Raw genomic sequence first — 72089 nt, forward strand, 5'->3', positions numbered from 1 at the left:
GTTCATCTATCAGTAGGTTATCATTTGCTTTCAATCTTCAAAAAAATTATTCAAAATCTGTGGGCTGATTCTGCCCACCTCACTTCTCATCTGCTGTGGACTTACTCTCTTCTGTGAATCGTGTCTCTTCAGTGGGATCTGAGGAAGGAGAGAGGGTAAACGTGTGTCTGTCTGTCACCCTGACCTAGAGTGTGACCTTCTCCCTCACGGTGCTCTTTGTCTGATTGCTTGGACCTCAGAAGGCCCAGGTCTTTGTTTTCTAAGCCAACCTGTGGTTGTTTGTATGAACCTTCACTAGAATATTCTTAGAGGGCAGGAACCAGTTTTATTAACATCATTTTTGTGCATATCTAGAAAAGATAGCTAACTGAAATTTTTATGACAGATGATAACCAAACACTTTAAATTATTGCTGTTGCGGTTTATGCTTAATTGTAACATTCTCGAATAAAAATCAAAGCAAAACTCTAAAAAGAATACTGTGATTATAGTTCACCTTATTCCTTTTTCTATTCTTTTTTTCCTTCACTTGTTTTTCACTTTTCTCTTCAAAAATGGCCATTATCCCTTGCTTCTTTTCCCTTCTTTCCTGGTGGCTGTATTTATTTTTGTTCAAATTCTTTTCCACAAGCACTTTTGAAAATCAGTCTATTAAGGGATTCTAGAGTTCGTAAATCTTTTTAGAGTGCCTGGGGATAGGGCCCTAAGACTAACGTACTTATTAAAAAAGAGTGCCAAGAGGTCTTATATACTTTGATTTTTAACTTTGAAAATAAAAACTTTCGGTTTTTCATTCATCACTTGGACTACATGTTTCAGTTCTGAACTATTTCCCTTGGGCTTTGCTAAAATTAATAACAAGCTTTTCAAAACTTATTCAACAGTTAACTCCTCTAGCCCATAAAATTTTCTCAAGAATAGAAATAACAAAAATTTAACTTCAATAAGAAAGCAATTACTGGTCATCCACCAAAAATTAAATGCATAAGGTGAAAAATTTATTTTATACAACTCAATTATGTTAAATGTTATAACACATATCAGAACTATAAATTCACCATTGCTTTATTTCTATTAGTAGTCGTTGTACCTATACCTATCAATTCTGAAGGATTTTTTGTTTTATTTCTGGTGAAATTTTATCATTCTCTGACTAGTCCAGAAAATTTGGGTTATTTTCTAGTCAAACAAATATAGAGCTTTTATGAATGTGATCAAAAAGTTTATTTACTAGTATAAAAATTTTAAGTAACAGGCCAGGCGCAGTGGCTCACGCTTGTAATCCCAGCACTTTGGGAGGCCGAGGCGGGTGGATCACGAGGTCAGGAGATCGAGACCACCCTGGCTAACATGGTGAAACTCCATCTCTACTAAAAAAAAATACAGAAAATTAGCCGGGCATGATGGCGGGTGCCTGTAGTCCCAGCTACTTGGGAGGCTGAGGCAGAAGAATGGCGTGAACCCGGGAGGCAGAGCTTGCAGTGAGCCGAGATCGGGCCACTGCACTGGGCGAGAGAGCGAGACTCTGTCTCAAAAAAAAAAAAAAAAAACTTTTAAGTAACATTGGAAATTACCCAGACGTAGCTTCAAAAATCTAGCTTTATAAATGTTAGAAACAGTATGAAAATGTTAATACTGACTTAAAGTTGCTAGCCTTGATGAGACTCACATGTTTTATTATTAATTTCTGAAGAATTTAATTTTCCACAAAAACAACTTTGACAATTAAATGAAAATACAGTCAGAAATATTGTTACTCTCGGTGTTATTAATTATTGGGTAAATTTCCATCCCTATTGCTGTTATGAATCTGTCATTACATTTTAAGGACCAAGAAATATGTATTTTAGTAAATCATTTGTTAGTGAATATTATTCAATTGAAACCAAAGAAATCTCATGTAGTTTACATCTCAAGACTCAATTCTCTAAACTAAATATCTTGAATTTAAAATTTACTTCAAAAATGAAAGGGGCTTAGCTTTTCCAGCACAGTGTTTGGCAAAGTCAGGCTTTTCATGGAGTCCCGGATGAGGAGTCCAAATTTGGCTCTGTGGCTGACTGCAGAATGACTTGTCATCCCAGGTCCTTAAACATGCCATTTTGCCTCTAGGTCATTGATTTTCCAATCATAAAATAAGGAGACTAACATTTCCTTGTGTATGTGTGAGATCATAGCACCTACAATGACGTCTATGCCTTCCATAACCGACACACCATCCACCCCAAACATTAGAAAATGCATGCGGCAGGAAAAAAATAGTGAGCTTACATCAACTAAACTTGAAGTTGGACTCTGAAAGATTATTTTAGTCAGCTTCAGGCTTTAAGCCTTGGAAATAATCTTAGATGCAAATGGTGGTAGAATTTTTGGAATGAAAGCAATTGTTTCATTCACTGGTGCCAACATTTCTCTTCATGAAAATTATAACATTTAAAAGAACTCCCATTGACCTAGAATGAGCATTTGATCCTTTCACTTAAGCGAAAAAAAATTTCTTCTTCAAAAAATGTTTTTAGTATAGCTGTTGGTTTTTCGTTACAGAATGCTTACTAAAATTTTAAATAATTTGCCTTGTGGAAAAATTATTTGTGATAATTTGCTTGAAATTATTTCAGAATTTATGGAATATTAAATATATGGAAATATATGTGTAGAATGTGCATACCTGTATACATTTTTTAAAGTGAGAAACTTTTAAAAGATTATAAAATAGAAAGACTGCAAGATTCAAAACATAGATCCCCTTAAATGACACTTCCATCAGCAATAATTGGACTGAGTTACAGTAATTTTACTTTAGCAAACAGACATGTATTCTGTGTCTCACGGGCCACCTGCTGAATGAGAGGACTCCAGTTGAAAGGTCAAGAACATAAAACCACAGGAGCTTTTTGAGTGGGTCTTCAGCTTAGTTAAAATAAAAATAAAGGACCTGTACTGGCCCCTAAATTTTCTTTCTCTACTTCAGAGTGTGGCAATGATGTGTTTGGGGACTTTGGCCAAAATTGAAGGTTTAGGAAACATTGAACGTGACTTGAGAATATTTAGCATGTTTACAAATGCATTTGGAAATATTTATATCATCATCTATATAAAAATAAAACTGTGAACAGCTGGACAAGAACACTGGTCTACTCGCCGAACTTTTTTCCAAGTTCCTTGACATCGAGGATTACCAATTGCTTGCCAATGGAGAGTCTGATTTCTGAAACGATATTTCGAAAATGTTAGTTACACTAAAAGCATACCAAAGAAAAGTCTAATTTACAGAATTAAAACTCGGAGTTAAATATGATCACAGCCTTAGCAATATAGTGAGACCCCGTCTCTACTATATATATATATATTTTTTTTTTTTTTTTTTTTTTTTTTTTTTTTTTCTTTTTCTAGTTAGCCAGACATGGTGGCACACGCCTATGGTCTTGGGAGGCTGGGGTAGGAGGATTGCTTGAGCCCAGGAGTTGGAGGCTGCAGTGAGCCATGATCTCACCGCTGCACTTCAGCCTAGGTGACAGAGTGAAACCCTGTCTCAAAAAAAAAAAAAAATTATTTGTAATGTACTTGAAAACTCTGTTATCTCCTTCCTTCCTTCCTCTTTTTTTTTTTTTTTTTTTTTTTTTGAGACCGGGTCTCCCTCTGCCGCTTAGGCTGCAGTGCAGTGGTGCAATCATGGCACACTGCAGCCTCGAACTCTTGGGCTCAAGCGGTCCTCCCACCCCAGCATCCAAGGTGGTTGGGTCCACAGGTGCATGCCACCACGTCTAATTTTTATAAAGAAAAATTATTTGTAGAGATGGAGTTTAACTGTGTTGCCAAGCTGGTCTCAAACTCCTGGGTGCAAGGGATCCCCCTGTCTCAGCCTCCTGGCTCATGCTGGGATTAGAAACATGACCCACTGCACCCAGTTCCCCAATTTTTTTTTTTAATGATCACAGACAGTTTCCCTTGTTTAGTTTCTGTCAAAGCAAGTTTTAATTCATTGCTACTTTAGGATACCCTCATGTTGACAGAGTAACTTGGGGTTACTATATTTGCTTTTCCCGTTCTATCTGAGCACAAGTGCTGCATAAAGGAAAATGGCTGACTGTTCTACGTGTATTTAAACTGGGAGGTCTGAACTAAATGATCTCTTTTAATGCTTTCCAACTCTTTGATTTCATAATGAAAAAACAATGAGAGAGCTGAAAAGAGCAAAGCCAGATTATTAAAATTATTATTTTTAAAGTCACTGCTACCTCAGCCAGGGTTTAAATACTATATGGGTACAAATTAAATTATAAATTCATTTAAAATCAAAACGTGGATGAGGTATTCAATAAAATACTATGTAAATATTTTCTATTTGATATAAATTCCTTACCCACTTTATTGTTCATATGGTGTGCTCAATGGAGGCCATGAGGCACTAGTGACTAATAAACATAAATTGAAGTTATTAAATATGAAAACATTCTACAGGAATAATTGACTGGAAAGGCCCATATTTTACCTTTTAATCTGTATTTCTACCAGTTCCATCTGACATACTGAAAACCACAATCTATGTGTGACCTAAATTAGTCTTTGCCCAATAGTTGCCCAGCATGAAGTTGACTCTTCTTTTAGTTTTGTATAGTGTTATCAAATTTAAACACTAAAATAAGTGCAGAACTGGGATACAGGTGCATGACTGTAAAATGTTTTTGGAGTCAATTATTTCAGGGAAATCTACAGATTTATATAAGATTATTATACTGCAAAGATGACCCCGCCACTGTCTCAGTCAGGGTTTTATGAAGAAGCCCCACTGAGCAACAGTTCTGAAACTTCACCGTGAGTATGAATTACCTGGGCAGGGGTCCCCAAACTATGACCCCGTAGAGACCAAAGCCAACCTACCCCTTCTTTGTGTCTGGACTGTGAGTTAAGAATAATTTTTATGTTTTAAAGTGTTAAAATCAAAACAATAATGATATTTTGTGACACATGAAAATTATATGAAATTCAAATTTTAGGGTCCATAAATAAAGTTTTGTTAGAACAAATCCAAGGTTTGCATAGTGTCTGTGACTGTTTTCCTGCTACAAAGTCAGAGTTGAGGAGTTGTCACAGAGACCGCACAGCCTACAAAGCCAAAAATATCTACTCTCTGGTCCTTTACAGAAAAAGTTTTCCGGATCCTGACCTAAGACATTTTAAAAAATCCACCTCCAAAGTGCAATTCAGTTAGTCGGAAATGAGGTTCAGGAATCTGTACATTTTACATCTCCATCTCACGAGATTCTGATTCTAGTGATCTTCAGAACACCACTTTGGAGTGATGAGGTTTTTGATGATCATTTGGGAATGTGATCTAAACTCCAATATCCTTTTTTTTTTTTTTTTTTCTGGAGACAGAGTCTGGCTCTATCACCCATGCCAGAGTGCAGTGGTGCAATCTCGGATCACTGCAACCTCCGCCTCCTGGGCTCAAGTGATCCTCCCCAGTAGCTGAGACTACAGGCATGTGCCACCATGCCAGGCTAATTTTTTTATTTTTTGTAGACATGGGGTTTTACCATGTTGCCCAGGCTGGTCCCAATTCCTGAGCTCAAGCAATCTACCGGCCTCGGCCTCCCAAAGTGCTGGGATTGCAGGCACGAGCCACCACTCCCAGCCCCCAATATCCAAATGGACCCCATATTCACTGCTGGTGTATAGGGCCTTTGGGTTCCATAGTGGGAACTGGAGCCCTGGACCCTGGCAGTGCCAGAAGGATGGTCCTCCTCACCTAATGTTTTGACTTCCCAGTCATCCCTTGATATGTTACATACTGGTCAGCTGTCCGGGCATGGAGAGGACAGATTTCTCAGAATGAGTGACAAGAAAAGTACTTCAGTTAATTTCCCTCCTTACCCATCGGAGTCCAGGCCATCTCCAGAACAACGAAGGCTCACAGAGTTCATAGCTGGAGGCTGACAATCCACACACACCGTGTATCCCTCTCGGAGATACTGCATCCATCTAGTCAAGGGCCGGTTTTCCAGAGCACAGTGAGGAGTCAAGGACTCTGTCTTAAACTCCATACAGTATCTACAGCAAAAGAAGTAACAATGACACTTGCTGCAATGAGCAGTGGCCTAACGCTGTAGAAAGTCTTAGGAAGCCTGTCACCTCCAAGGGCATTTGGCCGACTGGAGCAGGTAGTGAGTACATCTTCACAAGTTACGTGTCAATCGCCTTTAAGGTTTCTCATTCCCTGAAGCACGGTGAAATACTACTGATAATCACAAAGAACCTTTGTGCCCTTTTTTCAGTCCATCATTGAGCTCTCTGGGCAATATAAATGTGCAGAAGTTTGGATATCCTGTATCCTGTCTAATCAGATCACTAAATTGTGCACAGAAGTCCAGGTTTTTGTAGAAACCCAGCCCTTGATAATTTTGCTGATCTAAAGGAATTCTGTAACTTGAACAAGCACTTGCTTGAGCCTGAGAACCCTAAAATGTGAGCCCATGAGGGCTAGCCCTTAACACCTAGGCCAGCACCTCTGCTGTTCTGCTCCACAAAAGTACCCGGGATCTTCCCCACTCTCTCCACCCACCTCACTTTCATGGTCTGGAGTAATGATGATGAGTTTTGACTTGAAGTCAATCATCACAGTTACACTGAGCATCGCAGGTGAAAGCAGAAGTGGGAGGCTGAGTCATACTTTTCTGACAGAAGTTAGTGTCACCTTAAACTGAGCTGCGGAAAACTCTAACATTATATGTGACTAGACACTGAAAGCCCAGGGGAACATCCAGACATGAGGAATATTTTAGAAATTTGTACTTCAGCGCAGTTTTCCAATTCTTCAGGGAAACAAGACATAGTAAAAACTGAGTATTGTAACAGAAACTTGTTGCATTTTCAGTTCCATGGGCTAATTTCTTACCCATACAATTATGAGTTGCAATAGGTTAAATGGGAAGTGTTTGGAGAATCTGCTTTAAAGATCTTTAAGAATGACAGGTACAGCTAATTAGTAACTAAAGGTAACAAGTATCTTTAGTTATTGAGGTAAGAAATCCTACAATGTGGCTTCAATCAATTTCAGATAGCTAAGCCCAGACATCTCTTTTTAAAAAAGTATTTATTTTTCATAGAGATGGGTTTCTCACTATGTTGCCCTGGCTGGTCTCAAACTCCTGGGCTCAAGCAATCCTCCTGCTCCAGCCTCCCAAGGCACTGAGATTACAGGTATGAGCCACCAGGCCGAGCCTCAGGCATCTCTTCAATGTTATTTTCTCATTAAATGCTCATACCAACCTCATGTGGTAGGTTATTAACAGTCTCATTTTTTAGGAAGAAAAACCTGAGGTGGAACAAGTTGTTCAAGGTCTTATGCTAGTGAGGGCAGTATGGGGACCTGAGCGTGCTGCTGTCTGGTATCCCTTATCTGACGGCAGAAGAATGGATTTCAGCTGAGCGTGAAGATGACTTCCAGCCTGTCCCAATAGGTTTCTGTAAGAAACCTCTGAGTTGAAGTGTATGTCACTTTCAAATTCACCAAACAGAGGTGGTGCTGAAGTCTAACGTCCCATAAAGACTGTAAGAGAAGCATCCTTAAGTATGATTGATAAAATAAGCTCATAAAATAATCTCATTTGTATATAGTTTGTTTCTTGTTGGAGATTGGACCTGAGAGGTAGATACATCTTTATAGCCCCACAAAAACCAGGAGGGGACAAGTATTTTCCCAACTCTGATGAAGAGTCCATATTTTAGCCAAAGTCAAAGAGCAAGTAACAGGAAAAACATAAACCAAGTTGACCCTCTTGCATTGACTTGACTATATAATTGGAAAAACATGATTAAACAAACAAACAAACACGAAATTACCCAGCATCCTCTGTGTGTGTAGACCAGTGTGGAGACGTAGCTTGTCGTGTTCTCTCCTTGTTGAATGCAGAGGTAGTTATAAAGGCGGGAACTGGAAAAGGGAGATTTCTGTTGAATTCAAGGAGCCAAAGTACTCAGAGCATCGTTTCCCAATTTTGGTTTTGTACCTGTCTAAGGGTCTCCATTCCTAAACTCACAGGGCTACGGCACACCATCAAGGTGTGAAATGAGGCCAAGTTACAAATTCGATAAAGATGTGTGTGCACACAGATGGGTAGGGAGGGGGCCTGCAGGCCTTTGACAAGCACATTTGTCTGCAGTAATAAAACTGTGTGAGAGGAAGGAGAGGGGCCAGGAGGAAAAACCAGAAGGAAAGGAAGATGGGGGTGAGAAGGGGAACAAGGGAAAAAGTGAGATAATAGAGATTATGTAGAGAAGAGGAAGTTTTTAAAAATGAAAGGAAGAGAAATAGAGAAAGAAAGGGAAAAATAAGATAATAAAAGAATAGAAAGGAAACAAAGAAAGAAGAGAGAGAGAAGACAAAAGAGAGTAAAAGGGGATGGAAGGAGAGAAAACAGACAACCAAGGGAGAAAAAAATGAGAAAGGAAAAAAGCAGCCAGTGCGTTGGCTCATGCCTGTAATCCCAGCAGTGTGGGAGGCTATGGTGGGTGGATCACCTGAGGTCAGGAGTTCAAGATCAGCCTGGCCAACACGGCAAAACCCTGTCTCTACTAAAAATACAAAAATTAGCCGGGCGTGGTGGCAAGTGCCTGTAATCCCAGCTACTCAGGAGGCTGAGGCAGGAGAATCACTTGAACCCGGGAGGCGGAGGTTTCAGTGAGCCGACATCGCGCCCCTGCACTCCAGCCTGAGCAAAAGAATGAAACTCCGTCTCAAAAAGAAAAAGGCAGAAGAAGCAGAGGAGGAAAGAAGGTGAGTCTTCCCCAAGCCTCAGGTAACCACAGCAGGAAAAGTTCATGGAAGCTCTGCCCACCACATAGTATCAATGCAGCTGCCCAGTGCCAGCCTGCACAGCGTTGTTCCCACATCAGCTCAGGGAAGGAAGTCTTCAGTGGTCCCCTTCTTTTCCCTCTTCCTCCCCACAGCCCTACCCCAAATCTGATGCTCTGGGTCAGAGAAAAAAAAAATGGCACCAAGAATCCTTCCTCCTGCCTCTGCTCACTTTAATTCTATTGTGTTTGTGTGTCTCCTCTCTAACTCATCACTAATTCTAGGGAGGCATTTGTTGCTATAATAACACCTACAGGTTCCAGTCTCCGGGACTTATCTTGAGGAAGGCAGGGTTTTGCCTTGTCCATCACTATAGCTTCACACATTTACACACTCAATAAATATTTGTGCAAGGAATAAATGGGCCAGTGAGTGAATGAATGAGGTCATGGGCTTGCAGCCAAGACACACAGGCCCTACTTCCCTGTAGTCTTCTGTTCCTATACTGAGCCTTGCAGCCAAGATGGCTCCAGGGACAACTCTAAGTCACTTTTCATGTATTAATTTATTTAATTCTCACAAGCCTCTTGAGATAGATCCTATTATTTCCCCATTTCACAGATGAGAAAATTGTGGCACAGAGAGGTTAAGAAATGTGTTTAAGGCTCACATCTAAATATAGCACAGCCAGGCAGCGTCTCCGAAATCAAACTCCTCAGGGCGGCACTCCACTGCCTCTATAACAACACAGATGACAAAGTTCCAGTACTGTTTGCAGCATCTTTCCCATGAATTATTTAAATTTGGCTTTATTTTCCCTTTCTGTCACGAATCATTATGCTCTATGCGAAGTCAGATTTAAGAAAGGAAAAGAGAAACTTTTAGCCCCTTGTATCTGGAGTGACCTCAGGCCATGAGAGAGGTAGGGGGGCCAGGGAGGGCACACAGTGGGTGCAGGGTCACCCTCTGGGTACCATGGCCGCTGGTATGTGTATAGCCTGCTCATTTACAAAGTAATTTCACATCATGTGTTACCAACCTTCACAAAAACTTTGTGAAAGGGTGTTATACCAATTTCATTCATCAGAAAACTGAGGCTCACCGAGGTTAAATGAAGGGAAAATAAATAGTGAGTGACTAAGCAAGGACCCAGCACAGAAGCTATCTTCTGAGGGCTTGGGGGTTTGCATTTTTGTTTTCCATTTTCTGTTTGTGGTAGAGATGGGAGTCTCACTCTGTTGCCCAGGGGGGTCTTCTGGGGCCCAAGCAATCCTTCTGCCTTAGCCTCCCAAAGTGCTAGGATTACAGGCATCTGCCACCAAGCTTGGCCCATCTGTTTTTTAGGACTTTCTATCAAGCTCAGTTTCATGTTCTTGGGATTAGGGTGCATCCTAAGAGCAAGCCAGGTACCCAGGGCTGTCCCCTCCATGTCCTGGCCCCAGGCCTTGGGCTTGATGGTGGCACATTCTATTGCCAAGGACCCCTCCTCACACGAGCCAGACTGCCTGGAGGTCCCAGAACCAGCACCACTTTTTAATACACCCCCCAAATTCAATTTTCATTACTTAAGTAATGAAATAACTTAGAAATTGTTTTTGCCTCCCTCCCCACTTCTGCTAATGTGCGGAAGCACGTAACCCAGCATCCCTGGGACAAAGGCCCCCAATAAATCTAAGTTCCCCTTCCTGGCAAGAGTATTCAAGTGCAATATATTCTTTGTTCACAGGCGATTTGCCAATGTTTCTGGCGTTCTATCAGCCTACCATTGTTTGGTTTTACAACAACTTCCAGTTCTAAAAGCAGGGCATTGCATATACTTACTTTGAACATGAAAGTAAATTAAATTTGCTTTGAGAATTTCATAACGCCCTCTGACACAATGGGGTGTCACAAAAGCAGGCCTGGGATCACTGGTCTGTAGATATAGTGCAGAAGAGAGTAAAATGAAAAATTGACAAATAATATCTACCTAGAGGCATATGGTTTATAATAATGCACATTGATCTCCTTTTAGGAGGAAAACACATATATATAAACAATTGTCAATGATGTGCAACACATTCAGTAGTGTGGCTTTTTAAATTTGTTTTTATAATAAAAATATAATCATGGTATGCGTTAAATGAAACAGGAAAAAGAAAATAGCTACTCGATCATTAATAAGAGAGCTTCAGGGATCATGTTTCCTTCACTAGCTTCACGGGCATTTATATTTCTACTTAGTTACAAGAATCTGTAATTACAATTCTAGCTGTAATGATGACAGTTAATAGCAAAACACTATTGAGGTGGGAAAATCCCATAAGACTTAGGGCTGGGAGATCCAGGTTTTAGTTCCACATGTGCTGTCACCTCTCGGAACTCCCATGTCCTCAGGTGTAAACCAAGGATAAGGACTCTGTCCTATCTCTCTGTGGAGGCAGAATTGTGGCCCCTGAAGAATGTCCATGTCCTGATCCCCAGAACCTGTGAATATGTTGTATTACATGGGAACAAGGAATTAAGGTTACAGGTGGAATTAAGGTTGCTGCTCAGCTGACCTTAAAATAGGAAGCATAGCCTGGGTTTTCCAGGTGGACCCAATGTAATCACAGGATCCTAAGAGAAAGAGTTGGTCAGAACCTGGCCAGCATGGCGAAACCCCATCTCTACTAAAAATACAAAAATTAGCCGGGCGTGTTGGCGTGCACCTGTAATCCCAGCTACTCGGGAGGCTGTGGCAGGAGAATCGATTGAACTTGGGAGTCAGAGGTTGCAGTGAGCCATGATTGCACCACTGCACTCCAGCCTGGGCAACAGGGCGAGACTCCATCTTATATGAAAAGAGAAGAAAAAAAAGATGTGTCAACGGAAGAAAGGCACAGAGAAATGCACTGTTGCTAGCTATGAGGATGGAGGACGGTGGCGGTGAGGAAAGGATGTGGGCAGCCTCTAGAAGGTGGAAAAGGCAAGGAAGAGGAGTCTCCACTAGAGCCTCCAGAAAGGCCTGTAGCCCGGCTGACACCTTCATTTTTGCCCGGGGAAACCCAGATCAGACTCTGATCTTCAGAAATGTAAGATAATAAATCTGTGGGGTTTTTGTTTTGTTTTTTTGAGACAGAGTTTCACTCTTGTTGCCCAGGCTGGAGTGCAATGGCACAATCTTGGCTCACTGCAACCTCCACCTCCCAGGTTCAAGCAATTCTCCTGCCTCAGCCTCCCAAGTAGGTGAGATTACACGTATATGCCACCACACCCAGCTAATTTTTTATTTTTAGTAAAGATGGGGTTTCACCATGTTGGTCAGGCTGGTCTTGAACTCCTGACCTCAGGTGATCCACTCGCCTTGACCTCCCAAAGTGCTGGGATTACAGGCATAAGCCAGCACACCCGGCCTAATCTGTGTTGTTTTAAGCCACTAAGTTTGGGGTAATCTGTAGCAGCAGCCGTAGAAAATGAATACACTCCTTCACGGAGTTGCTATGAAGGCTGAACCAATGATGTCTATAAGATCTCTCTGCTATGCAAACGTGAGGGATTCGTGTGCCACGCCACAAAGGCGCCTGCTCTGCAAACAAGAAGTCTGGTGGGGGTGGGAGGCAGTAACAGGGACACAGGTGACCATGCAGCAGGATGAGAGCCTCCAGGTTGAGTGTGGGCTTCTTCTCCATGCTCCCACACCAACCTGTGTTTCCTTCTATCCCAGAGCTCACCATTGTGAGTTCTATTTAGCCATGATATGTTTGTTAATCAAGTTTGGATCTCTAAAACCTAGCACAGTGCTGGCACACACAGGAGGTGCTCAGTGAGTGTTAAGTGAAACACATAAGTGAATGCATAGTGCGTGGAGCCAAACATGGGGCCCATGGACAATCCACCAAATTGGATGTTCACGTGATTGCCTCTCATGTCCCTCTTGTTTTCCTCTAGTAAGCCATCATTTTCCAAAGAGCATTCCACAGCACATGAATGATTTTAGTGGGACGCTCCATAGAAAAGGGGGTCATATAATCAAATTAAGTGGGAAAACACTGCAAATCCTTTCTCTGTCTCTCTCTTATAGAATGAAAATGCACATCCACATAATAAAGGCTCTGAAAAGTTCTTTGGTAGAGAAAACTGTCTGATTTACCCCATATTTTCCTACTAATCCCTTTACTTGCGCAACTATTCTAATAAAAGAGGATATGCTTTAGGAACTTCTGCCTTCAGGAAACTGCTGCTTAGGTGACCCAGCTATGACAGAGGAGTGTCTGTCACGCTTGGGCTATAGCAGTGGCTCTCAAACTCCAGTGAGCATCTGAAGCCCCTGGAAGCCTTGCTAGAATGCAGAGTGCTGGGCCCACATGCAGGGATTATGATCCCATGGGTCTGGGTGGGGCTGAGGAAACAGATCCTGATGCTGCTGGTCCAGGATCATGCATTAGGAATCACCAGACAGGGTTGTTGGAGGGGTCCTGTCTTCCCCAACTAGTCTGTGACAGGAGTAATAATCGCCAAGACATCCCCAACAGGAGGGGAATGCTGGGGACCAAAGTCAGGACTGCAAATGCCAGCTGCCCTACCTTAAGTAGAGATTTCTCCTCTCTTCCCAAGCTGACATCTTTTATTTTATGATAATAGGGAAGGAGGCTGTTCAGTACAGATATGTTAAGACACAGTCGCAAACAACTTCCTGCATTGTCCTGGTGTAGAGACCCAGGGCTGGGAAGGGGAGTGCGACAGCCTGGTGCCCCACTGAAGAGCCTGATGTGCTGAAGGAACCCTCTAGCAGTGAGGCACGGCACAGGAGTAGGTGGGCTGCTTTTCCAGATAGGTTCGCACTAGCTTTTAAGAACCACCAAAAACATCCATAATGTCCTACAGTGTCTTCCTCCCCGAGCAGTTTGTGTAGTGTCTCTGCAAAGTGACTGAGCGTAATTTTGTTCTACAGCTGTGTCTGTGAGCAACCACGTCTGAAGCACTGAATGACCTCCCTGTGACCTTAATATGACCGCCATATCAATGGGGTAACAACACTCTGGCCCTTCCATTTGCCACTCCACTACCAGAGTGATCTTCTCCCCTGCAAAGAACACCCCAATGGCTCTTAAGATAAAGCCCAGAATCCCAAATAGGGTGTTCTCTGTGCGCCCCACACGCCGACCTTCCTTTGCCAATCACATGCGGGCCTTGTACTCCCCTATGTTACATAAAAGAGCCAAAGATGCTTATTCCTCACCCTAGGCTGAGACCCTTTAGCTCACAAACATGCTGGCACAAAACTCAAATTTTTAATACATGCAACTGTTTTTAAATAGCCAAACAGGCAGATTTTTAACCACTTAGGGCCTGCCTGCCTGCACACCTGTGAAACTATACCCAGCATCTGTTGGCCACTGATAGGCCTTGTGTTATCAGACCCCAAGATGCTGCTGCCCTTCTGAGGTCTCAGACCAAAAGACTCCCCACCGTGCTGCTGGATGACCTCACCTTGACATTTAAGGCCCCTTTCCAATCTCCCTCTCCCCCAGGAGTTGCTGTGCCCTCCTCCACAGCCGACCATAAGCCTCTGAACAGTCTCATGCTGTGAGGACGTCCCCTCTCATGCAGCCCTGTCCAAGCACTGCCCAGTAAAGTTCGCTGTGCCACTGCCTCTCATGGATATAGCTTTTCCCTTGATCAGCTCCCAAATCCCTCAAACCCTCTACACCTGGCCATCAGGTTTAACCACACTAGTCTGCCTGCCTGGCAGGCATACCTCAGCCCCATCTCCAGGAAAGCCCGTCCTCCTCCTCCCCCACGAGACTGAGGGGAATCACCTGACTACACCCGCTGAGAGCTCCCTGCACCTCTCACTCGTTTGCTACCAGCTGCACCAATTACTGCAGCTGTAAATCCATTAATTCCCTGGATTATCTGATGATTGCACCCCTCTCACTAGGCTGTGATCTACCTGACAGCAGGCTCCACATCAACTTTTCTCACCATCGTGACCCCAGTGCCAGCCCAGCACCTGGCATCAAGTAGACTCTCAATAAATATTTGTGTGTGGAAAAAAAGAAGGAACAAAATGGCTTGACAAGGATTGTGTTGACATGAAATATCCACATTCCTATGAGAAACATAGGGTTTTTGCTATCCTGAGAAGCCAGTGTTTTGCCCTATTGGATTCAATGCAGATCAACACATCAGCTTTTTCATTTATTTCTCTGTGAGCCTTGTATGGTCTCTGGCTCATTAATGAGCCGATTCCTGGCCCCTCTATTGGCCACTCCAAAACCAGAGTGATCTTTTCAAATTACATTAGCCCCAATCCAGTCTTGAGAGGAGAGGCAGGTAAAACGAATCATTAAAAAATAATAATAAAAGGCCAGGTGCAGTGACTCATGCCTGTAATCCCAGCACTTTGGGAGGCTGAGGCGGGCGGATCACGAGGTCAGGAGATTGAGACCATCCTGGCTAACACAGTGAAACTCCGTCTCTACTAAAATATACAAAAAATTAGCCGGGCATGGTGGCAGGCGCCTGTAGTCCCAGCTACTCGGGAGGCTGAGGCAGAAGAATGGTGTGAACCCGGGAGGCGGAGCTTGCAGTGAGCCGAGATCATGCCACTGCCCTCCAGCCTGGGTGACAGAGCGAGACTCTGTCTCAAAAATAATAATAATAAATAATAATAATAAAAGAATCACTTTATCATTGTTTAGAATTCTGTGATTTTTCCACGATTTTCCCACATGTGTGAGTGTGCATAATGAAACAAGAATTGCAGTGGAAGGTGAAATAGCATTATACTTCCTGGACACTTACTGTGCCGTGTGAAATGTCATCCTCCTATCTAAAGTCCTTTATCACCAGTTTGATTGAGTTCACTCAAAACCACAAGCATGCGGTTTATTTCATTACTGAGTCCATGCACAATGAGAATGGGCCATCGGATTATAAAACACACCAAGGGAAGTGAGGGAAAGGGAGGCATTTGCACAGCTGGCCATAATTCCTTTATTAAGCATTTCCTGAGCTTCCTATCTACTTTGGGCAGCCTGGCCCATCCCACTCCCTGCGGTGCATGGAACTTTCCCTGCACAGCATATGGCCTTTTATGGGATGAAGTGGTCAAAAAGTCATCACAGATAACAGAGGCAGCAACCATGAAAACATCAGTACCATAGGTGTGCCCGCAGTCCTGGCCCTGCGGGGTGGAGTACTCCAGGCAGCCAGCTCTCTCTTCTAGGGGTGGGCAGGGCGCCCCGCCGTTCTGAGGCTCCTGCTGCACCGAGCGCCTCCGCACACGGGTTGTAGGCTTGCACTGGTCTGCACAACCACTCCAGGGGCTCCATTCCCCCACAAAGCACGGGCGAGCTGAAAAACAGCACAATAGGATGCTCACCTGAGTAAATCTGGCCAGGCTGCCAGGCTGTTCCCGCCAACACAAACAGCTGAGTTTAGCCCCATGTAAACTTCGCCTGGCTCCAGGCCCTGTATCAGGAGACACACACAAAGCCTCAGCAGGTCCCAGTTGACACTGACTCCATCTGCCCACCCTGATGGTGAATTGATAACCTGGTACCCCTTAGAAGCAGCTGGATACCCTGGGATCCTAAATGTGGGTCTGACCCAGGGAAACACACCTAAGGAGATGAGAAGGATGCTTTCAGGGGAATTTCTCATACTCCCTGGGCTGAGATCAGATATTTGCTTTTGTTTTTCCTTGATATTAACTTTATCTGCCCCTGCCCATAACATTTTTATTATAACAAGACATTCTCATCATAGACAACATAAACAAAAAGTATGAAAAAGAAAATGTACTTCACCCACCAACAATCCCATCACGTACCCAGGTCAATTCTTCTCAGCAAATGTGTCTTCATAAGAAACAGGGCTTAGGGCCATGCACAGGGACCCCTATACTTTAAGCTTCTCCTGTTTATTCTATTTTCTTTCTCCATGGCTTGTAGACTCATGAACTATGAGGGCTGGAGTTTAGAGATGAGCCACCGGAGCCCAGAGAGGTAAAGAGTATTCACGGTCACACATGAAGAGGCAGAGTCAGGCCAAGAATCTGGCCCTGGAGTCTTCTTTGTGCTGTTGGTCTATGCTTTTCCACACGATCTGGTCGGCGTGGGGCTCAGCTGGTTTCTCAGCAGACAGCCGTGCACTGGGCTGCTCCCTGGAGTCCAGCAATACGTACTGGGATTCCCCTGATGGACAACTAAAGCCATTCTCCTTCCTTGATTGTAAAGTCCACTTACCAAATCTGAAGATGTAATTTAAAAATGCAGTTTCCTCACCATGACCATAAAATCAATATGGCATCACATTTAACTTTCTCATTGAAAGTTCTAATGTGTCTCAGACTGTAATCAGCTTTTAAATTGAATTATTTCAGGATTTAAAATTAAATATAAGAAAAGGAAAGAACTAGAAGACAGAAGACATGCCCATGACCTAGATGCCAAACATTTTTTTCCCCTTGAAGTGTGATCCACTTTCCTATCATCCTCACACTTTCCAATTCATAGTGTTTCCCACAAGAATTAGCACTCTGACTTCTTTGAAAGCTTGACTTGAACTTCTGCACTCATGGTTTTTGGAGGACATGTGATTTGGCAGCGCATAGCTACCCCCAACATAAAAAGGGTCTCATGCAACATAAACATGTCAGTAATTTTAAAATTTCCATACTAGTTTAAAACACGCTTTCATTCATCAACTAAATGCCCACAGGTATCACATGTCAACTACCTAAAGAAGCCAGAATAAGCCATGTTACAGTTCATTCCCAATATCTGCCACGCATACATCTTTCGGAAAAACACTAACAGGTCACTTCCTGCTTTTGTTGGCTCTTGTTAGCCCTGTCCTTTTTATTTTCATGATTTCATAATTTCATTGGCCCATCGAACCAAAAAGCATTTAAAGAGATCCCCTAGGCTGCGAGCTGATTGAGAAGGACTCCTTCTATCCTTCATTATTTCAATACCTCTTTTCTTCCACCTTCAGCCTTGAGTCTAGCTAGTCCTGCTGTGATGTGTTGGGCTTGAACAATACTTAATATTGCATACAAAAGAATGCACTTGTTTCAAATATTAACATCTGGACATCACTATAAAATACACTTTTGCCATAGCATTAACTCACAACTTAGTAATATGGCCTTGAATTAGACTTGGTCCTTATGGTAAAAGATGACACTGGAGAGGGTTTTCTGACTGAACTCAGCCTCCCAGGATTCCATCGTCATATGTATCTCTTGTCTAGTATTTGCTTCTTGTATTTGGTTTGGTCTCACAGTTGAAGTCCTCAAAATTACAGAATCAATCATTGCATCAAGTTGTTCCTATTCGTTAAAGTTTGTCCCTAGCAAAACACTATATCCTGTTTTTCCAATCCATGATTTTAAAAGCTCCATAAAGAGAATCAGAAAGTTGTAGGATCCAGAACAATGACATCTCAATAGCTTCATTATGAGACAAAATAAAAAACACTCAATCAGAATTATAGGAATAAAAAGGTGTTTCACAAAATATTTTGCGTCAGAAGATTAAATAAATTAAGAAGTATTTATTTCTATTCTGCACCAAAGATTCTATTCTTGGTTAGCTTGTGAACTTTTGATTATTTGGATTGCAAGCCATCATAGATCACAAGAGATCTTTGGTCATGGAGGTTAGGGGAAGTACGGAAACCTCTGACAGATTTATTACAAGTCATTTATTACTGCTGCCTGACACAGATTTCCTTTTGGATGATTCCAATAGTATTCGTATCCCCTTTTGCACTAGCTTATCTAATTCACATCTATTCACAGCATATCAAAATATTCTTTTTACAATCTGGCCTTCTCGATCTTCACTTGAGTTTCACCAGCTGTTAATGGAGCCGACAGACTGTGGCACCTAGGAGCGGCATGGTGGCCTTTGACTCCAAGTTTGTCACAGCTTCTCAGTTGCTTCAGAGTTAGGATTTGATGACATCATCCACCCCTTTTAGGAGAAGAAAGCCTAGATTTAATGGATGCCAGGAAGCTCGGAAAGCTTGCTCTTTTCTTTTCTTCTTTGTTTAAACTCAAGCTAATATTCAGGTTGGGTCTCCCCAGAAGCAGCCCGTGAGACATGGATTTAAATGCAAGTAATTTATTTGTGAGGTGATCTCAAGCACCATACAGGAGTTGAGAACAGAGTCAGAGAGGGAGACAGAAGCAAGCACAGACAGAAAATAAAAAAAGCTAAAAGCTCTGCTGAAGGCCTGGTGGGCACCCCTGGCTCTCAGCTCATTGGAGAGTGAGATAATGGATGTAGATTTAGAGTGAAAGAAATTATCAAGTCCTTGCCCACTTACCAACTGGTCCCCCTTTCTCAAGACCTTTCCAGTTATCAGAGATTCCTACCACAGCCAAACGAGAATAAGTTATATATCTCAGTAATGAATCACACACAAGAGTGCAGCACATTTTCACAGCCCTAATGGAGATAGCCAGTCACGTCCAAGTACAATTACTTTAAAAGATGTATCACTAATTTTTAAAAAGAATAAATGACTTAGACTCCCTCATTTCCTTGGGATTTCATCTGACATCCGAACTCCCTGCTGTGACCTACAAGATTCTGTTCCTGTGTGACCTGGCCTCTGCCTGACCTTCCACTTCCACCTGCACTTCTCCGCCCACCTCTGCTCCAAGTTCAGCCACATGGGCCTATTTACCCCTTGAACACACCAAGCTCTTTCCCACACTGGGACCCTTGTACGCATTTTTACTCTGCTGGGAATATTCTCCCCACACTGGGCATGGCTGGGTCCCACTCACCCTTTAATTCCCAGACTACCTACTTCCTCTTCAGGGAGTCTTTTTCTGGCCAGCTTTTTCTAGTCTTCGCCCAGCCCCACTACACAGACACACACACACAGACACACACACACACACACACACACACACACTTATTTCCTCTCAGAGCTTGGTGTTCCTTGCCTTGTAGCATTGCCATAATTCATAATTACATATTCATTTGTTGTGTTTATTATTGATGCCCCTGAGGATCATGATAGTTTTTTATTTCATTCCTGGTGCTTGGCACATGGTAGGTGCTTAATAATATTCATTGAATGAATGAATGAAATGGCATTGGGCATGTTTCCCCTCCTCCCTAGATAATGTTCTACATTGAAACAGACTCTGGGCTGGGCGCGGTGGCTCACGCTTGTAATCCCAGCACTTTGGGAGGCCGAGGCGGGCGGATCACGAGGTCAGGAGATCGAGACCACGGTGAAACCCCGTCTCTACTAAAAATACAAAAAATTAGCCGGGCGTGGTGGCGGGCGCCTGTAGTCCCAGCTACTCGGAGAGGCTGAGGCAGGAGAATGGCGTGAACCCGGGGGGCGGAGCTTGCAGTGAGCCGAGATTGCGCCACTGCACTCCAGCCTGGGCGACAGAGCAAGACTCCGTCTCAAAAAAAAAAAAAAAAAAAGAAAGAAAGAAAAGAAACAGACTCTGATCTGCTCATATCATTAGTTAGAAGCCAAAGCACTGATGGAGGCTCCAGCAAAGGAAGGAAGTGGGGTGGAAGAGGAGATGAGCGAATCAGAAGCCCCCACAGCCAACACCATGGGAATTCTTAGCCTGGCCCAGGGTTTGGGCTCTCCTGGCAGCAATGGCCCCAAGGGTGCCCATCGGAAGGAGCATTGTTTTCTGTGCCTTAAGATCAGGTAGGTCCAAGCTTCTCCTGGCAGCTGCAAGTCCTTTAGATCCATTCTGATCTATTTATATCTCCTGCCAGGACCACATTTGAAAGTAACAAGCTTCTTTACTTTTATTATCTGTGGCACAAAATGGCATTTCCTTTCATTTGATTCAAATTTCCCTCACTCAAGAATTTCAGAATATGGTGAAAAAAAAAAATCTATGCTTACCTTTTCTGTGCCACTCATGGTCTGACATGGTCTGTGCCACTCGTGGTTTGGGGAGGTCTCCTTTCCTCCCAGCCAGACTCTTCAAGGTCATGTCTGCCACTTTTGGACCCATCTTTCTAGGCACTTCTCATCTAGGAGTTACCACTGGACTTTCTCCAGGTCTGTTCGCAGCTCAAGGAGTTGTGCCAGCCAGAGAAAGACACCCTATTCTCAGCCTTTAGGTACCAAAGGGTCATTTAAAAATATATATATATTATATATATATTTAAATGCTTTAAATAAATGCTTTTAAATAAATATATATATATTTTTAAATGCTTTTCTAGGTGATGTCAAATACATGCACACAGAGAGCAACAAAATGAGCTGACAGCCAGAGCCATTCATTTTATAAAGAGAGTTTGGACTATTTTTTCTTCGAGGTGAGGCCTTGTTCTTGTTTTCATGTAGCGGTGTCTCCTTGGTTAATCACAGACACTCAAGCACTCTCCTTTGTAATCTAGCCCTGCCTATTGGCTTTTTGCCATCTAAAAGTTTAAGGCCACCCACAAACAAGTGCTTTCTCCCTCACATTGTTAAGTTCAAATAGTCCTAATCATTCCTAAGGAAATGTTCTTACACCGTACCCACAGCAGTACCCATTTATGCATAGCTATTGTTTCTTCACATTCTGTGGAAGAAAAATAAAACAGCCCTATTATCCCCCAACACCCACACATGCACACCTCATAGTGACACAAATTTAAATATATATCATCTCCCTTTTCTTTTTTTTTTTTTTTTTGGAGACGGAGTCTTGCTCTGTCACCCACGCTGGAGTGCAATGGCGCGATCTCGACTCACTGCAACCTCCGCCTCCTGAGTTCAAGCGATTCTCATGCTTCAGCCTCCCGAGTAGCTGGGATTATAGGAGCGCACCTCCATGCCTGGCTAATTTTTTGTATTTCTAGTAGAGACGGGGTTTTGCCATGTTTGCCAGGCTGGTCTCGAACTCCTGACTTCAGGTGATCCTTCCACCTCGGCCTCCCAAAGCACTGGGATTACAGGCATGAGCCACCGTGGCCGGCCATCATCTTCCTTTCTTTCTCCATGTGTGTTCCTCTTTCAGCAGAACCTTGTCAAAGCTTCTCTGAAAGCCAAATGATACTACATTCCCCAAGTGCCTATTACTCCCTCAGAAAGCTCAAATAAAATGATCAAGACTTTTCTCCCCCTCTTGCAGAAACCATGTTATCTGGCCCCCAAAGGGTTTTTTTTTTCTTTTGAGACATTTACTGGACTAGTTCCTGAAGTACTAGCAAGATGACATGGGCTGCGTCATTTGATAAATAGAATTTTATACACTATGTAACCCAGGGGAAAAAATGATATGAATAAAAAAGATAATAGTACTTTTTCTTTCTGGGTAACAGGTTTCCAGGTGAGTTGTTTTCTTGTTTTGCACATTTCTGTATTTTCCAAATTTTCTGCAACAAACATATATTTTATAGTAAAGGAAGGAAAATCTCTTATAAAGGAAACGTGACTACACCCTGGATGGCAGTGTGGTCTGAAGCCATGGATAACATTACCTGGTGGGGATGGGTGGGACAGCTGCTCACATTCTTTTGACAAACACTATTAAGTGGCATCATGGTAGCCACTGGAGCTTATGAAAACAGGCAAGACACACTCTGCCCTCGAGGAGCCCCAAGTAGATGGAGGGAGAAGCCTTGCTCACTCTGCTGGTGTTTATGTGGGGCCTCCCCCGCAAAGCACACTGCTTCTCATAAGACCTCATTTCTCTGAGGCAGAAAAACATCATGTTTTGATGTATGGGCTCTGGATCTGGATGACCTGGGTTCAAATCTCACTACACCAGTTATTAGTGTTGTGACTTTGGACAAGTTACCTAACCTGTCTGTGCCTTGCTTACCTCGTATGTAAAATGAGACCAAAATGAAGAATAACATCAGTGGGTTGTGGGATCCAAGTAAGTTAATAACTGTGAAGTGCTTGGGAGATTGCCTGGTATGGCGTAAATGTTAAGTGTTAACAACTTGACCCTCCTTCACTGCTCACTCAGGGCTGCAGCCAAATTCTGCTAAGTCAAGTCCATTTGAATACTGGCTCCAGTCAGGCCCCACTCATTTTTTTTTCTTCAAAGACAAAGGCAATGTCTCTCAGACTGTTCTGGCTCCTGTAAAGCCTCAACTCTCTAAATCATCGTAGACTCTGGCATCTTTCCTTTGGGTGAGTTTGGAGCCCATATTTTCAAGCATGGTCCCTCTTTCCCTCCAGATATGATGTCATCAGGCTCTGGCTAGTTTGTTTCCTAGACTCTCCATAAATCTAGGAGGAGACACCAGCCCATATAGGCTATTCAATATTTGTCCTGCTTCACTTGGGTTAATTATTACCCTCTCCTTAAGCTGCCAATCAATGATCTAATGCAACTACTGTTCTATGATCTTAGAAAATGCAAATTCTAGGAACTCGGCTGGAGAATTAGAGATTGGGGTGTTATCCACCTCATAAGCAAGTTTTCCAAGAAGTTCTTCCAGGGCAGGGTAACTTGGATCTGTTCCCCTACTCTACTTTTCCCCATCCCTGGTAAGGCACAGCCAGTGGAGAATTTTCCATCCCTTTTTTAGTGGAGGTGGGAAGGGAGCTGTGATGCTCCCTTGGTGTTGAAACTCACGCCATCATCATAAGGAGATTTCCTGAGATCATTCCAGAACAGATGTCTTTGACAGTTTAGTAACTGTATAGATTCAATAACATTTTAGTTTTTACATGAGAAAAAAAGTCTTTTTACTTAGAAAAAGAAATGCCAGTATTTCATCTCTTAGCCACATAATAACAATAATAATGCATTTATCAAGATGAAAAAATCAGAAGGAATAGAAGTAAAGCATGCTTAGTTACACTGACTCAGTTACATTTTCCATTCACATTGAATGTAATATCACTCAAAAAAGGCTTTAGGCAGCAACAATAGGTAAAATAATGGGTAAGAAGGAAAAGAGGGCCAGGCATCCCGGCTCACACCTGTAATCCCAGCATGTTGGGAGGCCAAGGCAGGCAGATTGCTTGAGCCTAGGAATTGGAGACCAGCTTGGGCAACATGGGGAAACTTCATCTCCACAAAAAATAGCCAGGCTTGGCAGCACATGTCTGTAGTCCCAGCTACTCAGGGAGCTAAGGTGGGAAGATGGACTTGAGCCTGTGAAGCAGAAGTGTGGAGGTTGCAATGAGCTGAGATCACGCCACTGCACTCCAGCCTAGGCGACAGAATTAGATCCCATCTCCAAAAGAAAAAGAGAGAGAGAAAAGAAGAGAGTCTAAGAGGCAGAATGGTTCTATGAGTATAGAGTGGGGGTTCTAAGATGCTGAAACCTGATTTTTCTAGGAATAAGTAATAGCCATAAATTGGCAAATATATGTGGCAATTGGCAGTCTGAAATCAGGCACTTCAGATCTCAGCTCTGCTCATTGGTGTTAGCTTGAGTAATGGAAACCCTTGGAAAGCCTTAGCTGTTCTGTCTGTAAAAATGCTAGTATAGGTCACCAGGTTCTTTTCCCAAATGCTTGAGGCAGTTCAGTCTCAGTACTCAGGACTTCCTGGATCTTAGAAAGGGAATACAGTCTATGTACCTTATTTGGGGTGTCCCCCTCTCCTCAGCAGGGTCTGGAGCAGATCCTTGCAAAATATATTAATATTTTTGAGGCAAAATATAAACAAAGATTATCAATATCCTTCTATCAGTGCAAGTCAGGTGAGATTTTTGCCACCAGATGAGTTACGAAAAAGCTTTAAAATGTTAGCACTTTTTAGATTGGGATTGTCATATGGGTTTGTGGACCTGACCTGCCTTTCTTAACAATTGTTAGGATGGCCAGGCATGGCAGCTCACACCTGTAATCCTAACACTTTGGGAGGCCAAGGCAGGTGGATCACTTGAGGTCAGGAGATTGAAACCAGCCTGGCCAACATGGTGAAACCTTGTTTCTACTAAAAGTACAAAAAAATTAGCCAGGCATGGTGGCAGGTGCCTGTAATCCCAGCTACTCAGGAAGCTGAGGCAGGAGAATCGCTTGAACCTGGGAGGCGGGGGTTGCAATGAGCCAAGATCACACCACTGTACTCCAGCCTGGGTGATAGAGTGAATGAGACTCCGTCTCAGGAAAAAAAAAAAAAAAAAAAAAAAAAAAAAAAAAAAAAAAAAAAAAAAATTGTTGGGAGGATTAAATGAGACAAAGTATTAAGTATCTGGCACATGGTGTGAGTTGAATAAAATGTACTTATGATTTAATATTAACGAATACAAATTACAGCAATATGTTGTCAGAAAATTATGATGTAAATATTTAATCAAATAAAACATTCTCCGCTGTCCGCCAGTGCTAAGAGCCAACCAACAGCACATTTGCTACCTAAATGTCTACCACATACCAGGTGCAGTGCTCTGGGCTTGCCAGGCGTCGCCTCCTTCTGTCAACTCCACAGTCCCACACAGTGGTTTCATCTCCCCTGCCCCCATTTTTTTTGAGACAGGGTCTTACTCCGTGGCGCAGGCTGAAGTGCAGTGGCATGATCACAACTCACTCACTGCAGTCTCTACCTCCTGGGCTCAGGTGATCCTCCCACCTCAGCCTTCTGGGTAGCTGGGACTACAGGTGCACCACCACACCCAGCTAATTTTTGTCTTTTTAGTAGAAACAGGGTTTCGCCATGTTGGCCAGGCTGGTCTCAAACTCAGGCAATCCATCTGCCTTGGCTTCCCACTGTGCTGGGATTATAGGCATGAGTCACTGATGCCTGGCAGTATCATTCCCCTTTAATGAGGTACTTTAGGCCCCACGAGGGTGACTTCTCCAAAGTCACAAAGCCAAATGGCACCAGGGTAAAGGCTGAACCCAGGATTCTGACTTCAGAGGCAAAATTGAGGCATTCGGGTTACTTCTGGGATTAAAAAAAATCACAAATAAAAAACAAATATTTGAGACTTAGACTCTGTGAGAGGGAAGGCTGCATTCCAGGAGTTGCCCCGAACCAGTTTCCAGCTGCCAGGTCAGCTCTGAGCCCGGGAGGCAGGCGGTGGCCGCTCTGCCCAGGAGCCACAGTCGGCATGGTTGTGGCACGGGTCCAGGGCTGAGCACGCTGGGCCTCTCGGCTCCGGGCCCTCTGCTCTCACCCTCAGAAGGGCAGGCTTAGTCCCACCAAGTGGCCACCTTCCAACTGTCTTTATTTTCCTCCTCCCTTTGCAAGAAACTTCAGACACAGAATTTCTCAAGACGGAGCTTTTCAGTCCCGCACCTGCTTCCTTATAGGCCTGCAAGGTCCTCTGTTGACTCTGCCACAGGGTATTGAGGGCTTCAGAATATGCTCCTTTTAAAATTCAATCTGACACCATCTCCTTTTCCCCCACTCACAGCTCTTCTCTGGGGCACACACAGTGATTTCTGAGATCTTCACAAGACAGCAGGCCATCTCACCGCTTCCATACTTACCCACTAAATCCCCACTCCAAAACCATAGGCTCTTTGTCTCACTATTCTACCGCCTAGACTGAAAATAAGCAATTTCTTTTTGACCAAATAAAGACTGAGGGTTTTGCAATTCCTTGGAGCACTGTTAGGTCTCACTAGAAAGCAAGTTCTTCTCGAGACATTTGCCTTGTCTCTCCTCATCCCTCTTATGTGCCTGAATCTCTCCAGATCTGGCTGCCTCCAGCATCTGTCCTGTTCACCATTTTGGCCTCAAGGCCTAGCACAGGGCCTGGCACAAGCAGGTGATGCCCACAGTAACTGCTGGATTGTGACATTGGGTTTCCCTCCTACAGCCTGCCTCTCCCTCCTCCAGCAGGCCTCTTCCTCATTCTCCAGGCCCAGGCTCGCCCATTACTTCCTCAGGTGAGTCTTCCTTGAATTCCTTGGGTCTTTTAAGAGCTCCCTTCCAGGTCAGCTCCTGGATCACCTATTTCAGTGCTAAGTGTGTCGAACAGGGGTTTGCACAGGTTGCCCAGCTAGAGTAGAAAGTCCTAGAGAGCAGAGACTGCATCTTCGTCACTTCTCTATCCCTGCGCTTACCACAGATCAGGGGACATTAACTGGGTCACAGGAATTCCATAATTACCTTTAAAACGTACGCAAGCCCCTCATGAGAGAGAGGCTTTGCTTGAGTTATGCAGGAAAATGAGGCCGACAGTTTAGGATGCTGTGAGGAGGAGCTGGAGACACCTGGCTCAAGGGCACTGCATTTCCTAAATAGCTGACTCTTCCATCTTACTTTAGTGGTAAAATACTCTGACCTTAGAGCCAGAAAGGGAAAGAAGCTTATCAAAAAGCTTTATCAAAAAGAATATCAATATTCACAGGTAAATCATTAGCTTTCAACCAGGGTCAAAAAATCTTAATGCTTTCAACTGTGTTCTTTCAGCATCGGGCCTGGCCACGGGCTGAAGCCCTCTTCAAACAGCGCAGAGGCAGGAGGGATGCTCCCCGCCACTGGGTATCCGGTTGCCCAGGGAATGGCATAGCCCCAGAAAATGCTGAGGCTCCCACACGTCGGGATCCTTCAGCTCGAACCCTAATATCTGTGTGGCTTTGGGGATGATGTGATTAACAGGAGCAGGGCGACTTACTTCCATGGCTGGCTTCTCTCAGGTACACCTTGTTCCTCAGGGCTGTACTCATCATTTGTTCCTTTATCTTTTAATCCAATTAAACCAGCTTTTATTGAGCCCTTACAGGGACGAGGAACTGTGAGATACTGTGGGAAATTTAAAGTTGAAAAAGACTGACCCTAAAGGAAAACCAGCAAGATTACAACATAATAGGGACCTCGAGATAAAATCCTTGTCATGCTGTATAGAGAAAATTAAACTCCAAGAACATACTGTACACCTCCTAGGAGAAAGAGGCTGTGCTACATTTTGGGGTCCAGAGATGAGGACACCTTCAGATTTTTAAGACCTTGCTCTCCAGAAGAAGGTAATAATACCTTCCCAGAGCACGCCCTTGGCACAAAGTGGGAAGATTACACAATTCTGCCCTCATCAGCCCTCACCAGCCCCAAAGATCCCCGAGGGTTAACAGAATGAAGGTGGTGGAGCCTGGCCCAGAGGCATGCCCGTTATCTGTCAGTGCCATCTCTGCCGGCCAGAGGTGGCCCTATCCAGCTGGAGTTCCTGAGTCGGAGATTTCGTCGCCCAGCTCCCTTCCAGGAGAACAGCGGGATCCAGCCCTTCCATCCGGGCTCTGGTCTGTCTTGGGGGTGGGGAGACACTTCGATGTCTAGGAGGGGACTGGGAGACCCTAGGATGAACGGAGCCGGGCGTACCTGGATGGCGGTGGTGGGGATGGGTGGGGATAAAGGGGCTGAAACACAAGGAGGGAAGGGGCTGGAGGACACCTGGCGCAGGGGCTGAGGTCCTTGGCACAGCGCCCTGCCCTGTGCCCGTTGGTTGCAGGCGAACGGCCGGCGCCCCACCCTCGGCCTGGCCACCCACCTGGGCACGCCCTGTCGTAGTCGAAGCAGCAGTCCCCGGTGAGGCGACAGGCTTGGTCGCAGAAACACGTCCCGTAGACCCTGTCCAGCCTCCAGCCGCGGGCGAAGCAGGCGGGGTCCCGGCCGGGACAGCAGCGCCCGGCCTCGGCGCAGCCGGCCTGGGCCCCGGGCCACAGCCGCGCCAGCGCGCACAGCGCCATCCACAGGATCCTCATTGCCAGGGCTCCGGCGGCGCTTGCAACGCGACAGACCCCCGGGTCAAGCGCTCTGCTCCTCGGCTGGCCGCCGCCCGGGAGTTGCCCGAGCGGCCGGCGAGGCACAGCCCGCCCCTGCCCCGCGCCCGGCCCCCGCCCTCCGCGCCGCCCCTCCCCGGCCCTGGCGGCGCGCCCGTCGAGGCCCGGGCGGGTGGCGGGGCTGCCCTGCCCAGGTGGGGAGGGCGCTGCAGTTCCCGGGACGCGCCCGCAATCGACGGTCCCGGCGCCACCCACTCCCCGCTGCCAGTTCGCGCCCCAGCTCCAGCCCGGGGACCTCCGGGGCGCGGGAGAGGAAAAGCAGGTGCTGGCGGGGCGGGGGGCTGGGTGGGGTGCCGGGGCGTAGCCAGGAGCCCGGCCGGGGAGGCCACATTTCCTGGCTCTAAACTGTACTTCTAACGCCTGGGGACACATTAGCGAGTAGGCATTTTCACTCTAAAGCCATGAGACCAAGAGCACTCGATGTGCACCAAATGTGTCTCAGCAGCACCCTGGGCGGGCCACCCCACCTTCGCCCAGGAAAGCTCATTCAAATACAGAGTGGACAGCAGCTCGCCCACCCTCTCAGTACCCGCAGGCCGCAGAGAAGCCAGGAGATAAGTCCAAAGAAGCATCCTTTCTTTCTGCTGCATTTTATAATGGGACTCTTTTGCCCCAGGAAAATGCCACTTTGCTTTACGAGGAGGCAATTCATGAATGGTGGGAAGAATAAATAAAATAACGGGGCTCTGTTTTCTGATAAACCAATTTCTCCCCCTAAAAACTCTGTGTACTGATATTTTAGAACTTTCACTTTAATAAAATGCTTGCCTAACTTTTAATATATATATTTTCTTCTCCCTTTCTCTCCAAATGTGTTACGTTTTCTGCACCACTCTTTTTGTTCACCAAAATTTATTCTGGGATTTTCATTTTATGTTCTTAAATCATTTAACCTAATATGGTTTTTGTGTGAAACCAGGAATATAACGTTTTTTGCATCTGCAAAACCTAAGAAATCAAATTAATTTCATAGACTTTCTTCCTTTCTCATATAAGGATTTACAGAGGAATTTTCTTTACTCATCAGAGAGAAAAGTTGACAAAAGTAGAAATGAAAAACTTGACTACAAAAGTAGTAAAACAATACAGTAATCAATCATAAAAAACACATTGTGAAATGAAAAAGATTTAATACATTATAAGAATTTTATCTTATGAACTCTAACCACAAAGTTTGACCAGTGGAGACTGTAATCTTATTTCATCTTCCAAGAAAAACACACTCTAAAGTCAAAAAGAAATTTTTTCTTTGTGAGCTTATACAAATAAATTCTCAACGTTGAGATTTTTTTTCCCTCTTTGGGTAAGTCTCTCTTACTTTTGTAGTCTAAAGAAATAACATATACATATATTTATATATATGTGTGGGGGGGTGTGGGTGTGTATCTTTAGTTTTTGTAGCTGGAACTAAATAACTTTGCCAGCAAATTATACCTTCTGCCTTTTCCCATGTTACAGATTTTATTAGCAGTTTTACATTAACTCATTCATGTAATTTATATCCACGCCTTCTCTAAGGCTGTCTGCTTTATAGAACGCCTTTAGGCAGATACTTTTTTTGTAATGCCATAAGAATCTGGAACAGTTCCAGAAAGATGTAAAGGAAAATGATCCACTGACAAGTTCACTTTCAGGAATAAAACATGAAACGAAGTGATAACAGAAAGGAGAAGAGGAGGTCTAGTTTAAGAGAATTAAAAGTATAATGCCAAATGCCTGCTCAAATACCTTTTTTTTCAGCCCGCTTCCCACCCCCACCAGCCCTTTTCCTTATAGACAAAACCAAAATTGAAAATCGAAAACAAAAAGTTAGGGGGTCTGTGCTCATGAGATTTAGGTTCCAGAATTACAAAATTTGGGTCTAGTTCTGATTCTATGATTTCTGACAAATCTCAGTGCCCTCAACTCAAACATAGAACACTAAATCTTTTCAGATTGTTGTGAGATGCCCATAGAGACGAGGCGATGTTAGTGGGAACTAAATATCTATTAATGTCCTAATGTCCACCCCACTCCCACTCCATAATTTAAGCCTACACTAAGTAAAGACAAGTGCAGTTTTGGTTGTGTGCAAAATAGAGGAAAGCAAAAATGTTTTGTTGCTTAAAAAAAAAAAAAGAAAGAAAGAAAAAACCACAAATGATTACTACTTTAACAGCACAGATAAAAAGGAGTTTGTCTCTGGTAAGTAACATTAAAAGAAACAATCTCAAGTTAAAGCTTGTACTGTCTTGAAAATATGAAGATAAGCCTCCCGTAGCAGGCTCTAGCAAAGGAAGCAGTTCCTGCAGGAATGGGCAAAGTCAGAGGACCCTGACATTTACAGCAATGGAGTTGACATCCTTACTGGAAACTGGATGCAGTCAACTGTAACAATTAGTGGCTTTGTTTTCCTTGCCCTGGAGATGTTTGGAGAGCAGAAATCATCCCAGTGATCAGGTGGATGACTATAGGAAGTAATAAAATGTACCTTAGAAGACACTCTTTCTTCTAAAGTGTTGTCTTTGGAAGCTGTCCAGGATTGGTAAAATTACAGTGGCGGGTGGGGGGGGTGAGGGTGGGGAGAGAATGGAGACCTACGTATTCATCATTCTAGAACATAGTAATTTATTTATTTATTTGAGACAAGGTCTTGCTGTGACACCCAGGCTGGAGCGTGCTGGCACAATCATAGCTCACTGCGGCATCAAACTCCTGGACTCAAGCGATCCTCCCACCTCAGCCTCCCAAGTAGCTAGGACTACAGGCACATGCTGCCACACCCAGCTAATTATTTTTTGGAGACACTAGGTCTTGCTATGTTGCCCAGGCTGGTCTCAAACTCTTGGTCTCAAGTGATTCACTTGTCTTGGCTTCCCAAAGCACTGAAATCACAGGTGTGAGCCATCCCACCTGGCCAGAACATAGTCATTTAAAAAAACATCCACATATATGATCTTATTTGATGCCACATAATTGTGAGGAAAATATTAGCATCCTCATTTTGCAGATGACAGAGAGATTAGACATGTAGCTAATTAGTGACAAAACAGGACTAGAACTGAAATTATTCTTTCCAAAACACTGCAACGTTCTTCCCCTTACATAAAGCTTTTTATGAGGGGTTGGGAAAGATTGGAATAGAGAGTAAAGACAAATAAGATTAAGTACTATACTAAGTTCTGTAACTATAATAGCATATGTGGAAATCAAAATACAAATACTTTCCAGAAACGTTTGGGTACATTAAAATGTAAGTTTTACTTTTTTTTTTTTTTTGAGACAGAGTCTCACTCTGTCACCCAGGCTGGGGTGCAGTGGCTGGATCTCAGCTCACTGCATCCTCCACCTCCTGGGTTCAAGCTATTCTTGTGCCTTAGCCTCCAGAGTAGCTGGGATTACAGGCATGCGCCACCAGGCCCAGCTAATTTTTGTGTTTTTAGTAGAGACAGGATTTCACCATGTTGGCCAGGCTGGCCTCTTACTCCTGACCTCAAGTGATCTGCCTGCCTCAGCCTCTCAGTGTGCTGGGATAACAGGCGTAAGCCACCACGCCTAGCCTGTGTTTTATCTGTGTAAGATGAATAAAAAGTTTTTAAAAGCAACCAGGATGCTATGAGGGCTGTAGAGGGAATCTTTTGAGGTTGACAAATAAGGTAGTTGATTCTTACACAGTTTGGGGACATTTGTCAGAGGCAGAATACTGCATGGAGAGAGAGAGAATATTTCATTGGGTATTAGCTACTTTTGCTTGTAAGATGCACCAGTATTTTATTTGACACTAACACAGAAAAAACAAAAAACAAAAAAAAACCCTGCCTGCCAATTACACTGTGATGCATACTTATAAGTGATTGTAGGACAGATTTCAATTTCAGAGATGTTTAAATTTGGAAGCATGTGCATCCCTGAACCAATGAAAAAATGGAACGAGATATCATTTTCATCATTTTACATTTTATAACACGCTTTTTTGGCAATCCTATGAAGTTGATGTTAACTTACTTGTTTTGCTGAAGGGGAGGTTAAAAGGAGCTAAATGACATGGGCAGTGTCCCATGGGCTCAAGCCCAGCTCTCTCTGGAGAGCTAGCGCTGTTCGTGTGGTTGCATTCATTCTCTTCCTGAGGGTGTGATGTCATTCCACGTTGAGGGTCAAACGTGGGTAAAAATGATTCTTCCCTAAGGAGACCAAAATCCAGTGGAGGAGCTGGACATGTAAGCAGTCACTGCAGCAGGTGGTGATAAGTGTTACCATTAAAGGGAAGGGGGAGGGATGTCTGAGATACTGACACTGGATCGGGGCAGGCAAGGAGGATTTTGAATTTGGATTATAAAGATCAGGATTCGTCCCTTTACGTTCCCCCTGGAAAATGCAGATTCAGCCACCAGGAAAGTTCCAGTAACTTTTGGAAAGGTACTGCCTCTATAGGCTAGTACCTGCATTTATTTAATAACGCCAAAATGTGTAGACAAGTATCCAAAGATGCTTGTTTAAGGTGGTATGCATAACTCACTTTGAGTAATTCTTCTCCTGTCACCTTATAGAAAGCAGTCAAGTACATCACCACTAAGGTTTATGCTGCCATTTCTATGCCCTTGACCCTGTCAATGAATTTACTTTACCACTTCCATATCCGGTTTACATTTTTTTCATTGACAGAGAAAAGAAGAGAAAAATTGATGACCTTGTCAATGAAAAAAATGTAAATTGGATATGGAAGTGGTAAAAATAAATTCAATCAATTTTTCCCATCTTTTTCTAACAGACTTTTTAGATTTTCCTTTCCAGAGGAAGCAACTTTTCCCTCCATTATTAGACAGCACCCCTAGTTCTAGGGATGAGCTTTGAGGGTTAATCTTATTCTCAGTCTATGAACCCATCATTCAGAGGCTGGTCCAATCAGAGCCCCAGGGATCAGGGACATTCGTTCAATAGATGACTTGGTTTCATCTCTTCACATACTAGGGGAGAATGGGGACACGTTTGGCCATGTGAAGCCAGCCTGAGATCGTAGGCGACAAGCTAGGGAAGAGCGAGCCAGGAAATCACAGGGGCTTTGCTTGACATTAGAAGTCGAACTTCCCCCTTCTCAATCCTCTGCCCTATTAAATGCTTTTTATAATTTATGCCCTTTTCAATTGCAGTTTCCGTGGCTTTAAACAAAAGCACTCAACAGAGGGGATATGGAAAGTGAAAAGAGCTCAAGTTTTAAAGAGAAAAGTAGATTTGAACTGTCGCTCTATCATTAGGAACATGAAATAAATTATTGTAAACTCAAGCCTCAGCTTATTGATCTGTAAAAATGAAGATAAATAAGAAAAGCATTTAATTATATAATTTGTACATGTCTAGTATAGTTCCTGCTTCATAAAAATGAGCTGGTAATTAATAATTATTGTATTTTAGCCCTGGACTTTAACACAAAAGACATGCTTTAATGATGACTAATTTTTTTTTTTTTTTTTTCCCATTAACTAGTGTGTCAGGCTACATGGTGCAATCAGACGAGCTCTGTAGTGGGAGTCTAAAGCCCTGGCTTTGATCCTGCCAATGAGTGATCTGGGGCAGTTCATTTAGACTCTCTAGGCCTCAATTTCCCCTATATAATTTGATAATGGGAGCCAAGAAAATCTCCAAGAACCCTGTTAGCTCAAAAATTGTAATATTCAATTTAAGTAATAGTGTAAGCCACAAGAGAGTGGTCTCATGTGTGATCTCTTTGACCTTAATAGTAGGATGCAAGTAACACAACTGCAGAAGTGACTTTGCAAAGTCTCTCCAAGTACAGCTAATTTGGAGACAGACATTTATGTCCACAGGTTAATTACAAGTTCATCACAGATGCTTTCCTGGATGTGCATAAGTTGTGGTGATTATTGAAGCAATTACATGGTAAAAAGAAATTTTGATTTAAGAATCAGGAGATGGATATTGTAGTTTTGTGTCCGTAACTCACTAGCTGTATGACCTTAGGGAAAGTATGGAATTTCTCTGTGCTCAGAATCCCAGCTATAAAAAGAAAGGCTTTGAGAGGCTCTATGAGATCTCCTACAAATCCAACACTGATTCTATGAATATAACCTTCTAATTCAGGGGTAGGCAAATTATGCCTATTTGTATGGCCTGTAAGCTAATTTTTTTTTTACATTTTTTTAAATGATGGGCAAAAATCAAAAAAAGAATACTATTCTGTGTCATGTGAAATTTAAATGAAATTCAAATTTCAATGTCCATAAGTAAAGTTTTATTGGAACATAACCATGCCCATTTGTTTCCATATTGTCTATGGTTGTTTTTATGCTAGAAGGGCAGAGCTGAGTAGTTGCAGCAGACAGAAACTGTAAGACCTGCAAAGCCTAAAATATTTACTACCGGGCCTTTATAGAAAATGTCTGCCAATGCCTACTGAATCTGTCCAGCTCTAAAATTCTGTGAACTAAAACATAGAGCTGGGCTGGGCACACTGGCTCACACCTGTAATCTCAGCACTTCGGGAGGCTGAGGCAGTTGGACCACTTGAAGCCAGGAGTTCGATACCAGCCTGGCCAACATGGTGAAACCCCATCTCTACCAGAAATACACAAATTAGCCGGGTGTGGTGGAGCACACCTGTAATCCCAGCTACTTGGGAGGCTTAGGCAGGAGAATCACTTGAACCCAGGAGGTTGAGGTTGCAGTGAGCTGAGATTGCACCACTGCACTCCAGCCTGGGCAACAGAGTGAGACTCTGTTTCAAAAATAAATAAAAAATAATAAAATTTAGAGCTGGATGCATTCAGTATGCAAAGAGACAGTAAACACTTTGTAAACTACACAGCATTCATCCATATGTAAGGGGTTCAGATAAAATGGAATTCTGAAATTAAAAAGGCACAGCCAGAACACTCACACCCAGCAAACATTATTTATGATGGCAAAACTACGGATAGTGCCGAGGTTAATCCTGTGCTGCTAGAAAATGCTGTGGAATTACAAGAGAGCTTACAAAAATGAAAAGGAGAAAATCATCTGGATGACATTAAAGAAGTCATCTAATTTTGCTCCTTTTATAGTAAATAGCCTTCTCTGATCCACAGCAGAGATCTTTATAGCAAATTGTTCTTTCTTCCTACATGCAAAACTCTCCTTGTGTCAGCGAAGGGCAGAGAGTCCTAAGAAGCCTGCCACACGACAAACCAGAGAGAAATGTGCCCCTTCGAGGGAGAGGAATGTTCTACCCCCCTTAGTTCTAACAAGTAAGTGGGAAGTAAGTGCACTCACTGGCCAGCAGCAGCCCTGTGTGGGTGTGAATGCAGCTCATGGGTGCATATTATGGTTTTGACCTTGATCCTAGACATTTGCTTGAGGGAAAACATGTTCTTTGCACACTAAGCCTCCAAATACTCTCTTATTCACAATACGTTTATTAAGGCCTATCTAGTACCAGGAACTATATTAAATATTTAATGTACCTTATCTTGTTGAAGCTTATAAGGCAGGTGTTACCATTTATCTTCCACAGCTGAAAAAAATTGAAGTTTGATGATGTAAAATAACGTGCCCAAATTAGAGATATTCAAACCAGTTCTGCAATTTGCAGAGTCCGCATTTTTTTTTCTACTTAGAAAACGAATTGCATAGTTAGCAATTGGATTTTTATTAAGATTTCATAGGCTTTTTATGATAAATACCTTGAAGACAAATAGGGCATAGTTAGAACATTAAAAAAACCTAAGACCTTAAACCTTCTGGTATTATTTTCTGTTAACTTTCTTAAATTTTAAAATATTTAATTAATGATAAAGAATATTGAATTGGAGATGGAAAGAACTGGGTTCTAAAGGTTTATCTATTTATTTATTTGAGACAGGGTCTCGCTCTATAGCCCAGGCTGAAGTGCAGTTGCCCTGGCTGGAGTGCAGTGGCACGATCTCAGCTCACTGCAACCTCCACCTCCTGGGCTCAAGGGGTCCTTCCACCTCAGTTTCCCAAGTAGCTGGGACTACAGATGTGCACCACCACACCCAGCTAATTTTTGCAGTTTTTGTAGAGACAGCGTTTTGCCATGTTGCCTAGGGTGGTTTCAAACTCCTGGGCTCAAGTGATCCTCCAGCCTTGGCCTCCCAATGTACTGGGATTACAGACATGAGCCACTGAAACTAGCCAAGGTTCTGGTTTTGTTTTTGCTACTCTCTACCTGTGTGATTAGGGCATTTACTTAAACTCTACAAGTCTGTTTTCTTCATCTGTAAGGGAGGGACAGCAAGATCTACTTTGACAATCCCACAGGGATCTCGTAAGGATCAAGTAAAATAGTATATGTGAAAGTGCTTTGAATACACTCACTATTATTTCTTGGTTACTGTTGGGTTCCATTTTTTATATTGAAGTTTTTTATATTAAAATGTTTATATTCTAAGAAGTAAACAGAAGCATGTCTCAAAGATTTCAGTAGATGGAAATGCAATACTATTGGCTTAAAAATATAACTTTCAAAAGTATGTCTCCTTTCACCAAGCTTATCACAAAGAAAAACTATCTTCTAACTTTGCATAAGATGTTATGCCAGGAGAGTGGTACAGCCACAGTTACAAACCCTCTAGGAGTTTGCATTAAAATGCAATGTCAGATGTGGCAAAAGTTTGAATTCCATGCCCACACACTACACAGCACACATGTGCACCCATCTAGATTGTAGCCACCAATATTATTTCCCACAGATTCCTGCTTTTACAGCCTTCCTAGAGTCACAGAGGATGTAGGGCCACAGATTAGCAGTAGTCTGCCTGTCCAGCAATTTCCACGTTGTGGCTACGTGGCCACTCTGCTTTCAAATATCTGACAAATTGGAAACACCCACCGAGTGCAAACATCTCTCCTCCTCCTACAGAGAGCTGTTCCAATCAGCAGCCCATCTGCAGGCTAGTGCCAGGAACAGAGTCAATATCTTCTCACCTTTTTTCCTCCCCTGAACTGTCTAGCACGAGCTGTCATCCTCAGACCTGCTATTTCACAGCCCACGATTCAATTAATTCTATCTCAGTAAGTCATTCTTTGACATGTACACACACATTGTCATTCCTGCATTAGTTTGCTAGGGCTGCCATAGCGAAGTACCACAAACAGGGTGACTTAAACAGAGATTTACTGCCTCACAGTAGCACAGGGAGTCTGAGATCAAGATGTTGGCGGGTTGGTTCCTTCCGAGGGCTGTGAGGGAAGAATCTGTTCCATGCTTCTCTCCTTGGCTTATAGAAGGTTGTCTTCATGTTCATATGGCAGTCTTCCTGTGTACGTGTTTCCGTGTCCAAATATTCCCTTTTTATGAAGACAACAGTCATATTGGATTGAAGCCCTCCCAAATTTCAACTTAACTGATTACATCTGCAACAAACTTGTTTCCACATAAGATCACGTGCTGAAATACTGACTTAACACCCAGTGTTTCAACATATGAATTTGATGGTGGGGGGAGACATAATTCAAGCCATAACTGTTCCCCGTCTTCTTTTCTCTTCCAATTTGCTCAGACCCCTCAAGGCAATCTTTTATTCTCAATCTCTCTTCTACATGCTCTCTACCTACCCCATCAGCCTACAAATTATCCTATACAGAATGGGAACACATAAGAATGGGCATGTCTAGGAAAAAGAAGGCCATGTGCTTTGAAATTTAACTAGAACTGGGTGGAGTGTGAGCAACCCCTAAAATCACTCAGGAGGTATGGATTATCTTCAGAAGGTTTTTCTTCACTGTCCTTTGTTTAAACCAGTTTGTTTTCTTTCTCTCAAGCATCATCGTTCAAGATAAATATTTCCACATAGCATTTTCCTGTTTCGATCGTTAATATTCAAATTCTATTGCACTGTGATATATTTACATTGTCAATGTGTAGTATTTTAAGTGGCACAAAATAAATTGGAATAAAATTCCTGGCTGAGAACAGTGACTCACGCCTATAATCCCAGCACTTTGGGAGGCTGAGGCGGGAGGTTTGCTTGAGCCCAGGAGTTCAAGACCAGCCTGGGCAACATATCAAGACCCTGTCTTTACCAAAAATAAAATAATAAATTTTAAAAAATTAGCTGGGTCTGGTGGCATGCACCTGTGGTTGCAGCTACTTAGGAGGCTGAGCCCAGGAGTTTGAGGCTGTAGTGAGCCGTGATCATGCCATTGCACTCCAGCCTGGTGACAGAGAAAGATCCTATCCCTAGGAAAAAAACCCTTGGAAAAAAAAGTCCTCATGAGATGGTAACTATCTCTTCTCCCCTTCCCACCCGTGTCACTCTGCCCAAGACATCATTACAGTTTTTTCTCTAAGTATTTATTGCAAACCAGTTATGTGCTGGCCACTGTGGTAGATGTCGGAGATACAGAAGTGACTCATGATATCTGCTATAATGAGAGGGCAGACAGACATAATTAATGCTCCAAGCCTCGTAATCGTGGTATTTGTAAGATGACATGGCAGCACATAAAATGCAGAGATTAATTAAGCATCAGGTATCAGAAGTCATCAGTCCCTATCCATGCAATAAAGGACAGCATTCTTGGTGAACATAAAATCTCTTAGTAGGTTGAGCCTAAGAAACCAAGCCCGGCCTGCAGAAGAGAAAGACATTTTAGTACACTGCGGGAAGCCTGGGAGGCAGCTTGGAAGTGCAAGTGGGTACCAGGTGAAAGGGTCTTTGAGCAGTCTTTCATTCAACCACGGGCCTCAGACTACTGCTGTGGATTAGTTTGAATTTGTTAAGGACTTGGGTACGCTAAAGTGATGGATGCTGTCTTTGACCTCAGGGACACGCACATTGCTCGGTGGAAATAATGAAGTATTTCTGAACTTGCTTTAAAAATTGCAATTCAAGCCTCTTCATCAATTTACAAGTATGATTATAATCATCCAACCAATGAATTGTTGTCACACTATTTCATCTGCCCTACAGATGACTATTATGAGCTGCAATGTGGCCAGTCATCCATAGAAACTTTTCATTTTCTCTTGGTAGTTAGTTTCACATCATTTCCACTTGCACCAATTCTTGCAGTTTGTTTAGGACTGAATTATTTCATCATTTGCCACATACTCATCAAGCTAAAACCTGGATGCACTGGCAAGTCAGCTTTAGAATTATCCTTTTTGAAAGAATAGTCTCAGTATCATGATTTTCACTTAAATCATTTGTGTCATCAAAAGACAGAAAAAATCTGCACGTTTATTGTCTATAAAGCCAAGGTTTGGTCAGGATCTTGTACACAGAGTCCTCTATTACCACTGATTTTTTAGTTTTACATCTCATTAATTAATAAGAAGTGAATGTATTCATGACCCATGTTGCACCAGCCAAATCCTACCTTGCCCTGGAATGGATTTCTTTCCCCAGAATTGTGGTACAAGACCAAGAAATGTCAGAATGTTAAAGCTGAGAGAGTTAGAGATCATCTTATCTACATCTATAAATATTTCATATATATATATATATATATATATATATATATATAATTTTTTTTTTTTTTTGGAAATAGAGTCTTGCTCTGTCACCCTGGCTGGAGTGCAGTGGTGCAATCATAGCTCACTGCAATCTTGAACTCCTGGGCTCGGATGATCCTCTCACTTCACCCTCCTGAGTAGCTGGGACTACAGGCATGCACCACCATGCCTAGCTAATTTTTAAAATATTTTGTAGAGACAGGTTGCCCAAGCTGGTCTAGAACTCCTGGGATTAAGCAATCTTCCTGCCTTGGCCTCCCAAAGTGCTGGAATTACAAGCCTAAACCACTATGCTTGGCCCACCTACATACTTTTATAGTGAAGAAACTGAGGCCAGAGAAGTTGTAAGACTGATAAGATTTTGCAAAATCCAAACCAGAATTCAGATCTCCAGACTCCAGTTTTGCTTTTAATGTTTCCCATTCTGTTTTTTAAATTGTATTTATTTATTTTATTCCTTTTTTTTTTCTTTTTAAGAGATGGAGTCTCTCTATGTTGCCCAGGCTGGTCTCTAATTCCTAGCCTCAAGCAATCCTCCTGCTTCAGCCATATTCCCTCCACCCCCAGCTATATTTTTTAAGTGGACAAATAATAATTGTACATATCTGTGGGGTACATGGTGATGTTTTAGTACATATAATGGATAGTGATCAGACCCGGCTAAGTAGCATGTCCATTATCTCAAACACAATTTCTTTGTGCTGGGAACATTCAATATCCTCCCAGCTGTTTGAAACTATATAGCATATTATTGTTAACTATAGTCATCCTAGAGTGCTACAGAACACTAGAACTTATTTCTTCTATCTAGTTATTTTTTTTCCTCTGTTCCTGCCCTTGTCTTTCTCTCCCTGTGAACTACATTAAGAATTTTGATCCTCATCTAAAAAGATCGCTAATCAACCAAAGGATTCGAAGCTGGCTGAGCATGATGTGATTTCCACATATTTTTTAAGAACTCCCAAGTGACAGTAGAGAGTGAATTGAAGCGAGCACTGAAGGGTTTGCCCTGGCCGCAGCCCTAAAGTGGCCCCCTGTGTCTCTGGAAGCCCCTCCACCCTAACCACAGCTCAGTGTCGTTGGATGGTCACTTGACCTAAGGGCAACCAACCAGCAGCTATGACAGAGTCTGCCAAGATAGAGATGTGCTGGTTACTACTCTCTCTCCACAGAGATTCTGGTTGAGTCCTCAGGGATGAGACCCTAGAAATCTAGATCTTTAAAAATTGCCCCAACTGATGTAAATAACAAGCCAGTCTTGGGAGCCACTACTCTAATAAATTTGAATTAAAAGATACAGAAACAATTCTCAGCAGTGGTGGGTACAGGAAGAAGGTTGTTGTAATATCAGGGCTTGAGACCATTTTAGGCCAAGTGCCAAGTGAGTGATTAGAAGGTGTTGCTTGGGGGATAGAGGAACTGAAGAGAAAGAGGCAGAGAAGGAAGAGAGAAGCTCTTTCTGAATTTCCAACTGCCAAGGACCGGCTCTACTTTATTTCATATCCCTGTAGCTTCTAAGAATATTGGATCCCCTTCAGGAATCCTTCCTCCCTCCCTCTCTCTGTGTGTGTATGAGTGTGCACTAAGTTGAGTGGGTTTCTGGTCCTTGCTATTGAACACTCATCAAACTGGAGGAACTGCATAATGTCAGAGTCTTTCCTCATTTTTCCCTTCCCTTACTCTGCATTCTCCCTAATTCTCCTCCAACCCAACCCACACCTTTGTCAAGGTCTTTTTCTCTTCCCAGGAACTGACGATCTAATCCAAGTCAGAGTGTCCTTCAATGCCGTCACACCAATGACAAGGCTTTGGTGTGATATCCACAAGCAGGCACATTTCCATTTGCAAATCCTCCCAGAATTCTTGTAGCACAAAGAACAATGGGTTCTTGGAATGTGTAGGGGCCAGAGTTAGCTGAGGAGGAGGGCAGTTGATGAGGGACTTGTTGAGGGGCTGCTTTACTTCACACTTTTCAATCACACCTTATTGGTCAAGATCAGAAAAGCCTGCTCAGAGAAAAAGCTCTGATTTCAGCATCTATTCACACCCCTGAAAGTTTAACCCCAAGTCACCATCAGGAACAAAAACTTTAGTACTGACCTTCTCAAGTAACTGTGACCTAACAATCACATTGGATTACATGGTCTAAGAGTTAGCTCTTTGTAGATAAAACCTAAGTATCTCTACTGAAGAAAACAAGAGGAAGCTTCTATTTAGAATTGGGTCAAATTGAGAAAAATGAAAGTCGTTACCCTCAAGACACCTTATTTCTAGTAGAGTTACCTACACATACACACACACACACACACACACACGCACACACAGAGTGAAAGAGAAAGACAGAAAGGAGAGAGAGAGAGAAGTAGATGGAAATCCTGGAAGAATTTTTACTAGAATGTTAACTGAGTAACTTTGGATAAAGCAATTCATGTTTTTATTTTGATTTGTTTTGGTTTTGCTTATTTGTATTTTCTTAATGTTTTATTATATTTACAATACTATTGCATTAGCATTATAAGAAATTTTTTTAAGAAAGGAAGAAAAGAAAATAAGCCCCCCCAAAAAAAGGAAAAAAAGAAAAAGAAAAGGAGACAGGAATGGAGAGAGTAAGGTCGGAAGGGACAAAGAGAAGCTTGGGAAAAGGTACTGTCAGTGTTTAGACCCCGCAGTCAGTCCTGGTGTGTGTTTTGTTGTCTTGTTCTGCAGAGTGATGTGTTTCCAGACTTGATGTGTGAAATGTGGGGGCTAAATGCACCACCAGGAAGAGGAGAACAGAGGGAAGCCATCTGCATGCGGAGAATCTCTTCTAACAGAGGACTTACTCAATAGCAAAAACACTTTGTTCCTGTTTCAAGTTTAAATTATAGCCACAGCAATATCGAAAACCCGACAAAAGGATCATTCAGGTCAACTTCAAAGAGGAGCTGAGATGTAGGATCTGTCAGGGGAGAGCATGCCACACCTCCACCTCCACACTGGGACCCACCCAGGGCTGGGACTACAGATGCTCAGGGCTCACTTTGTTCACTCTCCAGGGATTTAACTGATGGAATCAAGATGAGGGCACTTCGCACGTGCTTCATTTTTCTGTTTTTCTTTTCCTCTCTTCTCTCTCTTGCTTATTTCCTTATATCTGTGTACTCTTGAAAGACATTCTTTTTCCTTCCCTCTCTCCCTCTTTCCCTCTCTCCCTCCTTCCCTCTCCTCTCCCTCCCTTCCCATCTTTCCTCTCCTCTAAGGGCCTTGAATGAGAAGCTCCTAAGACCAGAAACTGCCTGGTTGTGTGATTCTGTGACTCACAACTTCACTCCTGGTTGACTAGTTGGTAATACACCTTCCCTGGCTTCCAGGTCCTGGCTGGGGACTGACCCAGAGCTAACTTCTCACTCAAGTGATCACTGAATCATTTAGGATTATTAAGAATTCTTTTAATTTTATTTTTAAGATTACTTCAAGGATCATTAAGATCCTTATATTTTTCTTTAGAAAAATAACTGTACTTTAATATCTTGGATACAGATAAGGCTAAAGCAATACCAAACAGGTCAGATTAAACTTCAGTGTAAATTCCAGCCCTCTGATGCCAAATTTCAGAAAGGACATTTCCCTCTTACACAAAACACTGACTAACAATGGTATTTTTGTTTTTAATGCTTACAAAGCACTTTTGCTTTATATTGGGTGAAGCTTTCTACAACTCTGAGGGAAACAGGGCACATGTTATATTAACCCCAGTTTACAAGGATAGGAAACAGAAACTAAAAGAAGTCAAGCGGCCTGTGGAAGAAGGTAGCCACCTGGGAAAGAACTGAGGTGCAGCTGTTCGGCCCACATCTGGGGCTCCTCCACACCAGCCACCATTCCCTTCCATTCCCAAAGAGAAAGAAGCTCCTTTCCCAGAACTTGCTGCACTGTCCCTGCCAGCACCACAGGCAGGACAGGACTGGAGGGAAAAGTTGGAGGCTCCCTAAAATAAACTTCTAACAAACTTTGATTTTTCATGTTTAATAATTATTTATTTAAAATTTAAATATATATGTATATTTTGAGGCAAAGCCTCACTCTGTTGCCAGGCTGGAGTGCGGTGGTGTGATCTCAGCTCACTGCCACCTCCACCTCCTCCTGGGTTCAAGCGATTCTCCTTCCTCAACCTCCTGAGTAGCTGAGATTATAGGCTCCTGCCACCACGCCCAGCTAATTTTTTGTATTTTTAGTAGAGACAGGGTTTCACCATGTTGGCCAGGCTGGTCTCGAACTCCTGACCTCAAGTGATCTGCCTGCCTCGGCCTCCCAAAGTGCTGGGATTACAGGCATGAGCCACCACACTCGGCCCTAAAAACTTTTTTTTTTTTTTTTTTTAAGAGACAGGGTCTCTCTCTGTTGCCCAGGCTGAGTGCAGTGGCATGATCACAGTTCATAGCAGCCTTCAACTCCTAGGCTCAAGCAATCCTCCCACATTAGCCTCCCAAGTAGCCAGGACTACAGGCACTCACCACCATGACCAGCTAGTTTAAAAAATTTTTTGTAGTGACAGAGGTCTCACTAAATCGCACAGGTTGATCTGGCCTAAAGTGATCCTCTCACCTCAGCCTCGTCAAGTGCTGGGATTACAGGCATGAGCCACCTTACCTGGCCCTAAAAACACTTGATAACTCACTCCAGAATACATTAAAAAAAAAAAAATACTTAACAGTCTTAGAGACATAGGAAATCAAAACATTTACATTTACATGAGGTATTTTTATTTTAGGAAATTATGATAGGGTGGTTAGCAAAAAGTTTTAAGCAGAACTAGATAAGAGGATAAAATTCTGTGGGAGAAGTGGAATGGAAATACAAGTCCAAGGAGGCAAAGAAGCACTGCAAACTTTCCCACCGTTAGAAGAGAACTTTTCCATGTATTACAAATGCATGACAGTGGTTATAAAATGACTACCATATCTGTAGCATAGTGGGTTTATTTAAGAGTAATTATAGTAGTGTTATTTATAAGTGCCAATATTTGCAATACAATAAAAATTACAGCTTTTGCATCAAAATAAAAAAAACTTATTTATCACATTTTTTAAAGTATGGGGATACAAAGTTTTTCAACATTCCTTTGGTGGGGAGTATAAACAAATATTTTGATGACCACTGCATTAGAGAACTCGTGGCCTCATCTGAGGGTGGGAGGAGCCCTAAAATGTGCTTTTCTTAATAAACTACTTAGTGGGAGAGAGAAAGTTTTAATAAAATAATACAGGTCAATTGCCAAATTGGATATGACTTCATTTTAAATTAGAGAGGATCTTACTTTTTAAAAGCCAGAAGTGATCAGAAAGTTGTGGATGAGGGATTCGACAGAGTACTTTAAAAAGCAACGATTGAATAAAACAAATTGGACTATTTTGTGTTTGTGATCAACTAAATTCTGACTGTTCAATAAGCCATTTATGCAGTATCTTTCCACTAAAAACATAGGCCTTTTCCTTTAATTAATTCAGCTGAGCAGTGTCAATGTGCTAAGGAGAACCATAGAAGATTGTCTATAAATTGGGGAAACTCACCAGTCAGTCTGCGTGTCCAGTAAAGGGGGCCAGCAGTAAGGGCTTCTCCTAAGTTTGTAGGACTGTCAAGAAGGGATCCCATTAGTGAGAGGCCCTAGGGTGTTGGCGGGGGTATATCTTGAAATATGTCTCTTAATGAGTTAGCTGGAATTTAAAAAAAAATTCATTCATGCGTCCATGGATAAATATATATTTATTGCCACGATGAGCTAGAGTTAGTATAAATTTACAAGGGTGGAAAGTGTTTTGTCATAGCAAAGCCCCTCAGCCCCTTGAACATCATTTAAGTATTCTATAATCAAAATTATTTTTAATAATCAGCTTACAACTCAAAAAGGACTTCCTTCAATTGTATTGAGAGCAAGTATTTGGCAACGATCTGAACTGCAGAAATACGTGTTACCTGATCGTTAGAATCACTCACTTTCTCAAGACCAGCATCAAAACCATCTGCCAGGCTGAGTACAATGGCTCACGCCTGTAATCCCAGCACCTTGGGAGGCCGAGGTAGGGGGATCCCTTGAGGTTGGGAGTTCGAGACCAGCCTTGCCAACGTTGTGAAACCCTTCCTCTACTAAAAATACAAAAAAAAAAAAAAAAAAATTAGCCAGATGTGGTGGCCCACACCTGTAGTCCCAGCTCCTCAAGGGGCTGAGGCAGGAGAATCACTTGAACGTGGAAGGCAGAGGTTGCAGTGAGCCGAGATCGCACCACTGCACCCCAGCCTGGGTGACAGAGCGAGACTCTGTCTCAAAACAAACCAACAAACAAAAAACCCATCTGTCCCTTTATTAGACATCCCCAGAGGTTTGTCAGATGCAGGACAATGCAGTATGGTAAGATTAGAGATAGGTCATATCTTCCTCTTGTAAAATGGAAGTGGGATGATCATAAAAGGAGAGGTGGGAAATGAGGGTCTCCTAATAATAAAGGTATTCTGCAGTCAATTTTATCCCCATTTTATAGAGGAGGAAACTGGGAATGTAGGGGATGAGACACTTTGCCTGAAGACTGCTCGCATAACCGGAAAAGCTTGACTTAAAACCCACATTGTTCTGATTCCCAAGTCTGTAGTCTTAACTGTTATGTCTCCCAGGAGCAACTACATGGAAAGTGACCATTTGTAGCCCATCTGAATCCCAAGGATGGCTAGCAGGGGTGCTCCCTGAGTCCCCGTCCTTTTAGTGTCTTTGCCTTGCTGTGTCCTGCACACCCATCACACCCATCCACTGTCCTTGATTCTCCTCTTTTTGTTCTTCCCATTTTTCTTTAGGTTTACCAATGTCTTAAGACTTCTCTGAAGGCACCCGCGTGCACTGCATCCTTCCCCTCAGGGTTAAAAAGCTCTGTGCAGCCTGTCTTGTGGGGAGAATATTCAGGATTTGGACCTGTTTTCTAAGGTCACATTCCATTCCTGGACCATTTTTTTCCACTGAAGCCCACACAAAGTAATTAATATCAAATAGTAAGACAAGGTCTTCAATAATTAACACCTGGAAAGAAGCCAGCCAGCTGACATCAAAGCCAGACTCCGTGTAATTTGGTATCATGAGCTGGACAAATAATGAAGAAAAGAACACGTAGTCACCACTCGAGTATTTGGGCTGTAGCAGTGTAATAAAAACTGGACAACAAGCAAAGATAGGACGTAGGAAATTGGAAGCAACATGGAGTGGCAATGCGGACAGGGGTAGGTAACTGAAGTGACACATGAGTTGGAGATGGGACATCCTGGAAAATATGTGGCCTGCAGGCAGTGGCTGGCTTCATATGGTTAAACTCACAGATTTCACTGAGCTCTCCTGGGTTCTATGCTGGCAGTGAAAAAGCAGCACTTGGTATGGCCAAACAATTGTTCTGAAGTCAGTTCTATTCCCTTCGGTCTGACTGTAGCCAGGGGCATGAGGAGTGATGGCATATTTGGTATGAAATGGGCAGAAAGCCCCACCTTCATAAATACCATCTCCTGTATCTACTGCCTCATTATGGGGCTTCAAATTTCCCCCACTAGTCACCCTTCTGGATTAAAGCACTAGAGGTGTCTGCTACAATGTGTACGTTGAGAGCATGTTGGAAGATTTTGACAACAGAGACACTTATTTTTTTTTAAACTGATGTTAGCAGTTTTCCCCTATCTGGTTAGGTCTCCCTCTTCCACCAATCAAGCTGTTTCATGGCACCTGCATTACTGGGGAGCAGGGCATGCCCACCTGCCCGGCAAAGCGCAGCGGCCCAGGCCATAAACGCAGTGAGGCTTGAACAGTGAGAGGGAAACATACTCTACCACGGTGTGGAGGATGCACCTTCACACGAAAGCAATTTAAAGTCCAGAGTTCATTACCAGTTTTGTTGGGGTTTTGGATTTCTTTCTCTCTCTCTTCCTTTCTTTTCTTTTTCTTTCTTTCGTTCTTTCATTATTTCGTTCTTTCATTCTTTTCTTTCTTTCTCTCTTTCTTTCTTCTTTCTTTCTCTCTCCTTCCTTTCTCTTTTCTTTCCTTCCTTTCTTTCTTCCTTTCTTCCTTCTTTCTTTCCTTCCTTCCCTCCCTCCCTCTTTCTTTCTTTCTTTCTTTCTTTCTTTCTTTCTTTCTTTCTTTCTTTCTTTCTTATTTCTCTCTGCTTTTTGAAACAGGGTCTCTCTCTGTTGCCCAGGCTGGAGTACAGTGGCACAATCATCTTAGCTCACTGCAACATCCACTTCCTGGGCTCAAGCAATTCTCCCACCTCAGCCTCCTGAGTAGCTGGGACTACAGGGTGCATGCCAGCACACCTGGCTAATTTTTGTATTTTTTGTAGAGACGAGGTTTCACCATGTTGCTCAGGCTGGTCTCAAACTCCTGAGCAGGCAATCCACCAGCCTCAGCCTCCCAAAGTGTTGGGATTACAGGCATGAACCACCATGGCTGGCATTTTTTGCTTTTCAAAGAAAGTATTTCTTCAGAATTTTCTTAGGTGTACTGAAATATCCAAGAGAATACCTAGATAATATACCTTCTATTTCAATGAAGTATGAAATGCTCACTGGCAAGTGAGTGATTCACTTCTGCTTTGTATTTTAATTGAGGTGAAATTCACATAACATAAAATTAATCATTTTAATATGAATGATTCAGCCAACTGGCATCAAAGCCAGACTCAGTGCAATTTGGTTTCATTGAGCTGGACAGATAATGAAGAAAATGAACAACATTTAGTCACCCCCAGAGTATTGGGGGCTGTAGTGGAGTAATAAAAACTGGACAATAGTGCTATTTAGTACATTCACAGTGTTGTGCAACCATCACCTTTATCTAGTTCCAAAACATTCTCATCACCTCAAAAGGAAACCCTGTGTCTATTAAGCAGGTATTCCTGATTCTTCCCTTTCCCCAGGCCCTGGCGAGCACCAGGCTGTGTTCTCTCTCTATGGATAAACTCATCCTGGTTATTTCATATAAATAGGATCATATGATACGTGACTTGTTGCATCTAGCTCCTTTCACTTAGCGTAGTTTTTTTCAAGGTTGATCCATGTTGTAGTATACATCCATATTTCATCCCCTTTTTGGCTGAATAGTACTCCATTGCATGGGTGTACCACATTTTATTTTTCTATCCATCCGTTGATGAACATTTGGGTTGTTTTCACCTTCTGGCTATTGTGACTAGTGCTGCTATAAACATGCGTGCACATGTATGTGTTTGAATACCTGTTTTCCATTCTTTGGGGTATATACCTAGGTATGGGATTATACAATCACATAGTAGTTCTATGTTTAAATTTTTGAGGAACTGCCAAACTGTTTTCTACAACAGCTGCATCTTTTTACATTCCCACCAGCAATGTGCACTTTTTTTTACACCAGGCTGGGGGCACTGTGGGGTGAAATGGCCCCAGCTTCCAGGCGGTGAATGTGCACATTTTTAAAAATTATAGCCATCCTAGTGAGTATGTAGTGGTATCTTATCATGGTCTTGATTTGCATTTCCTTAATGACTAGTGATGTTGAGCATCTTTTCATGTACTCACTGGCCACTTGTATATCTTCTTTAAAGAAATGTCTATTCAAGTCATTTGCCCATTTTTTAATTGAGTAATTCACTTTATCCTTATTATTTATTTATTTATTTATTTATTTATTTATTTATTTATTTGACATGGAGTCTTACTCTGTTGCCCAGGCTGGAGTGCAGTGGCATAATCTCGGCTCACTGCAACCTCTGCCTCCCAGGTTCAAGCAATTCTCCTGCCTCAGCCTCCCGAGTAGCTGGGATTACAGGCGCCCGCCAGCATGCCCGGCTAATTTTTGTATTTTTAGTAGAGACAGGGTTTCTCCATGTTGGCCAGGCTGGTGTTTCAACTCCTTACCTCAGGTGATCCACCCGCCTTGGCCTCCCAAAGTGCTGGGATTACAGGCATGAGCCACTGCGCCCGGCCCACTAATTCACTTTAAAATTGATGTTTATTGCCTCACAAAACCATTCACAGTTGGTATTTTCTGACTTTTAGGGTAATGATCTGTATCTTGCCTTGTTCTTGTTAGAGCTCTCATTCTGATTCCATTCCAAGAGAAATGTTAAGAACTTTCTTTTGATACTCTTCTCTGATCACAATTCTCATAATAATAGGGCTAACATCTATTGAGTTCTTACTGTGTGCTAGGCACCGTTTGAAGTGCTTTCAGTTATTAATTCATCTAATCCTCATAAAAATCCTATGAAATACATTCCACAGAGGAAAAAACTGACACACCTTGCTCCAAACACACAGTTAGAAAACGGTGAAGTGGGGATTTAAACCCAGTTTGGATAGGCATCAGTGTAGGTAAAATAAGAGTTGATTGAGGTAGTCCTCAGCTAAAATTTCTGCCCTGTTAATAAACTCTAAAAGGTAGTTTTCAGATCAGTTTATATTTCAGGTTCTATAAAGCTATTAAGACAGGAAGATGAGCTTATGTGAAGAACTGAAATGGGTCAGGAGAGCAACAAGCATGCTGAGAGTCTTAAAAATTTACCTATGCAAATAGAAAAGAAGTGGACAAAAATAAGCACCTGTAGGGGTGAAATGGACAAACTTCAGAGAAAAACTATGGGTTTCTACTAATGAATGGGATCAATGATGCAGGAGGTGTGAGGAATAGTAGTGCTAGTCTTATCAGTGCTAAGACCGAGATCTCAATCAAGAGAACCCACAGACTGTACTGCTCATTCTCTCTCTCTCTCTCTCTCTAATAAAGACGGGGCCTTGCTATTTTGCCCAGGCTGGTTTCAAACTCCTGGGCTTAAATGACCCTCCTCCCTTGGCCTCCCAAAGGGTTGGGATTATTGGTGTGAGCCACTGTGATGGCCTCTGTTTAGTTTCTCATCAGGAAAATGGGTGAACATGCTCACAGCTTATGGATGCATTACTGGATAAACTTAATGAGAACCAGAACACCAAGAGCTGCACAGCAGGAAATTTTTGTAAAATATAAAAGCTCAGTAGTCTATTCTATATTTTAACACAGAAGAAAAAGCCATTCTTATTACACTGAGGAAGACAGTTTTGGTAACTGGATTCATTAAGCACAGCATATGCCCAAACTTCTTCCTGAAAGTATGCTAAGTAGCCTTTGATAATGCTATTGGTTCAGTGAAATGCAAAAATAAACCTAAAGACATTAATAAGTTTTAACATAAATGGGTCCTGAACATGAGATACAGCACATTCCCCAAAGCCTTTATTTCCCTACCCACTGTCATCTCTTTATTCACTTAACTTTATCCCTCACTAAAAATTACTTTTAACTCTACAGCCAGAACTGAAGTATAGGAGAAAATGTTATAAACTGGAGAGCTAAATGCCAGAAAAAAAGCGGGGGGGAGTTTGGAAAACAAAATTGATTTAATCAGAGAGCAAAATCGACAAGAACAAGACAGGAACGAACTGCCCAAGGGTACAGGTTTGATTGTTCGGTGGACTTTGTAAATAGCCAATCATCTACTGTAAAGGCATTCATTTTTCAACTGTCAGTAGATACAGAACACACAGATGTTTGATCAAGATACATATGAGAGACAGCTTTGAAATTCACCACAACTGCTGTGTGAAAGCAGCTCAGGAATGGTGGCCGAGAGCAGTGAAGTGTTTCCATGCATTTAATAAAATCCCCTGGGCATGTTATCAAACGATGCTCTTCTCAGAATCTGTCCACCAAGGGGTAGATAGATATCTTCATGGGAAAGTTGTTGGAGGGAAGAGAGATTAGCAGACAGAGAGTGTGGAAAGATGTCCCTGTGGAGAAGGGTTTGGAAAAAGTTCTGTAAGGAAAAGATGGGGTGATGGGCAGGAAGGAGGTGGGAGGCTGCTTCAGCTGGGGTAGGGGGTGGGGAACACAGACGTCCAGAAGAACAAGAAAGAGGTCAACAGGGTGTCCCCTTAGGCAAAATGAGAAACAGGAGCCCAGTAAGGTGCACGGGATGAGATTGCCACAGTGTCCTTGCACACAAGTGCAAAGGAGGGAGCTGACTTGGGAGGCAAAAAGGAGTTGTGATGGGTCAGAAAACCTGGAGGGGGAGATTGTTTTGGAAACAGCATTTTGACCTCAAAAAGCAAGAGAGCTGTGCAAGTAAGAGCATGAGTGAAAGGCTGCAGGTAACATTGGCAAGGTCTGTCCTTAGAAGCAGGTTTTTTGATTTGTTTGTTGTTTGTTTGTTTGTTTTGTTTTGTTTTACTCTAGTTCGACGGGTAGGGCAAAAGACCACGGTGCTGTCTATACAGAATGCTGGAAACCTTTCATGTAACATTAATCCCCATGGGCTCAGTCATCCCCAATCCCATGATTTATTTAGTTGGCCACAAGAGGTGTAAAATGCCAACGTATAGAGCAGTGGTTCTCAGCCAGGGGTGATTTTGCCCAGGGACATTTGGCAATGTCTGGAAACATTTTTGGCTGTCACAGCTTGGCGGGGGATTAGGGGAAGTGTGGGCACTACTAGCATCTAGTGGGTAGAGGACAGGGGTGCTGGTGAACACCCTGCAATGCTCAGCACTTCTGTTTCTCAAGCGTGTTGGGCAGCCCTTCAAAGTCATAACTCTGAAGAAACACTGGGTTTTGGTTACTCCAAGCATGGTGCTTGGCCAGTGGCTTTAGTAGAGAGGAGGAGAGTTGTGGTGTTTGTCAGAAGAGAACTTGATGGAGATACACACTTTCTCTGAATATTTATATATTTTGAATTTTTTTATTCTTAAAATTTAAAATAGCCTAAATATTAAACACTTAACATTTTTTATTATGCATGCTTATATACTATAATTTTAAATGAAAATTAGTTAAAATCCAATAAAAAAGAAGACAGTCGCCCACAACAAAAAATTATCTAGTTCAAAATGCCAATCATGCTAAGGTTGGTAAACCCTGCTATAGACTGATCCATCGTTTCCCTTTTCTTATACTCCATGCCCAGGACACACACACACACACACACACACACACACGAATGCACACACGTGCGCACCCACAGGCGAATGCAGGAATCTGGGTCTGGGTCTGAGTCCCAGGTGCCAAGGCTTTGGGCTGTCACCTAGAGGCTAGAGTGACTGAATAACAGCAGTAAGAGCTGCTGATCTTAACTACTGTGTGTCAGGTACTGTGCTTTTCTCGTAGCTCATTGAATCCCTGCGGCAGCCCTGGAAGTGAGGCCCTCGCAGTCTGACTTCCCAGAGGAAGAAACTGAGGCTCAGTTAGATGATGTATGTATCCGGGGTCCCATACTCAACCCCTCAGAGGGCTTAGACAGGATTCAGAGCCACCTCTGCAGACTCCAAAGCCATTAGACAGCTTTAATATCCATTGTAATGCCACAGCCAGGAACATTTCGCTGAGGTGGAAAAAGGGCATTCAATAAACTCTCAGCTTTATTGTTTAACCGATGGCATTTTGGTCTGCTCCTGACTTCCTTGAGTGCCAGAGAGTGGATGAAACTGAGTGAGGCTCAGGGGTGAGCTGAGGGACACAGGCTTCCAGGTATGTGTCACTTCAGGTTTTATGAGGTAATGAAAATAAAGCAATTTTCCATCAGCCTGCCTGTGGCCTTTCTCCTGCCACATTTCTTCCATCGTGTGTCATCTTGTGTGTGGTGTGTGTGTGTGGGCAGCCTGCTTTTGTTTTTATATATAACAAAGTGTTCTCTCTTCCTGACTACTCCCATCCCTTCCCCATGCTCTCTCAGCACCACGTACATTACCAGCCCAACACCACACCCTCAGCAAGCATTTCATAAATGTTAGCTGTTATCACTATTATTTCTTCATCCCGGTGCATATTACAATGTGAGGCTGTACAGTCCGTTTATCCATCTCCTCTCCAGAACTAGAACCTCCTGTAAGACAGGGACTGTATCTTACTTATCAGTGAAATCCAGCTTCTGGTGGGTGGCTAACAATACCTATCTATTGAATGACTACTCCATTGGAAAGTAGATCTCAAACACAAAGTTGTGATGGCTCACAGTACCTAGTTGGTGCCTTTGCTCAGCACTTCTGTTTCTCGAGGGGGTTGGGCAGTCCTTCAAGTTATTTCTTTATAACTCTAAAGAAATATTGGGTTTTGGTTACTTCAAGCATGGCGCTTGGCCAGTGGCTTCAGCAGAGAAAAGGATGGTTGTGGTATTTGTCAGAAGAGAACTTGATGGAGAGATACACTTTCTCTCACACATTCTCACACAAATATGTGAGGGCATGAATATGTGTGCGTGAGTATCTGTCTGCAATTCCATTTGGCATGCAATTTCAAGAGGCTCACAGACCCCATGAAGCACACCCAAGAATATTTATATATTTTGAATTTTTTTATTCTTAAAATTTAAAATAGCCTAGATGTTAAACACTTAACATTTTTTATTATGCATGCTTATATACTATAGTTTTTAGATGAAAATTAATTTAAAATCCAGTAACAAAGAAGACAGGGAGATGAGAGGAGAAAGAAAGGAGGTGTAGTTCTAATTGTGCTATCACCTCACTGTTCTAAAAAAATGAATGGTTACGAAGTTGATCCTAGAGTTGAAAAACAAACAATATTTCTTGAGTCAGTAAGTAAAGCTTTTTTATTTTGCATTGATTTGTAAATTAAAGTGTTTTTGTAGTTCTTGGCTTGATAATCACTCTTGAAAATGGTTTTGGAATGTTAGTGATTGCAAGAAATTGTTTATTCCATTACTTTTACTCTGACCAAGCCCACATCTTTTTCTAAAGTATGTCTTATTTTTAGAGTTTATAAATCAAATGTATTGTAGGGCTGGAATGCAGCATGCAATGCACTCGCAAACAAAAATCCAGCCTTCTTCAGCAGTCTTCACACAGTATCAACAGAAGTGTAGCCACTAAGACTTTTTGCTACATGAAGGCCTTTTTTTGAGATATTTAACATGTGTTCTTAATAAAAAATATTAGAAATCTACCTTTAAAGAAAATTTGACTTCTTGATCAAATGTATGGCAGGAGAGACAAAAGCCAGCACTTCATTCTTACTCATTCTAACATTTCAGAGCACAAGTTTTAAATATTTAAACCTACTGGAAACCTGTGAATATTTGCAAGGAGCACAAAGATGAGAATAAGTAGAAGGAAGCAATTCATTAACATATGTTCACTCCATCTCTAAAGAAAAGAGGTGTACCCCTGGCAAATGGCTTGCCCTTACCTGGGCCCCAGGTCCCTTACCTGAGAGATGAACATGTTGGATCGCGTATGTTCAGGTCCCTTCCTGGCCTCCTATGCCACGATTCCCTCCTTCTCACTTCCAAGTCCAAAATCATCACTTTGTAAGTCATCTATATTTTGATAACGCTGACTCCCAGCCTTTTGAAGGGGTTTTGTTTTAGACATGAGTCCTCTGGAGGTCTTTAATTCTGCTTGGTAATGGAACAAGCTTCCAGGAGGAGTCAGAAGCTCAGAGAAGGGCCAGTCTGCTGCGATTTACCACTGAAAACTTTTGCATACCTTTGCAAAAGGTGGTATCCCTCTGCCTAAAGAGCTTCTGCCCCTGACTCCCTACCAGACCTCCCAGCCACGGGGGGACTGTCACCTGCCATGGCCATCCCAGCTTTCTCCCTTCCTCACTTAGGCTCACCACTGCAGATTTGTTTTCTGGCTTTGGTTATAGCTCATTAACATACATCCTTTAAAACACATCGTGTGGTTTTCTTGTGGGCCCTTGTGACGTTATTCCTTGGAAAGTTTTTTTTTTTTCCTAGTGGCTCACTGGTTGTTTGGAAATGACAGTGTCCAACAAGAACTTCAGAACACCTGGTTTCTAAACATAGCCCTCCCTACCATTAAAATAAAACAAAACAAAAAAACCCTATGTGTCTCATTGTGCCTTAACCTACTGATCTGAAAGAATGAGAAACAGTCACAGCCTTTGCATCCTCACTCAGACACTGTTAAGGATAAAGTGAGATATGTCAGTGTAAAAGAGGTCTGAAAAGTTTTTTTAGGTATGATACCAATATAAAGTAATATTCCACAATGAAATTAACATCAGAACAATCTCCAAAAAATATTTTCAGATGTATGTGATGCCTCTTTATAATGGGTGCCTGATAAATTATAGCTTTCAAATTCAAGTTAATAGAGTGGTGGGAAAGAATCCTTCCTCGCCCACGCCTTCCATCCTGTCTTTTCTCCTTGCCTGAAACATGTGGCAGCCCTTTGTAGTTCTGGATGATTTGATTTGGAATTCATTAGTAATAATTGATGTGCTTTCTGGAATTTGTTTAAACAGTGCATCGTGTGGTGAGTAGCTAAGCCAAAAAGGATTGTGCAAATGGAGGCTGCCAACCTGGTAGAGCTGAGATGGGCAATAACTCAGCACTTGGTGCCGGAGGCTTGAGAAAGTGGCCTGCACCCTCCACCCTCCTCACCCAATTTGGGTGGAAGGGAGCTTGTCTGTCCTGGTGGAAGATTGGTTGGCCCACAGTGTGTGTTTTCAGAGCTGCCTTTTGGCAAAGTGATGAGGAGAACAGCCAACTAAGACCTGTAGAGGGGCATAGAGCTGGGAATTAGCATTTGAGACGTTTAAAATCTGGAAAAAATTAAAGCGTCTACACAGGCAACTCTAAGCAGTGTGGGGAGGATTACTCTAAGGCAACTCTAGGGAAAGGGTTCTTTATCATTTTGGGTGTTGTGGACCTCTACAAGAATCTGATGACAGCTGTTGGCAAATGTGTGTGAGGGCATGAATGTGGGTGTGAGAGTATCTGTCTGCAATTCCATTTGGCATGCAATTTCAAGAGGTTCACAGACCCCACGAAGCACACCCAAGAATCCAGGCTAAGAAGCCCGCAAATAGAGACGGTAAAATATGAAATACCAAGTCACTTATGAATCTTTCTGTTATGGATAACAGGAAAAACCCATTTTAAGCCGCATTTAAAAATTACTAGATTCAATGGGCATAAAATTACTCTGTTGAATTTCTATAAAAGTTTCTAAATGTGTACTCTCGACTTTCATATTTATCTTCTCGAGGACCAGTAGCAAGCACTTTATAGGCTGGCAAGGGTCCCTGGACTGCTCTGAGTAGCTGGCCCTGTGCCAGATCACAGCTCTTCCTGCCTGCTCAGAGACATGACTCCAGAAATTCTCCCCTCTCTCTCTACTAGATAACCACTATCAACATTCAAGCATACTGTTAAGAAAACGTAATTCAAACCAACTTATGAAGGCATTAAGGGATTATTGATACTTATAAGCACATGAAAACCTTTTGAGATATTTTAAAGGCCATTTTACCCCAATAGTTCAGTACATCTTTCTAAAAATTAAGGTCAGTTTCTTACATAACCACTATGCTAACATAACACCCAAGAAATGTAACAGTAATTCCTTAATATCATCTAATATTCTAATTTTCCCAACTATTTCCCCAGTGTTGGTTTGTTTTCATCAGGATCCAAATATAAGGTCCACACGTTGTTTGCCCCATGTCCTTGGTCTCCTGATCTTCAACAGTCTCTGCCCTATCAGCACACATGCTATTTTTTCCTACCATTGACCTGTTGAGAGATGTCGGATATGTTATAGAAGTTCTCACATTCTGAATTTCTCTACTGACTGACTTCCTCATGGTGTTGTTGAAACAGATCTTCTATCCACTGTGCTTCCTATAAACTGGAAGTTAGATCTAAATGCTTAAGTTTGCGTTCTAACTTTTTGAGAAGAATACTTGATAATGATGCACTGTCCTCGTACATTGGAGCCATAATGTCTTATTCTCTCACTTTTAGTGAGACAAAAACTGCTCAGCAGGTTCAGGAGATGACAGCTTTATCCCTCCTTTGTGAAGACTCACTTCCCCATATATGATCAGCAAATCATCTATGGGTTGATATAAAATGCTATCAGATATGAAAGAAGCCTACTTCTGCAATGACTGGCCAAAGCCTGAGACTGTATAATTTCTTAGGTGGAATGTTACTGTTTTTCTTTGGGAACTTCCTTTCCCAAACATTCATGTAAATAATATTTCTGCACAGATTCAAGCCTCCATCCCCTCAGCAACTATAATAGATAACAGAAATTCCTGGACAATTCGGGGCAGTTTTTGGTTTGGTATGAATCAAGTTTCTGCACCATGCTGGGAAACTTCTTATCAAGTTCCTCGTTCTTTTCCTTAAGAACATAAAGCCTGGCAAATCTTGCGGGGATTGGTGACAATGGAGTCTTAGTTTTTTGTTTTACATGAAGCTTGTTTTGTTTTATTTGAAGCTTGCTTATAGTTGTTACAGGTAAAATATTTTTCAATTTTTAAAATTTCATAGTTATGATATTTGTTCCTTTTCTTTCTCTTTCCTTCAGCTATAGAACTTCGAGCTATTTTTTTTTTTTTTACAATCAAACATTATCACCATGGGAAACCATTTATTAAGCCTTGTGTGCTCACCCAGAGCTTTTGGATTGATGGATGGTTTTATGGAAATATTTGAAAGACCCAAGTTTTGATCCTTTTTACTACTTTCCTTGGGCAGAGGCAATTTATGTTTTGCTGGTATTTGCTCCATTTGAAGTAGTTAACTTCCTTTTGCAATTCTAAAAACATACCCTTTCAATTTTGTAAAATAATATAGTATGACAATAGTAAGCGTCCTCAGACTCTTGGTTTCCAATTCTGCTATAGAAATGGAATATAAGTAAATGAGAATATTAAAAACTTGGAACTTGCACTAAAGACAAATTATGGTGCTATTTATAAACCTCTGACAAAAATACATCATAAAACTTTAATATAATTCGTTTCTGTATTAGGGTTCTGTAGGGGGACAGAACTAATAGGATAGATGTATACATGAAGGGAGTTTATTAGGAGTATTGACTCACATGATCACAAGGTGAAGTCCCACAATAGGCCATCTGCAAGCTGAAGAGCCAGGAAGCCAGTCTGAGTCCCAAAACCTCAAAAGTAGGGAAGCCGACAGCATAGCCTTCAGTCTGTGGTTGAAGGCCTGAGAGCTCCTGGCAAATCACTGGTGTAAGTCCAAGAGTCCAAAAGCTGAAGAACTTGGAGTTTGATGTTTGAGGGCAGGCAGCATCCAGCATGGGAGAAAGATGTAGGCTGGGAGACTAAGTCAGCCTCGTGTTTCCACGTTCTTCCACTGCTGAGACCAGTTCGGTCGTGGAGACCCTAACCCAGCGGCACTAGAAGAATTAAAGACAGACACTGAAATAGAGTGCAGAGTGCGATCAGGGGGCTGACAGCCTTCAGAGCCGAAAGCCACAAACAAAGTCTGACACACATATTTACTGACAGCCAATGATAAGCATAGTTTCTATAGATTACAGATTAGTTAAAAGCATTCCTTATGGGAAACAAAGCATTCTTAGCGAGGAGTAGAGAAACAGGCTCTGGCTGATTATCTGCAGCAAAAGCATGTTGTTGAGGCACAGGCCGCTCCTGCTATTGTTTGTGGTTTGAGCAGTTTTCCGCTCCAGGCAGGCCAGGTTTTCCTTGCCCTGCTCCAGTAAACCAACAACTTTCAGCAGTGTGCATGATAGCCATCACGAACATGTCACATTGCTGCAGAAATCCTGTTTATGGCCAGTTTCTTTAAGGCCTGTTTACGGCAGGCTTAGGGCTTGTTCATAGCATCCTACCTGCTTTTATTCTGGCCATGCTGGCAGCCGATTAGATGGTGCCCACCCAGATTGAGGGTGGATCTGCCTTTCCCCCTCCACTAACTCAGATTTTAATCTCCTTTGACAACACCTTCACAGACACACTGAGGAACAATACTTTGTATCCTTCAATCCAATCAAGTTGACACTCGGTATTAACCATCACACTTTCAGATGCAGATATTGGCATTTCTGAACTTTTCTAAATACATAAGAACTGTGAACTCTCAGGGTTTGGAGGAATGGTAGAGTCACGGAGCCTAACCATCTGTCTTATGCATGACTCCCACACCCCTGCCAAATGGCAGGTCCAGCAAGCTCTGCCTGAGCTCTTCCCACAAACAGTGCCTCTGTCTCCAATAGCCCCCTACTCATTCATTAAGCACCTGCAGTGTGCCAGGTGCTATGCCAGGATCCTGACTACTCAAGAAACTCCTATGTAGGTACAGAGAATAGGATGAGAGAATACAGATGAGGAATAAGAAAGAGATCCTTGAACAAAGTAAGATGGTTCTGGATACTAAGAGTCATCACAAAACCCAGCACATCCTCTAACATTTGACAGGCATTTCCTCTTTGCCATCTCCCCATCCCCTAACCTGGTCATACTGACAGTTGTTGAAGCGTACTTACATAAGGGATATTGTGTTTCCATTCTAGATTCTCAAAATATTTCACCATTTTGAGCAGTGTTACATTGACTCTCGTTCACTGTCAAAAGGTTTCATGATCTAAGTCTTATAGTAGTCAAGATGAAACCTACAAAGAATGGCAAGGGTTGTTTGTCCAGTTTCTGTTCCAGCAATCACTCTGGGTGCTCTGTGATGCTAACAGCATGGGACTGGAGCCAAGCGATAGGCAGCATGTCCGTGTCATTGTTCAGTCCTCACTTTGCCCCACGAGGACCCTGAGATCAGCCTGTGAACAGCACAAGGCGGCCTGCAGGCAGGTAACCTCTCTACACAGCTCTCTCAGACCCCAGCAGTGAGGGAGAAGAAGGTGGGGAGGCGGCAAGAGAAGCTGAGCCATCACTCAAGGGCGGGGCAAGGAGCCAAGGGAAAAGGAAGTGACAACTGTTATCTGTAATTAATCACTGTGACACCCACCACTTCTCTCGGGGTTATGATGGTGTTTTTGTCACCATCCCAAGGAAACTAGATTATTATTCCTATTCATGGACATGGAAGGTTATGGCTCCCAATGGTCCTTTAGGGGGTTCAGCGTCTCTTTTCTTTCTTCTTTCTTTCTCTTTTCCTCCTTTGCTTATCCTTCCCTGTTTGGGGGTTACCTTCATCTTCTTCACTTTTTTGTTCTTTCTTCCTCTCTCTGCCTCTGTCTCTGTCTCTGTCGGCTTCTCTCTCTTTTTCCTTCCCTGTCTCTATCTCTGTCTGTCTCTCTCTATTTCTCTCTTTCTTTCTCCCCCGCCCCCCCACCCCACAGGCTATGTTTCACCTATAGATGGAACAACATCCTGGGCATTGATCTAGAGACTGAGATAAAAGTGTTTCAGGAGCACAAAGCAGATAGAACATGAGGCTAAGATCCAGGAAACCTGGATTCTCTTCCTGGCTTTGTCATTAATATCTGTGACAGCTAGGATGAGATGAAAGACATGAATGTGCTTTGAAAACTAATACAGAGTACCATTGTATATTCTTCCAAAGCTACTACTTGCAAAGTGATGTTGAGGAGGCCCAGCAAGAATACAAAATCTATTGTGAACCTGCTGTTGTGCCTGGCATTGGGTCAGAGAGCTCATTCAGCATATAGAACTCATTTTGAGCTTAAAAAGGCCTATTTAGAGCAAAAAAACCTGAAGAATTTGTGCAATACCAGGCATGCAGTGAAACCTGAGAACACAAAAATTCCTGAGCTCAGTTTAAAATCAAGATCAATGTTGTCATTCTGAAGTCACTGTTCCATTTAGCTCCATGCCAAGGATTACTGCCATGCTGAGTGATGAGAGCCATTGGATCCAGCTCTGTACCATGGAAAACATAACACACTCAGATGCTGTTATCTCTAATTACATTCTTGAATGGGCCGCTGCTGATCTCTCTGACATGAGCCCGTCCCCATTCGTGTGCCACAGGGAATAAGAATGACTTTTACAAACTGCTCTGTGCACGCTTAAGGTGCTAATTGCTTTCTAACACCTATCCCTTCAAGTCCTCTTTTCACTTTTAAATTTCTCAAGCCAAAGGATACAAAGTATTGTTAAACAAATAACATGGAACACTTCAGAAGCTGAGTGACCTGCCACAGTTTAGGCCTTAAAGGAGATAAAGCAGGGATTCTCTAAGTGTGGTCCCCAGTCCAGCAGCATCGGTTTCTCCTGAGAACTTGTTAGAAATGCATATTTTCAGGCCCCACCCAAGATCCACTGAGTCAGAAACTTTGGGGAAACAATCTGTATTGTAATAAGCCTTCCAAGTGTTTCTGATAGACACTAAATGTATTTTGTTTTATATCACTGCTGTAACAAATTACCATAAACATGGTGGCTTAAAACAACACTAATGTGTTATCTCCAGTCTGTAGATCAGAAGTCTGCCAAGGGTCGCATGGGGCTGAAATGAAGTTGTTATCAGGGCTGAGTTCCTTTCTGGAGGCTCTAGAGGAGAATCTGTTTCCTTGCCTTTTCCAGTTTCCATAGGCTGCCTTCATTCCTGGACTCATGGTCCTTCCCCCTGTTTCCAAAGCCAGCAAGAGTGGGCCCAGTCCCTTTCATCCACCATCTCTGAGCCTCTGATTCTTCTTCCACATTTAAAGACTCATATAAATAAATTGGTCCCACTGAGATCATCTAGACTAATCTCCCCATCTTAAGTGAGCTAATTAGCAAACCTAGTTACATCTGCAACCTTCTCTTTCACCATGCCACGTAACATACTCATAGGTTCCAGGTATTGGGGTGTGGGCATCTTGAGTGGCTGCACATTATTCTGCCTAGGACAGGCCACCCTCTGGCACTGAAAGGTTCATGTCTGCCCCACATGCAAAATACATTAACCCTATCCCAGTGCACCCAGAGCCTCAACCCATTATAGCACAAACTCAAAGTCCCAAATCTCATTGTCTAAATCGTCTAAATAAGGTATGGGTCAGCCTCTGGGTATAATAGATCTTTGGGCACAGTTTCTCTCTACCTAGACTTGTGAACTAAAAAAACAGGTTATCTTCTCTGAAAACACAATGGCAGGGCAGGCATAGGATGACACTTACAGACATTTCTGTTCAAAAAAGGAGAAAATAGAAGAAAAAAGAAATCATCAATCAAGTGATTTCAAACTCCAGCGAGGCAAACTCCATTCGGTTTTAAAACCTAAAACTAATCCTCTGTAGTTCACTGCTCTACTGCCTGAGCCATCCTTCCTTATTCATAAAAGGCAGCTGAGTAGTTTTATTGGTCTGTGTTCTGCATTTCAGGGGACCAACAGGCTTCTTTCATTTTGCACTCTGTCCCTTTCAGTCCAAGCTGGAAGTGTTTCAGCAGGTATAGAAATCCTGAGAAACCTTGTAAGCCTCCCATGTAAATCACAGTGATTTACCCCAAAGATCTTTCCTAGATAATCCCATCTCTATTTTTGGTTTCTGCTGAGATAATGGGATCTGTGAGTTGCATCTTTAATTTTTATAGAAAGTTTTTTTTTCTTTTGTGACTAAAGACTCTGAATTTTTCATTTTTCTGAAATACTTCATTTTTCTGGAGTATTATCAAAAGGATCCAGCCATGATCTCAGCTTTTTCTCTACGGCATGCTTTTTGATGGTGAATCTCTTAATTTTAGCATCTTTTGCAATCTGGGTAAAATGAGAATTCCCCAAATAATCAAGACTTGAATCATTTTGGTTTAACTGTTCTTCACACAATTTATCTCATTCCTCTCACACTTCACTATAAGCAGCAAAACCAGACCGTGTCTTAAGACCTTTCTTGGAAGTCTCAACCTAGTGTTCAGTTTCGTCAGTTGGAAGTTCTGCTTTCCACATAACTGCAGGACACAATTCTGCTCAGCTTTCTGCCACTATATTACAAGAATCCCCTTTCCTCCAGCTTCCAGTAGCATGTTTCTTGTTCCCTTCTGAGCCCTCTGATAAAGATGTTATGAACATTGTTGAAATAACAACACAGGATTTAGACTAGTACATAAACTTATTTGATAAAGCAGCATCAGAATTTGAGAGGATTAATTCCAAATTTGAAAGGAATTCTATTGTGGGTAAACACTGTCAAATAGCATCATATACTAGAGAGAAATCTTTCATGAACGGAAAAGTCAATCAATGCAGCAAACTTCACTCTTGTCTTATTGAAGAAATGGCCACAGCCACCCAACCCTAAGCAACCACTACCCTGATCAGTCAGCAGCCATCAACATTGAGTCAAGAGCCTCCACCAGCGAAGAGATAACAATGCACTGAAGGCTCAGATAATCGTTAACATTTTTTAGCAATAAAGTATGTTTAACTAAGGTATGTATGTTGGGTTTTTTTAGACATAATGCTATTGCACACTTAATAGACTACAATATAGTGTAAACCTAACTTGTGTATGTACTGAGAAGCCAAGAAAATTCATGTCTCTCACTTTATTGTGATGTTCATTTTATTGCAGTGGTCTGGAACTGAACTTTCAATAAATCCAAGTTATGCCTGTAAAAGCAAAATAAAACTCAAACTTCTGAGTGTTAAGTAGGCGCACTAGACTTACTTTTAGAGGATTCATAACGTAGTAGAGGATATTAAAGGATCTGCATAGCCACAGTAAACAAAAGAGCACAAAAGATCAGGAGTTGTCAAACTACCCACAGAATACTTTTTCATGTGGTGTTTCATGGGACGTACTCCTGGAATGCAGCTCCAATCACAACAGGTAAAAGATGAGAACCTTTGGGAATTATGCAGGGAACTGGGACTATTTAATCTAAAAAAGTGAGAAATGGAGTAACCTTAGCTAACAAGTACATAAATGATTACTATAAATAAAATACTGTCCTGATGGTCTTTATATGCACTAAAAAAACAGGAAGAAAAGAACTATACCATCAACCAAGTATTCATTGAGCAGTAACCATGTAGTAAGAGCAACGTGAACACTATGGGAGACAGAGATGTGGAAGACCCACACCTAAGGCATTCTACCAGGGCATAAGATAAGCATGATGGTGAAACAAGGGAAGCCCACAGAAAGCTGTGTAATTAAGCCTTGCAGTTTGTAGTGAAAATGATGATGTGTCAAAGACTACGGGTGGTTGGGCAGGGGAGCTGCAGGAGCTGGTGATGTCAGGAGGGTTTTGTGGGAGAGGGGGTACTTGAGCTGGTCTCAGGGTATAGGAAGAATGGAAGAGAGGAGGTGGAGGGTGTTCTGGGCAAGAGGAAGAGCAGGAGGGACATCCTGATGTACAAAGTGAAGTAGAGGTTCCTCTTCAAAGACTTTCCTCCCCATCTAATTAAGAACAAATAGTAACTTCTGTTAGAAACAAAATTTATTCAAAGACCTGCTAACATTCTTAAATATCTGCTAGCCATAATAAGGAAATCAATGTACTTTATGTTCTTAGCTTCCACAATTTAGCCTAAATATTTGCCCTGGCATGCTTACACTGGTCCAAGCAAGCATTAGGCCATAGCCTGTTCCTCTTCCTTATTTGAAGGTGTTTTTACCTTTCTCAGCATTCCACAAGTTACTTCCTCCTTCCTCTGTACTCTTCTGCCTTTGCCTGTTTTAAAAAGTTCTAAGTTGCTAGCCAATTGGGACAAATACAGAATGTGAGGTCCCGTTTCAGCCAATGGAAACCAGACACAGCAGCAGGGTGGAAGCATCAGGTTATAAATGACCCTGTCTCCTTCGTTCAGTGTACTCTTATGACAAAACTGCCGGTGAGTGTACCCTTTCTGCAGAAAGTATAAAAATGGCCTTGCTGAGGAAATTAAATTTATGTTCAAGTGCTATTCTTCATGGCACTGGGGAACAAGCATTACAAGCAATTGGAATGAGGTTGAGGCCCTGCGTGCAGGGCAACCTGACTAACATTCCCCGAGATAAAGCCAGAAACATCCGGGCCTGAAATGAGGGATTTAGATTCTTCAAGAGCAGGGATTATGTCTTACTCACCATCATTTCTCTAGTATCCACTGAAGTGCCAGCCACTGAATCGGCACCCTGTCAGTACTGGTGGAGTTACTGAAATGCTCTCAAACCTAGGGCTAGTTGGTTTGTAAACTGTTAACAAGGAAGCTGTGAAGATCTTGAGTGAGTACTTCTTGGGCATCCACAATATGCTAAGCTCTGGGACAGGCCCTGGGGAAACAGAGGTACAAGGCAGGCGAGATTCCTTCTGACAGGGGCCTCTGTCTTAGTGGAGATGTTTCCTTGGAAAACAAAATATCAGACAGTCCAGTGGCAGGGATGAATGAAACACAGCACTGTCTAAAGTCAAAGAGGTGAATGACATCCTCATCCACCCCTGCATCATGTGAGTCTTCTGTGCATTTCACAGCAAAACGGCCTAAAGAAGATTCTGTTGTAACTCTGACACTCTGTCGGGTGATGGACAGACCCACAGCCTGGAGGAGACCCATGAGCATCCATCCCATTCATTACAACATCTCACAGTCAGGCTGTGTGGGTCAGCTGGACCACCCACACCCCTGACTGTATCTCACAATCCTCCCACCATTGAATGTCAAAGCTCTGGGCAGACTGACTGCACCTACTGAGCACCATAATGGCCTGCAAACCTACCAGGTGACTTCCATCAGTTGTGGAGAGCCACAGGCAATGCCAGCCCTGTGGAAAATTTTCCAGTTTTTTTTTTTTTTTTTTTTTTTGAGACAGAGTGTCACTCTGCCACTCAGGCTGGAGTGCAGTGGCGCTATCTCAGCTCACTGCAAACTCCACCTCTCGGGTTCACGCCATTCTCCTGCCTCAGCCTCCCGAGTAGCTGTGACTACAGACACCCGCCACCATGCCCGGCTAATTTTTTGTATTTTTAGTAGAGACGGGTTTTCACCGTGTTAGCCAGGATGGTCTCGATCTCCTGACATTGTGATCTGCCTGCCTCAACCTCCCAAAGTACTGGGATTACAGGCATGGGCCACCACACCTGGCCCAGTTTTTTTTTTTTTTTAATTTAAATAAATGTGAAGATCAGAATCTGCGAAGATATGATTTTTGTTTGTTTGTTTGTTCTAAAGAGGGGGTAAGGGAGTACTTAGATAAACTCTCAATGCTCTGAGAAAGGAGCTATTCCTCTTGAAGGAATTTTGAAGTTGACCTGGTGCTGATATACATTCAAGAGGCTGTAAAAAGATTTAATGTGCTTTGAACTCACAGAGCCAAATTTCATCATAAATTGTTCCTCTAGATTAATATTCAATTAAATACATTGGTGAAGAAGATTATTATTCCCTCTTCTTCCCTCATTCTTTTCTCCTTCCCCCTCTCTTCTTCCCCTTCTTTTCCTCTTTGCTTTTCCTTTCCTCCTTCTCTTCACAACTTAAGAATAGTAAGTTAGTAACATATTTACTTTACACACGCAAGAATCTTTCTACTAATTCTTAAGCCTGTCCCATGGTTTAAGCACAGGGCAGCATCCTGGAGGTGTTAACTCATGACACAGGTCAGAGAGGACACCAATCTACGTAGATACTGAGGGCTGTGGGACAGCCTGGCCTCTACAACCCCACGGTGCTATCTGCATGGTGATGGCAAGTTTTGTGATAAAGCAAAAAGTGCTGTCTTCTCTCTATCATCCCACTGAGGTCATATAATCTTAGCTTTAGCATGAGCCAGATGCTGTTCCAAGTACTTTGTGTGTTTTGACTCACTCAGTCCTTAGCCCTAGGTGGTAGGTGCTTTCTTTACCCCCAGTTCACAGAGGGGGAAACTGAGATACCTGGGCCAAGAGCTGTAAACAGTGGAACTAACCCAGGGAATTTGATGCCAAAGCCTATCCATTTTATTATACCACTCGGCCATATGGTCTTGACTCAATAAGCATCGTATCATGACAAAATAAACTGTTTCAAAGGAAAACAAGCCTCATGCTGTGTCTTAATAGTGTTCTCATGCTATTTAATCCTTTAAATTCCTTTCCCAAATCTACTTATTATATCGTATATACGTATTTCCCAAATCTATGTATTATATCATACATACATACATAACACCATACTATTTACATAATGCCACATATCAAATCAATTGTTAATTTCTGTTCAGTGCTTTCTATTACCTTCACATAGATGACAAATCAGCCCTTGAACATTTACCCAAAGATTATGTACCCTGCAAATCACCTCATTTTCTTTTCTTTTCTTTTTTTCTTTTTTTTTTTTTAATTCAAGAAAGGGTCTCACACTGTCACCAGGCTGGAGTGCAGTGGAGCAATCATAGCTCACTGTAGCCACTTATTTCTGGGCTCAAGCCATCCTCTGGCCTCAGCCTCCTGAGTAGCTGGAACTACAGGTGCATGCTACCAGGCCCAGCTGATTTTTAAATTTATTTTTAGTAAAGATGAGGTTTCCATGTTGCTCAGGCTGATCTTGAACTCATGGGCTCAAGCGATCCTCCCACCTAGGCCTCCCAAAGTGCTGGGATTACAAGTGTGAGCCACCACACCTGGCCTAAATCACCTCATTTTCAAGAATCACTTTATCTGCTCATTGACATTAGCAAACATTTAGGTTCAGAAAGTGCTTGTTAGAGAATCTTTAGAAATAACCGGATTAAGGTTGGTACTAAAATAAAGACTGAGAACATTTGATTGGCTTCTAAGCAATGGAGAAAAATGGGTGGTTTTGAGCAGGAGATTAACACAGATCAAATGTTTAAGCTGGGAAGACCCTCAAGATCATCTAAACCAGTGCTGGCAAATACATGGCACAGGCGCCATCACTGCCTCCTTCCCACATAAGGCCAGCATTGTTCTTTCCCACTAAGCTCTTTTGGAACCTCAGAATCCTTCTCAACCCACAGCTCTGGGTAGCTGCTACTGATCAAATTGGCTTGAGAAATATAACCTGTTTTCCATCTCTAAATCTACACCAACCCTTTCATTTTATAAACGGGGAAACTAAGTATGAGACAGGCTAAGTGAACTATATGAAATCACACAATTCAGGGAAACCTGAGAAAGCTGGAGCTGGCATGTGAGACTTCTGAATTCTACTCCAATACTCTTTCCAGGGTGACCTGTGATGGTCGTGGTTCTCCAGGAGGGTTAGTGGAGTGGGGTCATGCAGAAGTGTTTGGAGAAAGAGAGTGGGGGCTGTGAAGCCAGGTAAGAGGATATCACTGCAGTTTAATAATAAGATAAATCACTGTAAGTGATCAAAGAAAATAACCCTATAACCTGGCTTACTACATTCAAGAATTGGGAAACTAACATACTTTCCTTACTGATGTGAACTGTGATTATCACAGCAACCCCACAGGTTAACGGGGCAGACAACACCCCCATTGGAGTGCACTGCAGTGGGGAAGGTCAGAGCACAGGGCTAGCTGCCCAGGTTCAGATTCCAGCACTGCCACTTTGGGAGAGTTGTGGAACATCTCCTTGCTACCCAGAGTCACAAGCTCATCAGCAGTAAAGTCAGCTCTGGAACCTACATCTCTAGACTTCGCATCCAATTCTCTTTCCGCCACGCCATAGTTAAACAGGAAGTCAAAGCCAATGTTGCATCAGACAGCTCAGATATTTCAAAGAAGTAGATGGTGTTGTCACTCTCAGAAACAGGGAAAGTAACTCCAAATGCCAGTACGTTGATCAACAAACTTGATTCAGCTGCATGTGTGGTTGGATTGCTTGTTTTGAGAATCAGGTTGAAAAGAACCACACTGTTTTTGTGATCCATGAGGCCTAGTTTAAATATTTTAAATTAGGACGTCTCAGTTTGGAAGGGAAGTTTCTATGGACCTGTTTATCTCTTGCCTCTGAAGAGCTCTTCAGTTCCCTTTACTTGAAAAAGCCTCAAATATGAACATGGTCAATTGTTTGGAGACAGGAAGGGCACCGTGCATGGTGAGACCCAGCACACTCATAACTGAATGGAGAAAGAGCAGGGGAAATTGCGAATGGAGAGCCCCTGTCCATCCAGGCAAGTAGAAAAGGAGAGGTATTTAGTGATTTAAAATACGACCTTGAAAATGAGATCACAATACTTGGCAGCCTGCAAATATTTACTACCAGGATACTGCTAAGGGATACCCATTATTAAAATAAATGGGATCAACGTTTTTACAGGTTACCTAGATCTCAAATATTCTTCACCTAAAGTAATAATCACCAAACACCTATTTCCAAGATGTAATTGCTCAGGTCTAGGATTGACTGCCAAGGTTGTAAATGGTCTTGTGAAGTAGCCTGGGTGAGAAGAAGTGTTTTCCTAAAAGTTCTAAGCCACTGAGAATGCGTGTCAAGGTAGAAAAGCTCTTTTGGAAAAAGTGGGTTTTTTTGTTTGTTTGTTTTTGTTTTTTGATGATAGGAACAAGGTTTTTCATTCAGCAGTTGGTAAGATATTCAGTACAAAAGGTTATGAACCACTGCCTTAATGCCCACCCAAAGAATATTGTAATTGATCCCAAAGGTCAGTTCTCGGGGCTTTTTCCGTATCTAACATAGAGCATAAGACTGTAGCAAGTGGTAGTTTAGTACAAAGCAATTTTGAAGTAACCAATTCCTTTGAAAATATGAGCCTGGAACAGAAATACTTATTTTAAGACCTGAGATTACAAGAGACTTCAGAGATCACAAGAGACTTCAGAGATCAACAAGGGGAAACAAGGACATTGCAAAATAAAATAATGTGGATTTCTGTTTTGATTTTGAATCCAAACAATATTCTTTACTGGAGAGCAGATGTTCAGAAGGAACCGGGAATAGTGAGTTCAACCAAGAGTGTTCCTTGCTTTGTGTTCAACACACATAAAACAAACGAAGGCCTCGAGGGACTCTTCTCTTTGTGACTGTTCTCTCCAGGTGACATGAATGGAGCAGCCTCCCACACCAAGAGAGCTGTGCCTTGTGGGAGGCAGCTCCAGAATGCTCTGCAATGTGTGGGCTGGCAGCATTCCAGCCTATCGGGTGCCAACAGACTAAACAAGAGGGTGGGGGGTGGCGGTGTATTTCATTGCACCCTGAGACACTGCTTTCACAAAATGCAAAGGCCGCTTGATATAAAGTCTTTTATCAATAAACTCAATTCAAATGAGAATCCATCAAATTTCAAATAGGTTTTTTTTAAATCTCATAACAAGTCTATTTACCTTGTTTTTCACAAAGTCTGTGGTCTAACTTTCTATGTATTTCTTCCATCGGGATGTTTCTTGCATCACTTTTTGAATTTATAGACCTTCAGAGGACTGGTATGAATAGTCTATGAACAGGAACTAAATTACAACACACCTGGAGAGTTCAGAAAGAAAACTCACAGTGATCAGAACGGTTTCTTCTGAGAAAATATTTTCTTCTGAGAAAACTAAGCAAGTGCCTAAAAAGTCCTGTAGTATTGACTGTCCTAATGGGAACCTTACAGCTGCCTCACCTTGGGAAAATCATCTCAGCTTTCAAACTCTCAGTCTCCTTATTATGAAATATTTTTCAAAAGCAAATAAGATAAGGTCATTGACAAGTTTGGAAGCTGTGAAGGGTCTGGAATTTTATCCTAGCAAACTAACAAGTTAGCCTACCATAGTGTTACATACATGTGCTGAGAGAATACAAGAGACTTCAGGGTCAGAGAAAAGACCATTTATTACTCACAGCAAAAGCAGGAGCCAGAGCAATATCTTGCTTTATTTCCCCAATGTGATAGGACCAGAGGTTACCTGCATGTGCATGGGGTGTATCACAGAAGAGGAAACCTGAAATTAGGAAAATTCGATCATGTATGGGGCTGCTGATGACCTGCCCATCCTCCTCTCTAAAGAGAGAGATTACTCATTACCTTGGAATGTAAGCAAGTCTCCTCTGGGGAGGGTGTGAGGAAGTCTTTATCTTTATTACCCTGGGATGTCTCCAGAGAGAAACGGAGAGAGACATCTCTAAGCTTTGTTATCTTGGAATGTCTCCTTAAATGAACATTGGCAATAAATGCCTTTGTTCAGAAGGCTTGGACCCATGCAGGAACGTGAGGAATCCATGGATAAATGCTTCCCAGTAGTCACATGCTTACTTAAAACCCCCAACGGCTCCCCTCTGCAATTAGAGTAAGACATCCAGCACTGACTGGTCATGGCATAAAAGGCCTACTTGATGGGGTACCCATATATCTCTCCAATCTCATCTCATTCATTCTCCACTAGGCTCCTGCCACACATGTGTCCCTTGGACATACCAAGTTTATTTTCACCTCAGAGTCCTTGAACTTGCTACTCCTTCTATCTGGAACAGGATTCCATGGGACCTGCCCATGAGTGACTTCTGATTCTTATCCAGGACACATCTAGCCCAAGTGTCACCTCCCCAGAGAAGGCTCTCTCAACAATGGTCCTTCTCAATCACAC

At 42.5% G+C, this 72089-nt stretch overlaps 1 protein-coding gene across 1 annotated transcript; it reads right to left on the reverse strand.

The window, feature by feature from the left end:
* Nucleotides 1–406: 406 nt before the first annotated feature.
* On the reverse strand, nucleotides 407–28477 carry SBSPON (somatomedin B and thrombospondin type 1 domain containing). Its single transcript, XM_055286505.2, has 5 exons — nucleotides 28159–28477; nucleotides 15923–16117; nucleotides 7846–7936; nucleotides 5878–6054; nucleotides 407–3208 (listed from the first exon to the last, which is right to left on the reverse strand). Exons 1-5 carry the CDS (start codon nucleotides 28370–28372, stop codon nucleotides 3091–3093), a joined length of 795 nt encoding a protein of 264 aa, XP_055142480.1. The 5' UTR covers nucleotides 28373–28477; the 3' UTR covers nucleotides 407–3090.
* Nucleotides 28478–72089: the final 43612 nt, after the last annotated feature.

This window comes from Symphalangus syndactylus, chromosome 7 (assembly GCF_028878055.3).
Source record: "Symphalangus syndactylus isolate Jambi chromosome 7, NHGRI_mSymSyn1-v2.1_pri, whole genome shotgun sequence".
Lineage (NCBI taxonomy): Eukaryota > Metazoa > Chordata > Mammalia > Primates > Hylobatidae > Symphalangus > Symphalangus syndactylus.

Excerpts from the sequence above, each read along its gene's own strand:
- SBSPON (XM_055286505.2), bottom strand. The coding sequence starts at position 28,372 with ATGAGGATCCTGTGGATGGCGCTGTGCGCGCTGGCGCGGCTGTGGCCC. Across the intron at positions 16,118-28,158 it reads CTACGACAGGGCGTGCCCAG|CTCGCCCGTGCTTTGTGGGG; the intron begins GTGGGTGGCCAG and ends GCTGTTTTTCAG. Across the intron at positions 7,937-15,922 it reads GGACTGCGGGCACACCTATG|TTCCCGCCTTTATAACTACC; the intron begins GTACTGATGTTT and ends TCCCTTTTCCAG.